The sequence below is a fragment of the Setaria italica genome, chromosome I, assembly GCF_000263155.2.
Source record: "Setaria italica strain Yugu1 chromosome I, Setaria_italica_v2.0, whole genome shotgun sequence".
NCBI classification, from domain to species: Eukaryota; Viridiplantae; Streptophyta; class Magnoliopsida; order Poales; family Poaceae; genus Setaria; species Setaria italica.
In genome coordinates, this window is record NC_028450.1 from 28,274,009 (window position 1) to 28,334,956 (window position 60,948).

The window sequence follows — 60,948 nt, forward strand, 5'->3', positions numbered from 1 at the left end:
GTGCACTGAGTTCCGGAAGCTTCGCCAACAGGCTTGTTACATCAAATTTCGGAGGCTATGGCCACGGGTTTGGTGCATTGAGTGCTGAAGGCTCGCAGCGGCTACACCCTAAGGAGGTACAAATCCTATGCGCGGCAATACGCGCTCTACTCGTAAAAAAGGTAGAAAAGTCTCAATGACTACTTTACGCGCAATCGCGCAGTCTTTTTGTCGCAATACCGACTACTTATTTTAAATCTCTTCTCTTAGCGGTTACTAATCTCCTCGAGTAGAACACGCCTTAATTCAAAGGTGGGGATGATGGAGATGTACGGAGGTGGGGATAACGGCGGCCCGGGTAGAGGTGGTGTCGCGCCGAGGCCGAGCTTCGCACGCCGGACTGGCCCACTGCAGCCTGGGTAACGCGTCGGAGCCTTGAAGGTGGAGCCATGGAAGACTCAAGCCTCGAGCTGGAGGGAGAGATGTAGAGATGGGAGAGGGAGAGAGAAGACATGGAGATGTGCACATGGGTGAGGCTCGCCAGGCGTGGAAAGGCACGCTATCGGGTCTCGCTAGGTTCAACGATAGCCGCTTCTTCTCTTTCCTCCACCTAGGATAAAAGGCTGACCTGGACATGCTGCAGAGAGTGTATCGGCACCTGTTGCGGGTGCCCTTAGGGCAAGTACATTGGTGTCGTCTAATAGGCGATCTCGTGCATTGACACGTAATCTTGAGACGATTTAACAGGCAACCTGTACAATGGGTTGTCCTATAAGTTGTCTGGTAGTGGTATATAATTCCTTAATTTGTGCATAAGAAAAATAAAATATTATGAGTTGCATGGCAACAATAACTCGTACAATGGTTGTTAAGTTGTCTCGTAGTCCTACAATTTAGCTCATGAGGTGGTTGTTTCGAGAAGCAACGACCTCTTTCTCTCTCCTCGCTCTCTCTCCTCCACATCATCAAAAATCGTACGTGGCACTGCATGAGACGACTTATGAGACCGCTAACATGTAGCAATTTACTTACCCTTACCGGTCCATCCTGCCATTTATTGCTAGGAACCATAGGCTCTTTCTAATTGCCCGGAAATAGCAAAACACCAGCCGCACATTTCCAACTAGAGAACCCCATGAAAGTAGCTGCAGAGAGAGCACGCACAACCCCTTTCCCTAAAATCCCCTAGGCCACGCGCCCCACCGGGCCCACAGGTCAGTCTCTCACTCCCGGCCCATCGGACGACCGCGCCACCGCGAAATCCTAGATCGGACGGCCCAGATCCGCCAGCAACGGCCTATAAATGCTCAGCCTCAGCCCCAACCCACGAGCTCCCCCCTCTCTTTCCGCCTCCACCCCTCGCGAGCTCGCCACACGCGGCGGCTTCCTCCCTCCTTCCTCCTCATACCCCCGGCGGCGGCGGCGGCGATGCAGATGGCAGCGGCAGCGGCCCCCACCGACGCCCCGGCCGCGGCCGCGGCTGCTGCGCCGCACCACCACCCCCACGCGCACGCCGCGGCGGCCCCGCCGCACCCGCACGCGCACGCGCCGCACCCGCACCACCACATGCCGCAGCCGCGGTGGGTGGTCATCCCGTACCCACCGCCGCACCACCCTATGGTGGCCGCGCCGCCGCCCCCGCCGCCGCAGTTTGTCAAGCACTTCGCGCCGCCGGCCTCGGTCACCCCGCCACCGCCGCCGTCGGCTGGATCCGGCGGGAATGGCGGCGAGGACAACCGGACGATCTGGGTCGGCGACCTCCAGTACTGGATGGACGAGAACTACCTCCACAGCTGCTTCGGCCCCAGCGGCGAGGTTCGTTCTTTCTCTCTCCCGGAGCCTGCTCATCCGATCCGGCCTTGTCCGTACCGGATCTCTCGAATCCAGTTAGGTTTGTCCCATTCCCGAGCCTTGATTCATTTGTGCTGTGCTCTGATAGGCGTAGCGTCGTCATTTTGCGGCAAATTATGGTTTGGTGACGATAAAGCTATGTGCTTTTTAGTCTGTCTGTGTCTAGGTTGTTGCTAAAGGCGCCAACTTTTTAGGTTGTTTCCTGCAGTTTGGGTGACCCAAAGTAGTTACGTGAATTTACCACCCTACCATACCTTGATTTGCCCCATCCTGTAACAGCTGACAGTCATATTTGTTCCTGCAAACTTGTTACATAACTTTAAATGTGGACTGAGTTTGTCACATTCTATCAAATTGTGCGGGTAAGGTAGTAATGTCGTCAAATTTTCAGTTAATTCTACTATATTTGCATTTAAAGGATTAACCTTTTCTTGGAAATTTGGTAGTACACGTTGCCTTAACTAAGATTCTGTCAGTTTTTCTTTGAGAGGATGGCTCCATCATTGCATTTCATTTTATTCCATGCATTACTAATTGCCGTTTTGCTACTCATCTGCTTTTGTAGGTGGTGACAATTAAAGTTATTCGCAATAGACACTCTGGGGTCTCTGAGGGTTATGGTTTTGTAGAGTTCTATTCTCACGCATCAGCAGAGAAGGCCTTACAGAACTTCTCTGGTCATGTAATGCCTAATACTGATCGGGCGTTTAAGTTAAATTGGGCATCATATAGTATGGGAGAAAAACGCTCTGAACTTGCATCTGATCACTCGATATTTGTTGGTGATTTGGCTGTTGATGTTACTGATGACATGTTGCTGGACCTATTTTCTAGCAAATACCGATCAGTGAAAGGAGCTAAAGTTATTATTGATGCAAACACAGGCCGTTCTAGAGGCTACGGCTTTGTTAGGTTCGGAGATGATAATGACAAAACTCATGCAATGACTGAAATGAATGGTGTATACTGTTCCACAAGACCAATTCGAGTAGGACCAGCTACTCCTAGAAGATCTCAAGGTATTTTTAGAATTTTGAGATTGTTTTGTATTTAGCCTGTGTCTGAAGTTACTAGTTAGACATACTTCATTTTTTTACCACATTCCATGCTCATGCCTTCATATTAATCATAGCCGTCCAATTGCTGTTGACTTTTTTCCTACTCTAGAAATTTGCTCCATAATAGATGTGTTATGAACTTCCAAGACACTTTAATATTGCTGCTACCCTTATCGCTTGACTCATGTTTTTCTTAGACGGTTATTATATTATATTCCAATATTGGGTACATGTAATTATCTGCATCATGTACACATATTAAAAAATAAGTAATATTTGGGACCTTATTTTCCTAGCATCCTGGGGCTTTGCGGGTGGGTGGGATATAGTAATATTGATAGTTCCTTTCACAAAAGGGTTGTAGGTTTGATCATTACTTTTTCCCATTTGACGTACCTTTTGATTTTATAATTGTTTATTTTCAGGTGATTCAGGCTCTTCTCCACCAAGGCAATCAGATGCTGACTCAACTAACAGGACGGTATGTTTTATGTTGACTTGACTTGGTTTCCAGTATTTTATGTTCAATTGAAGCACATTGATTAGAATTACACCAGCCTTATTTTACTAGCTGTTTTTGATTTTGAATGTTCTCCACACCTTTCAATATTATTCTTTTTGTAAAGAAAGTATATAGTGATAGGAGAAATGCTTTTGATGACGCACGGATCATTTCCTTGTAACAGATCTAAATACTAATAAAAATGCATATTTGTTGTCATATGCTGTAAGATTTACTGCATTCATTCTAGGATTACAAGAAACACTAAGATGGTATCTCCTATCTGTTAATGCTGCAGGTATATGTTGGTGGGCTTGACCCCAACGTTAGTGAAGAGGAACTGAGGAAAGCATTTGCAAAATATGGTGATCTTGCCTCTGTCAAAATTCCTGTTGGGAAGCAATGTGGGTTTGTTCAGTTTGTAAACAGGTATATCTAGGACACTTTATCTGAATACTTCATATTCTACAACATAATACTGTAATATAAGAATTGATCTATGCTTACCTGTTTATTTGGGTTTCTACTTGCTGAAAGATTTTAGATTTGTGAATGTACTTGTTTTGAATTGTAGAGCTGATGCTGAAGAAGCACTACAAGGACTGAATGGATCAACCATTGGGAAGCAGGCAGTTAGACTTTCCTGGGGCCGCAGCCCAGCCAGCAAACAGGTTGAGCTGATTTAGTTTCAATTTTGCTTTATTTCTCACTATAATAGCTTATGATTCACATTCATCATAAGTTCATAACTACTGCTTAGTTCTGCATTTTATAACTTTCTAATGTCCAATTCACACCATTATGCTCAATAAAAGAAATGAGAGAATCTCCAGTAGAAACATATTGGAAAGGAAAATACTTCTAATATGAATCTGTTCCCATGCATTCAGGAATTCTTGATGGTATCTAGCTGGAAGGACCTGTTCTTCCATATTTACTGCACACCATTTATCAGTGGCATGGTTTCTAAGGCACCAACTAAGTGTGATTGTGGGAGGCAAGGTGTCCCGAACGCCTAGCCAAAAGAGGGGAGAAGGGAGTGAGAATCAAAGAAGGAAAGAAAGAAGGGGTACTGCAGGAAGCACAGTGCACAGCTCTCCTTTTGATGCTGATTTGGATGGTGGCGGCAGCCGCTGTGGTGCTTGATCTGGACTGGGATAGGGGAGGGGGAGATTCAGATTTCAGGGGCAGGGGAGCGCTTGTTGAGGTGGGGCTTGTCATGATCCCTCATGCTCTGCACTATTGTGGGTGGTGCGTGGCGATGGGGGCTTGGGGGCGGTGATGGGTGGGCATTAGGGCTGGGGCATGTGAGGGGAGGAAGGGGTGTTTGAGTATGTTATGCTTTAGAATGAGCTTTATTCACTAGTGGCTGATCCCTTCATTCAATTTGGCTAATATTTGCTCCATTTTCCCTTTGCTTGCCTGGTGTGTGTATGGCGTTATTAACCTGCCTGCCTTACTGCCTTGCCATATGCGCCTAGGTGATAAGAAGGGGGTGCCCTAGAACATGAATTGTTGGTACATTTTGTATCCTACATTCAGGTTGCTTTTGACCTGAATCTTTAGAGCGTAACCAAGAATTGGTGACATAGAACAGTGTTTTTTGTCTATACCTTTTTCATTCTAGTTAGCGTCTGAGATGTAGCCATGGTTGGTACCTTTATGCATGACACTGCACAGATTGGAAAAAAACAAAACTTAAATGCTTTTTATTTGCTCCTACTCATTTTTCAATTCCTGTAGCCCTATTCGCATTAAATTGCATCATTGCTTGTAGCCCTCTGTCCTGTCTGCATTGAAGTACATTATTGCTTGTATCCCTCTCTGCATTGAATTAAATCACGAAATATTATTTCTTAGTACTCCGTTCCAAATTGTAGGTCGTTTTGACTTTTATTGGTTCATAGATTTTGCCATGCACCTAGATATACACTATGTCTAGATACGTAGCAAAATCTTTGAACCTAAAAAAACCAAAACGACCTACATTTTGGAATGGAGGAAGTATGTAGTGAAGTACATTATGGGATAATTGCTATTGTCACTTTCCGCATTGGGCCTTACTTAATCTTGATTTTTTTTGTTGACCATATTAGTGGCAGGCTCAAGCTTTTTTCTAGCATAGACTAAGCAATTTTGCCTCTATCTGAATGCTTAAACTGGTCAATCGGTCTCAACGAATGAAGATGACCTTACGCTTGGCATATTCACAGCATATTCGCAAGTCTTACTTTGGCTGTTTCATTGTTGCACTCTAGTAGAAGGGCTCTTTGATCTGATATTCCTTTAGATAGTGTCAGGCTGCATATTTGGACTAGTTCAGTTAACAATAGCTTATAGACTAGTAGCATATAGATCGCTCCCTTTGTTCATAAATAATTTGCACTGTTGACTTTGATCAATAATAATATTGGGAACGTCTCATCTGGTAACATGAAAATGGCCAGATTTTTTGTGAAGCATACTGCAATAATATGTTATAATTTTGTAACTATTTACATAAATAATCAGAAAACTATTATTGGTAAGAGTTTGAGCAGTTTGAAGTCAACATTAACGTTGTCAATTATTCGTGAACAGAAGGAGATGTATCCTCGACTCTTTCAGGATACTGTCCATGCTTAAGTTTTAGTCTAGGGGCTTGAAGCTTAACCTTGTCCAACATGCTGGATCTTGTTGGGCAGTTGGACTTCTCCTGTAAGCCTAAACTTATAAACATACGAGAGGTTGTATATAAGCTTAAGCCAGTGGAAGGGCATTTGGATTCCCTGTAAAACAGGGCTTAGATAAGCCCGAGCCCTTTTGGAGGAGAGTTTATCTTCAGAAACAATCTTACTAGAAGCCATCTTAGGTTTGCTTTTGAAGTCCCAAGAAGCTTGACCTAAACAGAGCCTATGTTGCTAACAGAAACTTAGCTCGGGTGTTTTAGCTAGATCTAGGTTACCCATTTATCATCAAAATGTATTCTGTTTTTACCAGTAATAACATGTGTTTATGATAACTATTTTTTGTCACCAGGTAGCATTCCCACCATGAATTTGTGCCTTCAATTACGTTTCCTGGCGCTCCTTTTAGTTTCTACACTTGCACATTTGTCAGCTTTGCTTTAATGGCTTTAAAGTGTGCTAGGCTCAACTAATATTATTCATTTTGCTCACTTGGAAAAATTTGTTTCTTGCAGTCTAGGGGTGATTCTGGCCACCGGCGCAACGGCAACGGCATGTACTATGGGACACCATTCTATGGTGGATATGGCTACGCCTCACCGGTTCCTCACCCGAACATGTATGCGGCGGCCTATGGAGCCTACCCATACTACGGCAACCAGCAGCTAGTGAGCTGATGTGGAGAGCTTCTCCGATCCGCTCCGTTTCCTCCATCAGAGGGAACAAGGTTTTGGTCCAGTAAGCATAGTAGCGTACGATGAGAGATTATTATAGGTGGCCATAAAAGTGGGCGTGAGAGACAAGACAGGTATATGATGATAATGGTACCTGCAGATCTGCGCTGCTAGTAGAACCTAAAGAAGCTTGTAGACAATAAGACCTATTCTTTTCCTGAGAAATTTTGACTTGCTAATAAAACTAAAGCTATCAGTTGTCGTGACTGTCCGTTTGTTTGTTGTGCGCTTTGTATTGGGCAGTCAGAGTTTTTGCTGTAGTTCACTTTGTTGCATGCTCGGTTCGTTGATTGCTGTGATTTTGCATCAGTTGCTAGCTTGGGCGATATGGTATCTGTCAGTATTTGTTGCATGGATTTTGCTATAAACATCCTCGTGTTGTTATTCTGCTGCTGATTTGTCTATCCAGTTACTTAGATTCTTGGACTTTGGAGGTCATGTGCTGCTGTTGTTGTTTGGCCTGCTGTTTTTTCGACTTGTATGTTCCATTGATGCCACTCTGCCGTTGCCCTGTTGAACCGTGGTTTCAGTTTCAGGGCTGCACCTGCACTGCACGGGTGACCCATCCCCTACCCTTGAGGTTCTCAAGCTGCTGTCATCGCCATCATCCCGCCAGGCGCAGGCCAGCCGGCCAGGAGACCCGTCGTTTGCTTTCCACTTGCCCTGCACGGCAACGTTGGACGCCGTGGAGTGTTCGGGGAAACTTCTTCGATGATCCGTGGGGGTTGTTGGAGCGGAGGCATGGACTCGCCCCATCTGCTGCTCCTATCCACTGCCCTGTCCAACGAGGAGGAAATGGCGACAACGAAGTACAGAGTATCTATTTTGGTTGAAGTACATAGGTCTTCCATCTTCTTGCTATCAACATTGTTTTCTGAAACACAGTGCACGAAAGTTTGGACCATTAGGCACTGGGATTAACAAAGTTACCACATGTACTTTCATTGTTGTCTGTAGCAAATAGCCACATCAGTGAGATTGAGATGGACCAGACGTTAAGCCTGGTGGTCATCTGACGCTACCGGCATTCCGGTTGGCTGATTGCATCGGCACGGTACTAAACAGAAGCACGATGGGCGCCACACGCGCACACTCGCCCTCACCGGATCACGCGCACGGAGCGGCAACGAACAGGACAGACGAGTCACGAGTGGACTCCGGACTTGGGGGACGACTCGAGAGGCCCATACAACATCCAACAGGTGTCCGGAAGTCATTTTCCCCTTTTCCTTTTGGCCCTCACGACCGCAGAGGAAAAACGCGCGAGTATTCCTCCCCGGCCAACGCTGCCCCGTGTATAAATAAACCCACAGCGAGCTTAGCCGTAAGCGCATTTCAAAGTGTCCCACTTGCAGCAGGACGCGTCATCGTCTCTTCCTCCTCTGCTCCCCCACCGGCCGCGTTTCCCCCGATCTCTGCTTCTCGAGCTCCGGCAATGTCGCTCTCTCGGCCTCGTCGGGGCAGGGAGGAGGAGGAGGAGGTGGAGGAGGAGCAGGGCGGTGGCCCTGCTGGTGGTGAGGGGTCAACGCCGGCGAAGCGACCACGGTGCTCCTGCCCCTGCTGCTTCCGCCACCAGTGAGTTGCCCAGCTGTTCCCTTCATGCGTCCCCTGTTCTAAGCATAAGCAGCCACTAGCCAGCTCGCGTGATTTGCTTCGATTTATATGCTTCCGTGAATGTTTGAGTAAGATCAGCACTGCATAGAGGTAGAAGCAGAACCCCACGAAAACAATTGTTTTTCGGTTGCCCGGCTAGGATTCACGTCCCTCGGGCATTCTCTTGAGGTTTTGTACGGGCATTCTCTTCTTCCTGGCAGATTTTCTTGGTTTACAAAAAGATCCATGAGCAACAAATTTCTTGACACGATTCATGTCCCTTGTGGATCGCAGGTGTTCAAAAGATTTCTACGAGGGCCAGATTGACATCCTCAAGAAGGAAATGCAATGTATGTCAAAGGGCTTTATCGAGGAGCGCAAAGTCTTCCAGAGGGAGATGCAAGAATTTTACCAGAATTCCCAACTGCAGCTCCAGGAACAGATCAGTGAGCAAAATAGGAGTATGGAACTGATCCGGGAACAGCTCAACACCTTGATTTCGGTAACCATTTACTTTCATGTTGCAGCCTTTATGCTTGGAGGCTCATGTGTAGATAGGATGCGATTGGATAAGCGGTCTTTAAGTTTCATCCAATTTTGATTCCTATTGTCTGAAATCGTCTAGGTGGCCCTTTCTGTTCTTGGTTTTCTAAGTCAACGCACGTGCGATGGATGCTAAGTTACTAACTGATGGCTACAAGCTAGCTAAGGTAGTCAGACAATGAACTAAACACTGAAGACGTAAACTATTTAAACTTTTCAGGACTAATGCTATGAACAAAGGAAAACCATTGTAAGACCAACTATTGTATAAATAATCTTCCAAACCTGCATTGTATTCTTTTTTCTACATTTATATTGGAAATTTGGATCTTTGGTCATCATAAATGCAATTTACTCTATAGAAAGATGTTGCGATTACAATAGGAAATACTGACGGATTGAATCATCTGTTTAACTTGTTACAATTCATATACTGGAATCCTGGTCAGACTAAGTAAAAGAAAAAAAAACAGATTTCTCAATGAGTGTAAGCCTCATCTCCAAGCTGAATTTGTTTTTAGTTCTTTCCGAATAATGATTGTAAGTTTGTTTCTGTGACAGGATATACGTACACCTGGAGACCATGTTCCAGAAAACAGTAATCTTAGGTAGGAAATTGTTATTTTAGAAAGTACAGCTACTTTATCTCATTGGGCTAAAGTTTTGCATACATTACATATGTAATTCTGATTGGGTGAAAGTTTAGAAGTGCTTGACTTGATTGGTTAACATAATTTTTAGGACCTTGCCTCATCAAAGGAAAGTTAGAACATGTCGGTTGAAATTTGAGAGCAAGTGCTGCGAGGACAAGTACTCGGGACATGTCATAACTGCAGATGATGGTAACCCTATTACAGTAGCTATATACGATCATGACAATAAGATCATCAGAAATGGACCCTTATCCTCACTTCAAGTTAAGATTGTTGTCTTGGACGGTGAGTTTAACAAGGAAAATAAAGAGCAATGGAGTAGAGAGTCCTTCCTTAATAACATCAGAGTATATGGCCGGACTGGGAAACCACCTTTGCTTGCTAGTGAACTGTATGTAAGGCTTGAAAATGGTGTGGCTAACCTCTGTGGTATAAAATTCCAAGACAATGTTCCAAGCAGGAAGTTCAGGTTGGGAGTCATGGAAGCTGATGATAGGATATCGGAAACAATACTGGAAGGAATATCTGAACCTTTTACCATAAAGTCAGGTCGCGGTTTCTGTAAGTTTACGCAATTCCATCCTAATACTAAAATTTAGATGCTCATGCATGTTTCTCTTCATGTAAACATTTCTCATCCTGTATGTATTCTCTTAAACAGACAGATGAGTCTAGCAAATAATTAAAAATGAAGAATTGAATGCAAAGACTATCTTATTATCATCCTCCACTATTACTTTTATTTTATTTTTCTTTTTGATGTGATTATTCTACACAGCACCTGTGCTTTCAAAAAGGATGGTAAATAAATCTAGTTACTCAAAGAGGAATTCACGGCACCATTTGTTATTATAGTTCTTAGACTTAACACTCTAAAACTATCAGGCTTCTGTCTCTTTTATACTACTATTGTTCTTTTCACGATAATTGATGCCCTGCTTTTTACAGCATATAGGAAGGATCCTCATCCGTCTCTAAGTGACCCAATATATAAGCTGCACAAAATTCAGGAAAATGGCGACAGGCACAGGCTACTAGAGAAGATGCATATAAATCAGGTGCACGATTTTTTGCGGTTCTACAATAAGGATGCAAACAGTCTGCGTGCAGTAAGAGAACAAAAGTTCCATTATCAGCTCATTTGCATATGTTCTCCCATTACGTTTTACAACATTAATATTTCTCTGACACAACTTGTTTCTTATCACCATATATAGGCTTGTAAAAATATCTCAGACCATGATTGGAACACCATTGTTAATCATGCTCTGAGTTGCAAACCAGGACATAGACATTATTCATATCACATTCCTGCGAAGGATGCTACAATGTTCTTCAATTCTCTTTATAAAATTGTCGGTGCAGAATTCAATGGTAAATACACTTCTTATGAGGAACTTAATGATACTCAGAAGGTAATTTCTATTCTGATTTTTCTACTTAACATGTACGTGTTTTCCTCTAAAATTTAAATCTCCTTAAATGGATTCTCATTTTGATTTTTGTTCTTTCTTGAGATGAGTCAAAATGTAAAATATTATGGATATATTGTGCATTAAATGGAACTGCAGTTTTGTGAAATTCTCCTATCTATGTGCTCATATGTTTATGAATGGCTAAATGCACCTAAAGAAATATTTAATTAGCTATATACTCACAAGGCTTTGATCATGATGATGGTTTGATACTTTGATGTCTTCTCTTCATTCTTTTGTTTGGTCTACAATAGCTATGAAGTCTCTTGCAAATCTTCCTTGCTAATTCTCTAAACTAGCTATATCGAACTATGCACCTGCAAATTTGCAGTCCTTCTGTAAATTTAAACTCAAACTCATACCAATGCATTAAGTTGTAGGATATATGCGCCAATCTATGCAATCAGATCGGCATATGAATTTATCCACTGTATTCAAAGCATGCGGGGAGGATATTGTGAATTCTATGAACTTATCTGTATCATGTCTTGTGTTACTAATTAGGATTAAGATGAGTAGATATATAAATTTTAATATATACCCAAACAAACATGAAAGTATATAATCTTTTGAATATTTTGAGAGATTAATTTTTTTTCTGTACATATCAGGGTTTAGTGGAAGTGTCCAAGAAGAAAGCATATGACAATTTGAAACTTGTTCAGTATGAAGGAAAAAATTCAGTTCATGAACATCAGGTGATATTTGGAGATAAGGGAAACAATTACCTGCCGGGATTAAGTTCAATGCCACAATCTCCTTCACCACTGACAAGGTTTCATGGTCAGCATCTGGTTCTTTCTAATCACCTTGGTTTATTTCCATTTCTCCTTAAAATAATTTATGTTGCCAATGAGAAAGTCCTTATGTCCTAACAAGCTGTCATGCGGGAATATGTTTTGCTTTTCTGCTTTTATTGTTCCGTTTTCATGAAAATTATATCAAGATTTTTCAGAACAAATAAATCCAAACATGCGCATTTGGAGTTCAGACAAGAAATAATGTTTTGTTCTTTTGAGTTTCAAAGTTCAAAATATCTTTTGGAAATCATAAACTTGTTCTCTGAAATCCAAGCTTTTGAACCCATATAGCATATGAATGAGTTATTTTATAGTGAACCATTCAAATTATTAATGACGAAGACTGATAATTGAAAGTACATATAACTTTGTTCTTATATTTAACTGTAACTAGTTTTAGCTACCGACCTTTGAAATAGATTCATTTATTACCCTCTTAATGAAACACGTGCCAGGCATGTTTGTGAAAAAAAGAAATGGATTCAGTTATCTCGTTGTACTAAAGGAAATATCCAAAGAATAAAGCCAACCTAATGAAGAAAAACCTAGATAAGAATGTTGGGTTTTTCAGGCCGATTTCCTATTCCAGATAAAACAAATAAACATTTCTAATTAATTGGTTCTTGGGGAAAAAATAACCTTAATGTATGGATGACTTTAGTAGATGAAAGCAAATCAGCAACCTGGATCTTCCTGCGAGATGTGTTCAGATGCCAATCCGTAGGATTTAGTACGAACTTGAACTAAATCCTTAAATTTCCTAGAGCAACCCCCCTCTTCCATACAGGCCTTGAATCGATTCAGTTTTAGTTCTACAAAAGCAATCATCCGAACCAGGAAGCCGACCCACCAATATTGTTATTTAATTTTCAGTATATCCCTGATACATTAATAACCCATAGCATATAGAATGATATGTCATTTCATTTAATGGTAAAAACTGGGTCAAAGAAACAACTATATAATAAGTTGGATTCTTCAGGTTGGTAGAGCTAAAGCAACAAATTGATAATTCATTGCTTTTTGGGGATAAAAAATGTTACTGTAAGCAATCTCTGCAGTTCATGTCAGCAACCTGGAAATCAATTTCTAGTGTAGTCTTCTTGTGGGATGCTCTCAGAATGATAATGGTGCTATATCCAGTTCTATTCAATGGCGGCTAGGCCGGGGACAACTGTTCTCCTACTTCGTTGCTAGGTCTCTAGTTAAAACTTGGTAGTGTAATTACCTGATGAGTGCTGTTCTTTCAGATGGCATTTCTCCACATGGCGAGGTTTCGGAGAGCGCTCCAGCACAGGAGAGCCCCCGCCCTCGTCAACGTTGGGCGAAAATCGTGACTGTGGTCACCACTCTTCGTTTCTTGAACAAGAAGCCCCAGGCGTGTCCCGGAGAAGTGTCCCCAACCCCAACCCCAACCCCAGAAACTGGCTTTGGGATGACATACCTGTCCGATAATTTAATGTTGGGGGCAGACATAGAAATGGGCCCAATTCCTCTGATAGAAAGTAGCCCTTGGATGACTGAATGGCCGTTAAATTTCTATGAGTGGGAGTAACATGTCCTAAGCTAGGCTCCTCAAGCTTTTATAGTTTCTACTTTCTCAGTGAAACTTTCGTAGGGACTCCAGGATTTGGTTGAGATGAATGTTTGCTACCCTAAGTTAATGTTGTTGCTGTTTATTTCTAAATGACGTCTTCACTGTTGCTCGGACAGGATGAGGCTGCTGGTTGTCCTCTTAAATTTGTTAGCTGCGGGCTTACTTTACAGACGTCAAACACTGCTAGCTTATTTGTGTATGGACTATGGACTTATGGAGATCTTGCAGCATGCTGGCTACATGTTCTGTTGAATGTGCTAACAGTGGTTCAGCTCGCTGCCTCTTACCGACATTAATTTGCGTTTCTACGATGTTAAACAATTCTCGAACTGTATCGATTTTAACCATCGAACCGCAAAATCAGGAATGTTTCACCACCAACTCTAAAAACCGTTCATATTTGGCCATCGGTCAGTTTTGATGGGTGATTTTGCTTACATGGACGCCACATGACAGTGAGGCCCACTTGTCAGCCCTCCTCTCTCTCTTTCTTTTCTCCTCTCTCCTCTCCCCTCTGCCGACAGCCCTGCGCCGGCCGCTCCTGCGCTAGCCTCCACTGCGCCGACCAGTGTCAGCACCTTTCTGACCATCTCCCCATCCACATTCACACGCCCCTGCCTTCAAAACCACGGCGTCCCCTTCTTCTTCCTCTCTTCCTCCATTTTCTCCACCGAACAGAGCTCTGGCCACCAGCCAAATTTGTCGCCAATGCTCCAAGAAAACCAAATTGCATCAACCAGAAGCTCATCCACCTCCTGCTCGACCTCCCCATCATCTCCTCGCTGTGCGCCAGCCACCACCGCGTCGGGGATTTGGAATCCCCTATGCGCCCCTTGCCGCGTCAGGGGTGGGGCCATGCCTGCAAGCGCTAGCGTGGGGCTAGGACAGTGGAGACACGGGGGATGGCGGCGGCTGGCACAGGGGAGGCGCGGGGGATGGCCGGCGTAGGAGAGAGAGAGAGAGGGAGAGGAGAGAAGAAAGAGAGAGAAGGGCTGACAAGTGGGCTCCGTTGTCACGTGGCGTTCATGTCAGCAAAACCATCCACCAAAATCGCCCGATGGTCAAACATGAACGGTTTTAATAGTTGGGTGGTGAAAGATTCCTGATTCTGCAGTTCGATAGTTAAAACCAAATTAAGATAGTAGCTGGATGGTCAAAAAATAAATTTCTTCCCCTCTTAAACTATGAAGAGAAGCACACCCAGCCATGGGCCATCCAGGGGCGGATCTAGGGCCCGGGCTGCAGCCCGGGGCGAGATCATGGAGTCCCTTTAACATATGTGCTATTTAGCCTAATAAAATGAGGTTTAGGAGACAAGATTAGACTGTTTTAGGTGTGATTTAACAGCTCAGCCCGGGGCGCAGCTCCGTTCTGGATCCGCCCCTGGGGCCATCCATGTCAAGCACAGCTGTTTGGGCCACGATGTTGAAGGCTGCCGTCTGGCTGGGTTCTTCATCTTCTTCTTCACCTAGCCGCGGCTCTTCCAGCTGGTCACTTCTTCCAGCAGTGCCAGGAGCAGGGGTCGATGCAAACAAAGACACCGGCGGCTTGTCTCCATCTGCCTGCAAAAATGCACGAACGCCTCATCACATCAACTCTGTTCGCTTGCGCCCGTGGGCCGTGGCCGTGCGAGCATCACCAGGGATCGATGGCGAATTCGAAGAAAGCAACCGCCGCGCGCCCCTCGCGCTTGCCCTGTGCGTGGCCAAACTCACTGTCCGGGACCATAGATGAGCGCGAGCGAGCCCGGGACCAGGAGCCGACGGATCCTCCGGCGTGCCGGTGGCGGCCGGCCGGACGCGGACAGGGACGCCGCACTGGCCGCCAGCAGCCTTCCATACCTTCCTTCTTGGATGGACGCATCGCGTTTCATCATACGCGCATACCATGTGAACACCCAGTACTGTCGTGCATCACGAGAGGGCCCCTCCTCTGAAAGAGAACGAAATCGGAATCTCAGAACGCAACGCATGCGAACAAACCTGCGACCGTTCTGCAGCTCCAAGCCTCCAACAACTTGCGGGGGTTTGCAGTTGCAGGGTTGTGGCCCTGTTTCGATCGCCGGAACTTTTACCATGCCAAATGCAGCACATCGGGAACAGATGATTGATCGTCTCGAAAGTCCAATGAAAACCACTCCGGTTTGGTTGCAAATCTGCTCTACCCTACCTGATTTAGTAGCTTATTATTACATGCATGGAGTCGGTGCCGCTACAAGTTACTAGGTCGCCATCTACTCTGCTAAGCCGCTGTGCTCTGCTCTGCTCACGAGATGGAGTTCCTCCACCTCCGTGGCTTCCTCGGCGCCTCGCCAGGCGCCCCCGGCACGTGCCCGTCGGTCCCCGCGGCATCGGCGCCGGTCATCTTGGCCAGCCTGCCCAGCTTCCTCCACCCGCTGCTCCACGCCGAGGGCCCCGTCTGGTGCTTTCCGCCGGCCTTTGGCCCCGCCGCGGGCGACGGCGCGCCGCGGTCCACCTGCTTCTGGAGCGCGTCCATCTCGTGCTGCAGCTCCAGGTACTTGGCCTTCATGCTCTCCAGCTCGAACTTGAGCGTGTTGATGTCCTTCTTCGCCGCCGCCCACCCGTCCTGGAACGACTGCGGCGTCCCGTCCAGCAGCTGCCGCCGCGTCGGCGGCGGCGCCGCCACCAACGGCGCGGCGTCCGGCGCCGCCTTTCCCAGCAGCGCCGCGGCGCCGGGTGAGCTCGCCAGCGCGTTGCTGATCTTCACCTGCTCCGAGAAGAGCACCTGCACCACCACCCGCAGCGGCAGCCGCTCGTTCTGCGCCGCGTGCATGCACGCGTCCATCGACAGCTTCTGGCAGTCCATCACCCGGCACAGCCGCTTCCGCTCGTGCTCCGTCAGCGTCGGGTGCGCCTGATCCATCAACGTTGGCCGGCAATCACCTCCATGGCTCCATGCCAAGAAGAATGAAGAAGCAATCAACAAAAGCAACCAAGGCAATTGCATACCTTGAGGTAGGAGTCGACGGCGCGGTAGAGGCCGTCGTCGCAGGTGCGCGCCGACTCCGGGAGCGACTCGGCGAGCACCTGGAACTTGGTCAGCGACAGGTTGCGGTCGCGGGAGACCTCGGAGAGGTAGCTGTCCAGCAGCCGGGCGACGCGGGCCTTGGCGTTCAGCCCCGCCGCCGCCGCCGACGGCGCCGCGGCGGCGGCTGCCCTCGCGCCGTAGTACTCGGGCGGCAGCGGCGGCGAAGGCTCCCCGCGCCCGGGGCTGGAGGATGCCAGCTCCGCCGTCTGCTCCTGCACCAGGAAGTGCTCCACGAGCCGCTGCACGAGGTCGACGTCGTAGGCCGTGTCGGCGCGGCCATAGGACGGGATGAGGAGGTCGGCCAGCGCCGCCTGCTCCAGCTGCATGCCCACGCGCTTCTCCAGCTCCGTCACCAGCGCCGGCGCCGCCTTGAGCATGATGGCCAGTCGGAGCAGGCGGAGGAGGAAGCCGCATGACACGCTGTCGCGCTGCGGCGGGGTGATGCTGATCAGGCTCTCCACCACCATGCGTTGCTCCCGCGCCGGCGCGCTCGCCGCGATGTCGTCCTTGCCGCCGCCGCCGGCGATGATCATGTGGAGACCGCCACCCGGGGACGCCTGCGCCCAGGGCTCGTCCACGGCGCCGCCGTGCGGGCCGTCCTTGGTGAGGCCCGGGAGCCATTTGGACGCGTAGTGCGTTATCGCCGCGCCGATCAGATCGAACCGCATGCCTAGCGACAATAATGCAACGAGAAATAGTGTCAAGTTTCAGGCATGTCCTGACACCCTAGTTCTTCCTGCTCATCCATTTTGTGATGCTAACTGGCAAGTTAAATTTGCACCTTTTGCCTTGCGAGTTTTTCATGATCTAGGATCCAACGATCATTAACCTACATTCAACATGTCAGTGACCCAATGTTAAATGGACTCGTCCTACCTTCCAACACCTATCACTTGCAACAAAAATTGGAAAAAAAAGGTTCACTTTCAGATACAACCCGGCCATCTCCCAACTCCCAAACAAAAGGCTATGTGCATCCTTGATTGATGCAGCGACTGGGATATTTTTATTCTTTAATCTAAAAAATTCTCCCAACTCCCAAACGATGCAAATTATGTCCAAGATTTGGTTTTGGTGGTTCTGAGTAAGTGGCATCAACATCACTATGTTTTTACCACATAATCTCTGCAATCATGCTGAGTGAGAGAGGATCTCGATGCGTCCCTTTCCCACATCTCCTGGTGATCTCGCCGGCATCTCCTAGAGAATGGAGAGGACGGATGTGACTGCTATGTCACTCAAAATGAGTGATGTGGCTGCAAGCCTGCAGCATCACTCAATTTAAAATAACCTAGAAAACAACATTTGCCGTAATTTCCAGTATTAAGAAAGAGGACCAGTCTTGTGTTGTTTTGGAGGAGGATCAAATTCGAGTAAGAAATAGTTGATGAGACTGAAAAAGGGATCTATCACCTCAAATCTAGTAGGATACTATCGTGCGATTTTAGAATGTACTCCCTCCGTCCTAAATTATAGGTCTTTTTTGCTTTATTAGATTCATAAACTTTGTTATGCACCTAGATATCCCCTATGTCTAGATGCATAATAATATGTATGCATCTAGAGAAAGTTAAAATGACCTATAATTTAGGAGGGAGGGAGTATAAAACATATGATTAGTGATTTGGATAAAGGGGAAAATATAGCTTAATCCTGGGAAGAAGGGTGTGATGGAGCGAGCCCCTGCTACTCCCCCTACTAGGCCCGGTTTCACTGTCGGCAACTAATATGATTGCGGCAGTGTCTTGGCATTACTTGAACAACTCCTACTGTGCTACACTGTTCATGACACTTCATCATGAAGATTTTTGTTTTTATCACATACTGATAAAAATGCGATTTTTTTTCCAACAGGAGGAACACTGAACCGTGCTAACAATCCGAGCTGCACTCATGTAGCAGCATCAGGACGTGTGATTGAAACCCAAACATGCTGCTAATCAGAGATCAACTGTGGCTGATGAGATAGGATGATAGCTATAGCTGCTACTAATCAGAGATCATCTGGCTGATGAGACAAGATGAGATAACATAACAATGTGATTAAGAGGCTGGGTACCTTTGACCTTGATGGCGGTGACGACGCGCACGAAGTGGTCGATCCGTAGCACGGACACGTCCTCGAACCACCAGTCCGCCGGCGGCACGGCCTGCTGCCTGCTGGGGCTGGACTCCTTCGATTCCCCGCCGCCGCTGCCGCCGCCGCCGAGGTTCCACCGCGGGCTCGCCGTGCCGCCGGCAGTCCTGGGCGTCCTGCCACCGCCGCCGCTGCCGGTGTAGGCCCACCGCACGCCCCTGGGGTTGGCGCAGGCCTTCCATGCGATGGACTCGCTGCAGCGGCGCACGATCTGGAGGTTCTCGGCCCACGGCGAGAGTCCCTCGCAGCTCTTGAGCACCACGATGGAGTCCCGCCACGACGACAGCACCACGTAGCTGAGGAACGCCTCCGTCTTGAAGATGAGGTTGCCTTCCTCCAGGTCCTCCGTCATCTCCAGGTACTCGGCGGCGCAGCGGAGGCCCGAGATGTTGGCCGCCGTCAGGTCCACCGCCATCCCGTAGCAGAACCGCGCCGCCAGCTCGAAAGAGCCCGCGCCGCCGGGGAGGTCGTCGAGGTCCACGGCCGCCGTGTCCGGGTCCGCGGACGCCGTCTCGTAGATGATGCGGCTCATCCGGCCGCTCCGGGAGATCATCGGGTACTGCAGGTGTACACATTCAGCAAGCGTGTGATGGAGTTGCTGGTTGCAAGCAGCTTCGCCCATGATCCATTTCTAGTAGCCTAGTACGAGTGGTACTAGTACTATATTTAGTGGGGGATACCACGAGTCATAATCGATGTGTTATTGCAGCAGAAGAACAGAATAGGAAACTAACAAAGGTTTTTATTGTAGCATTCTGTAAGTGGAATGACACATGTTCGAGTTCTCTCTGAGAGACACGAGAGACTCTCTCAACCATGAAGCACGCAAGAGAGAATCAAGAGACTGTCTCTAGTGCTCTACCTTGTGAAGATGGAAGCTGACATCTCCCACTTTGACAAGCAAATCGCTGGGAATATCACTGTTGACATACCTGCTCAAATCGTTAAGATGGTGAAAAACTGAAAATCGATCACTTTCTTAACTTGAATCAACCACTAGATGACCGAGAAGCAACTGCCGGCTAGATACTTAATTACCAGGACTGGTCTTTGCGAACGAAGCCGTCGTTCTTGAGCGCCTCGTGCCGGCCCGACGTGCCGCCGACGGGGACGAGCCCCCGCTCGCCGGCGTGGCTCTCGCTCTCCGACTCCCACATCGCTTCTTACTCTCCTTGATTGAACGTCGGAGCTCTTGCAGCTCTCCAGCACTGTGATGATATGATCTTCAGGGAAAAAAAAAACATGATTGGCACATGAGCATGCACATGCACTGGTGCAAATCAAGAATCTAAATGGTTGCTTGATAAGGAAATTAAGAGTGACAGTAGTACAACCTTTAATTTGTGCACTCCTGCTCTTGCTGTCCTTGCGGTTGGGTACTGAAGCTTCTGACCGAGCACCAAAAGCCTAGCTATAGCAGCAGCAGCAGCAGCAGAGAAGAGTGATGCGGAGCTGGCCGGGTTAACTTCTAGCAGCAGGCTTCTAGCTAGCAGGTTGGGGCCGGGCCGGGATAGGAATAGGATCGACGACGAGGCCGGTTAGCCGATTAGGTTATGGGGGCGGGGGTCGCCGAGGGGCGGAGACCACATGGGGTGTTTGCGCGGCGTTGGAGCTAGCGAGCTACTGCTACTCATATATGGTCATCAGCAGCAGCTGGCCTCTCTCGTCGTTACCTGGCCCTCCCTCTCTAACCTCCGGTATGTGCGCTCCGATCCATCGCAAATCCCTTTCGCCTCCCAAGGTTTAACTTCTTGGCCTCACGCAAACAAGAAGATTGCTGTGGGATCCGGGACATCCTACTAGCTTGTCTCCTCCGCATCGCATTGCATGGAAAAGCTCCATCCGTTGATACTGTGGTCGAGGGCAGTATATTACGTAAGTGGTTAATCGAGTATTGCCGTCAGATCATCAAACGACAGAGTTACTCAGGTCAGTCAATACAAAACATGAAAACAAGTCCCCAGCGTAACTTTCAACAGTGGCTTCTGGTGTGCCCCCTTCCGGTGTTTGAGGTAGAGAGCCATAGAGAGGTAGGGCCAGTACAAATAGATGGGTTCTATGTTTTCCAGGGCTTTGGAAGAAGATACTTTAATTTCACGGTATGTGAAGTGCAACTTCATGCCTATGCTAAACAGGCTTATTTACCATTGAAACATTTTTCTAAAAGAAATTATAGAACCCATCTATTCGTACTTCTTCTCCAATTCTAAATGTATATAGTTTTATAATTCAAACTGAACAAACTTTTCTAACTTGACCCATCCATATATGAAAACACTATTATTTTGTTTTTTCTAATAAAAACTACAAGTCAAAGTCTCATGTTTGGAGACCGTCTAAATGACTTATATTTTTTGAAATGGTCGACAACATACTTATAGCATGCATTGATAGATAAGGGTAAATGACTTATATTTGAAATTAGAGGGAGCACTTATAAGCTCCTGCAAACCATTTCCATTCCTTTTACGGTAAGGCATCATGTCGCTATTCTTTTGCTATACCCAAAGTATCGTTAAAAAAAAATAAAAATATTTGTTTTGAAAAAATATCAAAATTAGTATATTTTTTTGACTGAAGTTAGCATGGAAAATCCCTACCTATTCAGGTGCTCTAACTACTAGGCTAGAGGCCCTTTCGTAAAATTTGTATATTTTGATCAACACTTCATGAAAACTATAATTGTCTAATGTATGCAGAGTGTCCAACTAGCTAGATTCAAAATGCTTTCAGACTATATTAGTATGTATATTGTTTTGCAAAGAAATAATAGTCAAAGTCTAACTTTGAAGGTCGGATTAAAAATACAATACCCCATTGTATTCTTGAACTACAGGGTTTATTCATATCTCTTCACTCTAGGTACCACTGTAAAGATACCTTTTATAAGTTTTACAGAAAGAATTAACAACTCATTACAATAATAATGTTAATCTCCAGCGCCTAAAACTCTCCTTATTATACAAATTCAGATAGCCACAACGAGCACATGTTTTTTTTCCAGCATTGATTTTTCAAGCAAGATCAATGTCTATTTATTCTTACCTACACTACTACTTTGTGTGTTGTGTACCAATTTCTAACAAACCAAAACGACAGGAAAAAAAAGTTACCTGAATCAATCACTATTATTTATGGAGATGTACGGAGTACGGTTACATGTATCTATACATGGATTGCCGTCCCTTTTATTCCTCTTGAAGTTGAAGCCCTGCAAATGTTTTCCTAGTGTGCACGCGAGTACGGGCACGCACAGTACGGTACAAGTAGTGTACGTGTTACAGTGCATGAGGCCGCCGAGGCCACACAGCCGCCCACACCGTCGCCGTCGCCGAGGCAGCGACGTAGCGCGCCGCATCGCCATTCCTCCTCCGGCGCAGGCGCGCGCCCCATGACCCCGCCACATGACTAACAGCGACGACGCCGTCCCGGCCCGCGCAAACCCCACCCCAACCCTCCGGGAAACCGACGCATCGGGCTCAAATATCTGGCGAAACGCGACGGATCGCGACGTGCCCCCGCGCTGTAGCTACCACGGCTCAAAGCTTGAGGGTTACTGCACAGTGACACAGCGTCCGTTCCAAGGCGTGGCGTGTGCTGTACGCGTACAGAGGTGTTGTGCAGTGAATGGGCGTCGCGATCTGCAGTGAAGTGTGGCTCAATCATGGACGTTCGCTGTGTATAAGCAATGATTAGCTACGGAACAGTGCTCGCTCTCTTGTCTTTCTGAAGCTGTGCGTGGTCCTGCGATTTGATTAGTGTTGCTAGCACACTCTCGTCCTGCTGAAGGCAATATTGACTGCTAAATTTATCCATGTTTTTTGCGTTGATCGTATGTGTTCATAGCGATGAGTATGCGCATGTGTATGTGCATGTTTCTCTTTTTTTTAAAAAAATAAATAAAGAAAGCATTATTTATCTCAATCAATTACATCAAGATGATACAATCGTTCTATATCACATCCAATCTATACACACAGCTTGGCGATGGACATGGCCTAGGATATACAGTAATACCGCAATGAGCTACAACACACAACATATTTTTCACTTCTATGTACCACCACAACACTATTTTAACTGCGAGGAAGGCTCTCTGAAAGCAATGTCTCTAAGGAAGAATGGACACCCACGTGGACTGCCACCAATGCCATACTCAACAAGTAAATGTTAGACCATAGATTTTTGTCCTCAAGAGAAAATTCTTCGAACTCCAGACAATCCAACAACAAGGAAGCAGTAACAATACTACCATTGATAAATAGTTCAACCGCATAAGATTAGACCTAGAGATTTCTCCTTGTAGTTTTTTTTGGCGTGTCTGTAAGCTGTTTTTTAGTGTGTATGGGTGTGTTCTTTGTACTCAAGTCTTTGATCCTTAACCGGACTTGTTGTACTCTTTTTTATATTTTAATGAATATGACACGCAGATCTCTTGTGTCGTTTGAGGAAAAAAAAGAGATTTCTCCTATAGTGTGTGCTTTGAAAAATGGGACACTATAGTTATGTGGATCGACATGTTGTCTATTGAACTGTCGAAGAAGGATCATGCAGTCTATCAGATTTTATCTAATCCCTAGATGTTTGTAAGAAAAGCGCCAAAATTTAAAATTTTGGTCACTTGCATAGAATCTTTGGATGAATGTTCTTGTCCCTTGCTGTCCACCACCAGTGGTATTATTGCCACAAGCAGGTGAAGAAAGTTGGAACTTATCTCCCTTCATCTTCCTCTAGCTATCTCTCTCTCTCTCTCTCAAGCTCAAGGTGTCTGCGTGCGTGTGTGTGGGGTAGATGTGCACCTAATTATTGCTTTCTTATTACATTGCTCTGCATAGTTCTCTATGATTTGGTCTTGCATGACCTCGAGCACAATAATTATGTTGAAATAAAACACCCACACAAATCTGCAAACCATATGAAACATATTTTTTAAAAGGAATCATGAACCAGAACCATATAAAATACGATCATGGCTCGTTGAGGTCTATTAGGACTGCTTGTGATGAACAGTTGTATCATATATGCAAAAACAAATGAGAGTAACAACTAAAAGTGAGTCCATCATCTTTTGTGTGATGTTCAAAAACATGTTTCTTGAAAGTTGATCATACATCATAGGTGTAGGGCTATTGGTTGCCACATGGTCTACCACTCCAAGTCTCGACCTCTTTTTTGGGGAAAGGGGATAGAAATCCTATTAGGCCAACTCCAACAAATTGATTTTCCCCGATCCCCTTATCATCCTATAGGGGAATCCCCTTTCACAATTCAAAGATATTGGGAAGAGGTGCTAGATAGATTTTCCCTTTCTGCAACCCATCTCCCCTACTATGTGGGGCCACCTGTCAATGAGCTAATCCATCTTTCTTCCTCTCCTCTATCTCCTTTTCCTCTACCTTGCCTCTTCTCTCGTGAGAGAGCAAGGAGCGGAGGTGGGCCAATGGCTGGCGCGGGGGACGGCACGGCCAGCTAACAGCGGGATGGGACAGCGGCAGGGGCCTTCCTAGTGACGGCGCGGGGGTGTCCTGGGGCGACGCATTGGTTGCTCGGTGGTGGCACGGGGGTGACTTCTACGCTAGGGCAGGGGCGCCCAACAACCGCTCGTCAGCTGCCGCATGCCACGCGGAGGCCGAGGCGAGCAGAAGATTCACACGGGCAAGAGATGACACACAAGGATAGAAAGGAGGAAAGGGGAGAGGGTGTTGAGTCCCCTTTCTATAGGGTATTGGGATATGGTTTTTCTCAATTGAGAAAAATTTATAGGGAAAGGGAATTGTTTTTTCAATCTGTTGGAGGATGTTTTCCTACCTCAATCCCCTTTATGGCTGTTTATAGGAAAAGGAGATAGGTTTTCTCAATCTGTTGGAGTTGCTCACATATAGTAGAAGAAAAGTACAAGCACCTCAGTTGAAGAACAATACAAGCACCTCTATTTTGCAGAACACACTCTGAAAAAGATGGAAATTAGAAACATTCTAAGTTTTGCTTAGTTTGGCATAATCTAATGAAGTTCAGGTATCCATTATAAGCATATGTAATAATTGCGTGAAGTGTAGCGTTTGTGATTGGGTGCCAATTCAAGCGGCTATTTTAGCTTAGCATCTTGGAACATGGATGGAGCGAGTGTAGAAAGTTGGAGCTTAAAGCAACTCCAAGAGATCCCCTTTCTTCTTTTCCCTTTCCACTTTTCATCTATAAAGGAGATTGAGGGGGTAAAAAAACCCCTCCAACACATCCCCTTCCTCTTTATTCTTTTCTCAATCCCCTTTATGCTCCTCCCTCTCCCCTTTCTAAAGGGGAATTCACCCCTCTCTCTTTCCTTCTCCCTTTCTTCCCTTTTCTCTCCAACCGTACAATCCCATGGCTGATTCATTTTCTGGCCGCCCGATGTGGCTTGTCATCCTGCCATCCTGGCCACGCGCGGCTGCACCGCAGGAGGTCGCCGCCTGCCCGTGCTCGGCTCTCATTGCGCTGCTGCCCTAGCCCCGCACGGATGCACCGCAAGAGGAGCCCGTGCGCTGCTCGTCACACGGCTGTCCGCCCGTGCGCGGCGCGACACCCCAGCCCCACGCGGCTGCATCGCAAGAGGATACGTGCCCACCTTTGTGCGGATCATCATGCCTCCGTCCTGGGCGGCCACGCCGCTGGAAGGTGCTGCCCTCCATTGTCCCTGTCAGCCCGCGCGATGCATGGACGGCTGCCGTCCCAGTCCTCCCGACCTCCGCACGCCACTCTACCTACCTGCACCGTGGGTGGCGCGGCCTTGCTAAGCACCACCATGGCTGCCGCGGTGATGAACCACGCGTGGAGCACGAGCAAACACAAGAGAAGAAAGAGTGGAGGGGGAAAGAAGAAGAAGAAAACCATATTACCCACTACCATATGGGTCCCACATGTTAGGAAAGTAGAAAGGGGAAAGAGGAAAAGGGATGTGTTGTAGTAGCTCTCCCTTGTACGTTGGAAATTGTGAAAGGGGATTCCCCTATAAGATGATAAAGGGGAAAGAGGAAGAACAATTTCTTGGAGTTGCTCTTATCTCCCTTCCTCTAACCATCTCTTCTTTGCCCCTCTCTCTCGTTCCTTCTTTCCACAGAGCTGGGGTGAGGTGGTGGTGGTGGTGGGGGGGGGGGGGGGGCTTCGCCCCTGTCCCATGGTAGATGTGTTCCTAATTATTTATTTATTAGTACATTGCTCTCTATCATTAGCTCTCTATGGTTTGGTCTTGGATGGTCTTAAGCACAATAATTGTATTGGCAAAACAAACACACACACACACACACACAATCTAATGGACAATGCAACTTATCTAACAGACAATTGCAAACTGCATGAAACATATTTTCTTTAAGGAATCATGAACCAGAACTATATGAAATATGGTCATGGTGGCTCGTTGTGGTTTATAAACACCGCTTGTGATGAGTAGTATGCTATATGCAGAAACTAATGAGAGTAACAACTAAAAATGAGAGCCATCATCTTTTTTGTGATGTTCAAAAACATGTTTCTTGTACAAAATTATGATGCCACACTTCCAACGATGAATTGGAGGTTGATCTTTGATTTTGCAAGACGAGAAGATATTTAGACGACTGCTCGTTAGCAAAATTGATACACTATTTCTAATCATGTAGAATGTGTTGACCTCAAAGAAAGACGGTTCATCCTTTTCTCCACTGTTTGCATTGAATCAAGCGAATCCATGGGTTGCCTCAGAGCTCTGAGCAAGTATATCAATCATATCAAGGCCATCAGGGTCTAATGAAATGTATCGTCGGCTGATGATGGAATTTCTGCTTGAGCGCACGGTGACCGTTGTCGCGTCGCGTGAAGACGTCGGCTATTCGATGGGGTCGCCGTGTCTTCCTCTAGGAAACGGTGGCAAGATCCTTCGTCCACGAGACCACGACGCCAGCGGCCTCCCTAGCCACCGTTGAGGTCAGCAGGTCAATCTACCTTATCTCTCGGATCCGCCGCCCACCTCCTGATCATGCTGTACTGTACTGAAAGTGCATTTGACCCCCTAAGTGGGTTTTGGTGTTGATGACATGCATGGTTAGAGGACTAATAATTTTATCACGTGATTAACAGGTTTTAATTCTAAAGAAGTGCAAAGGTTATGAAAGGAATCTCAAGAACCCCCAAATTTCAAAGAAAGAACAATGTTAAACTCAAAAGAAGGCTTTTCTATAATTTCTAATTTTGAATTTGAGTATAGGAACACCATACTATTAAGGGGGATGCGGATGGATAGCTTGAAGATGCTAAAGTGCTCAATTGAGATGCTAACCACCCATTGAGAGACACAACTCATTCACTTGCACACTTGTTTTCTCACATTTTCTATGAGTGTCGGAAGTTCCGACACCGGCCGGAAGTATTCAGAAACTTCCTACTAGGGGTGCTCAGCTGTTTTTATCTAGCAGTGTTGGAAGTTCTGACACTATATCGAAAGTTCCGATAAAGGCCACCGGAAGTTTCTTGAAACTTCTGAGGAGAAGCTCTCAGCTGTTTTAATATAACTTCGTCGGAGTTCTGACAAGAACATAAATGTATTGTAACAGCTAGTTTTGGGAGCTCATGTATAAATACCCCCTCAGCCCCCCATTCATTGCTGCTGAACAACTCGAGCTAAAACAGCCCCCAAGTATTGAATACTCCTCCCCCACTCCCTTTTGAGCTAAATCCTTGAGAGTTTGAGCTAGGGATTGGGTGAGAGCAAGGTTGAAGGTGTGAGTCTTGAGGATCTGAGTGTGAGGTCCAACAAATTCATCTCAAGAGCACTCCAAGCATCTTCGACCATCGATTCGCGTTTGTTACTCTTGAAGCTTGCTTCTAGATGGCTAGGCGTCGCCTGTTTGAGCGTCCTCTTTGTGTGGTGCGCCCGGGAACGTTGGTATTACCCATCCTTCATGGATTCATAGTAAGTGACTCAATCCTCCTTTGTGGTTGATTGAGGGAGGTAAAGGGTTAGTGAGGACCCGGTTCTTTGTGACTCCTCAATGGAGATGTAGCTTCCTTTGTTGAAGTGAACTTCGGCAAAGAAATCCTTGTCTCTTGTGCTTATTGTGTTCTTCATGTTCATATTGACCTAGAAGCTTGATTTAAGCCAATCTATAAGTTTGTGTGGTTCCTTGCATATCTATCACCTGCAGTAGTCTCTACACTTCTTTTATAATCTTTTGATTCAAACAGAATTGGCATATTCAGGTTTCATTTTGAATTTTGTTCAGTTCACTTTCTACTGTCAGAAGTTCTGACCCTGTACCGGAAGTTCCGACCCATCGGAAGTTCCGGCACAGCATCGGAAGTTCCGATATATCTAATACCGCTGCGAAGTTTTTCATGAAAAATTTGAAGTGAGCCTATTCACCCCCCTCTAGGCATCACAAGATCCTTTCATATACATATGTACTACCTCCCGCCCTGCAGGACCTAAAGCTCAGCGCGCGCGTGGGGTTCCCAAGTCTCATCCCTTCCATGATTTCCATCCATATCCACGAGCTCTATTGCTTGCCACCCTTCTTTTTTTTAACTAGTTAAGTAAAGCTGTTGGGCCTCCTTTTTGTTGAGACCATATTTTATGATGAGTGAGGCCCAATGAGCATTTTTTAGCTAGGAAAAAGCTTCCACGTGCATGGTCACGCTCGCTCCAAAGCGTGCGACCCTCACGACCCACGGCCTATAGCACGTAATATGGGCTGTGGCTTGTCTGTGAACCTAAGGCTGAGCGCATGTGCTGAGCTGCTAGCCCAGGTACCTATTAACCTTTGTTCTTTTTTTACTAGTCCGTTTTATCCCTCTAATTTGTGATATTTTTTATATGGAGTGTCTGTTTTCAAATTTGATTGCACCAGTCTGTTTACGATAAGATCTATAAAACAAGATCCACGATGCATATGTTTTAGATTAATTTTACACAATGGCAACTTATATTTTGGTACATTAGCTACTTTTATATCAAGTTTGTAGCAACTTATGTTCAAACCTCCAAACAAACTTTACATGTAAGTTGCTACAGGAATAATTTTGAACCCAATGCCATTACATACATGAAGCATCTACATAAGTTGCCACATTATCTTTAGATGAGTTGTTATTTTAGCTGCGCGGAAGTTGTATACACAACCTTTACCTAAGTTATTGCATTTGTCTCTGTATAAATTTGATGAACGACATTAGGCATGCAATATAAGTTGCTACATCTCTAAATAAGTTGATAAGTATTCTCTGCATAGTTTGTTAAATTATTTCTATATAAGTTGTCAATTAGTCTGCATGTAAGTTTAATAGATAAGTTGCTACACACTTGATATATAAGTTGCTAGTATACATACGTAGCCTCTGCATAGTTTGTTAAATTGTCTCTATATAAGTTGCTTGTAACCGTAACTTGCTACCATGAGGTTAAAGCTCTGTTATGTTTATATATTGTCCTGTTATGTTCCATATAGTCTGGGAGTCTGTTCGCTACTTCGGGAACCTCCGGGGTGCCTCTGAGGCAGTCCAACCTTATTTGGGTGTTGTTGGAGGGCATGCTGCTTCATTGTTCCTTGAGGCAACCCCATGATCCTATCTAGACATAAAATTTCGATATATGATTATTTAACTACCGTGTATTCCAACAAAGTTATTATTGTGGTTGGAGTTAGCATACACCCATATTATTACCCTACATCCACTCAGTGTTTGCAGTAATATACTAAAGTGAGATTCTACAAGAATTTGTAGTGCTCTTTGTTCTTGATGGTTGTTGAAAATGGGACTGTTCCTTAGTAACTTGGCTAATCATGTATTGCACTAGGTCAATAGAATGATTACAGCTGGCTGAATAATTTATTAATTGGTCAACTACCTGATTAATCTGCCTGTTCTTTCTTGCTACCTGGTCAACTACCTGATTAATGTTTTTTTTCACATGCATGAATGTTAGCACCTGTTTTTCTTGCTACCTGGCTGAGTGATCCTTTTCTTTTTTGGTTAATTGCTGATGAATTCTTAGAAATTGGACATGTAGATGAACATGTGTGATAATTGGAGCCAAATTAATTACTGATGCTCTATTAGAAATAGCATCTCTTGCTTCTTTAATATTAATTTCATTTTATCTAATGTTGTGCATGGTAGTGGTGACTGGTTTGTGGCATGATCAGCAATGGATTAATTAAATAGTAGATTAAGTTTTCATTTACGACTTTTTAATGCTGACTATTGTTTATTGTCTTGTTTTAGAATCAATAAAAAGCGAGGTGTTGAAGAACATGAATAGAAGAAAGAATGTTGGAGGAAGGTTGGTAAGCTTGAAGCCAAGATATTTTTCTGTTCAGTTTCAGAACATTGTATTTACTTGTAAGTCTATATTGCCTAGCTGGTATGCTCGACCAATTTTTGATTTTGTTGATATTATTACATCACCTGATTATTTTTTTCTTCTGCATGTGTATAACATAGCTATGATTTTCTATGGTGCTGCTAGCATCATCTTTATGTATAGTTGAGGTCCCTTAGTTCATGTTCAGAATTGATTGTTAGAACCATATCTTTATGTATAGTTGAGGTCCCTTAGTTCATGTTCAGAATTGATTGTTAGAACCATCAGTATGCCTTGTTTACTAGTTGTTTTGGTCTATCTTAGTTAAATGTAATTAGTTAACTTTACTATAAGGAAACATGCATTTTTGTTTCTTAACTAAATTAAACTTTAGTTAACTTTGATAGGATGTAGTAACTCCTATATTGATACATACAGTTGCTTGCTGCATTGGTTCTGAAGTTCTTGTTCTTGTGTTGGCTATGTGCAGAGGAAGAAGGGATTATTCTAGCATTACAGTTTTCTAGCTGTGCTATGTTTGCGATGTATGTTTAGCATGATGGTGGTGGTGGCTGACTATTGTTTATTGGTTTTTTTCAGAATCAGTGCACAGTGAAGAACATGAATAGGAGAAAGAATGTTGGAGGGAAGGTGGTTGGCTTATTTTACTAGCTAAATCTCTTATGCAATAATTAGATTATGCGGCAACATTTGAGTTAAAAATAGAGTTTTGTAGCTAATTAAGTAGATGCTTAAAACATACAAAGAGCATAGGTTCTTTTAGTCCAGTTGGATGCAAATGTAATATGGTGGTCTAACTATATGTATCATCTGAAGTCCAAGTTCAGGATTGTATCTTATTTATCAAGCTGCTATTTTTTTTCTGATTTTTCTAGATTTTCCCTTGATTTTAGGTATTTTTTGAGGTATTTTGTGAACTGTAAGCTATTTTCGGTATAGTGTGCACAAGAGACTAGGGGGTCCTCCACTGGAGTTTTACTCCCAAACGGTGACATCGGAAGGGGGCCATTCTCTCCTGGTCTGGGCAGGGATGCGCAGTTCCAGGATAATTAAGGGTGGGGGTTGTGATGCCCTGGGTAGGCTTGGCTTGAGCTGCCAAAGTAGCCCTAAGGGGCACCATATTTCTTGGGCATTTTGGCTATCAAAAACGTAGTACCCTCGTTCCTGTGTAGTAGTGAAAAAGTGTATTGTTGCTAGAATAGGGTCACACAAGCACGTCACATGCATCTCTAAGGAGTGCTTCTTGCCGCGCCTATGTGAAAATCGGACCCTACTATTTTGTCAGGTTCTGATTAAAAATCTGATGAACGACTGCCTGCAGGGCAAGCATATCTTGGGTTGCCCAGTTAGGGTGGCTCTCCTCATGCTATTAAGATAGAAGAACATTACATGTGGTTGGAAAAGTATGGTAAAGAAAAAAGATAAAAATGTAAAAATAATGAGATTGATTTATCGATTTGACACCCTTAACCCCGTGATATGGATATAATTTTGTGAAATTTCAACTCTTTTGCCACCAGACTCGCTAAAACTGGACCTTTTGAATTCTTTTTAAACCAGATCCTCCAAGTTTACGTGACATGGATGTTTTCAAGAGCAATAACTTTCGCATCTGAGCTTTAAATTGGGTTGTCCAAATATCCATTTCAATCACCTCGATGTTTTAGTCGTCAACGTCTTTGAACACAAAAGCTGCAAAAATGAACTTTTCAAGCACTCTAAACTTTCTCTTTAAAAAAAAAGCAAAAAAGAACTTGTGGCTATGCTCTTGACAAATACGTCTCTTATTCTTTTAACATAACCAACAGCCATGTACAGGCACAAACAGCAGGTCCTGTACCTGGATGGACATGGACAACATGCTCTTTCTTCTCAAAAAGAAAAAACGGTTTACCCTCTCTTCAAACGTGAGGGAGGTGTTACTTGCAGTGGCTCATGAACGACCGCATTCACCGCTACCGCCAGCTCCTGCGACATGCTAAAGCCATCCCCCTGCGAGTAGAACAGATGCCCTAACTTGTAGGTGTTCCAGAAGATGTCTCTGCATGACCTAGGAATAGTTGCTTCCTTGCTGAGCACAAGCCTCAGCAGCTCCCTCCGGGAATCAGCGACGAGCCCCAAAATCTCCCTCTTCGCCGCTTCACTACTGGAGGCGCCATGGCCAAGAACTTGGAGCAGGACGCTATTGATGATGCCCTGGCTCTTCTCCTTGTCGTATGTCTGTATATCGTTGAGGAGACGACAGCAGATGGACGCATGCCTGAGCAGGTCCTTGTACTCCGAACCCCTCACAATGTCTTCTGAGAGTTCCGGTCCGACCAAGTAGAGCGATGGAGAAACAATGGGGCCCAGCACCATGGTAACCTCTGCAACCGGCATGTACTCTTGCATGGTCGGCACATACCTTTTCCTCGTCCACTCTGCCTCAGTCATGTTGGCCCGCACCGCGTTTACCCACTGCACAGAAGAATATCATATAATCCTAACTTAACTCAATGATAATGTACCATAATTCATATATCTCAAAAGGCAAAGCCAAAATCTTACAACTTTAGCAATATGGCCGATGACCCTGCGATTCTGAACCTCTGCAGCCTTCGCTCCGATCTGGTTATTGGTGTTGTAAATAGCATAGAACATGATTTCTACATCCTCAGAGCAGAACCCGATCCCGGCATGCGCATCCCATCTGCCACAACAAAAGAGACAATGCCACTGCTTATCTTAATTTTCAAGTGCCACTGAACATAAGGTATTGAGAGCAGTGTTGTACTTCTCAATCAACGTGACAAGGTTTTCTAGCTCTTCGGTTGAACCTCCACCATCAAAGAAGTCATCAACTATTGTGGTCAGAATACTATTTTGAATCCACGCGATGCTGGCATGGTACAATTCAGGAGGGAAGATGGTGGAAGCCATAAAGATGGGCAAATCCAAAGACACGGCTCTTGTAAACTTGAACCGGTTCAGACCAGCCTCTTTTGCCCATCTGTTTCCGAAAAGTTGCTAAAAAGGTTAGAACCCAAACAGCCAAACTTGTTCGTTTGATTATTATTTATTAGGAACAGCATGAAGGACAGATACAAATACCTCTCAATGCACCCAAGTTCTTTCTTGTACAGAGATTGGGAGATATGGAATTTTTGAGTGGCTAGTGCAAGGATATCTTCAGCTGCCTGACATGCCCTGATTCACATTCATTGTGCCATTATTGAAACACATCCTATCACTAGTGAAGCACGAATTATTAATTTCTTTCTAGAGGGACTCACAAGAATGCCGATTTTTGCATCCGGATCCCCTTGGTGTTGAAATGCTCTATGTTCCTCTTGTGCTCTAGTGGTCCTACGGTGGCCAAGTGAAATGGAAATTTAAGGGCGCCTTCTACCTGAAAGTATGTTGGAATACGTTCAAATGGGAATCTGAAAAAGAAGGTATTGTGCTCTGGACTCTGGTGATTACCTCGTGACGCATTATTGGTATTGACAGTCTATTGGAAGATAGTTGTTCATGCAGCAGTTTACCAGACCATGAACCAATGTTTTGTAGGTTACATTCATCTTCGTAGATACATACTTGTGAAGCTTTGTACAATTTGAGCAACGTCTTCGTATCATTTATGTGTCCGTGCAGTGATTCCTGGAATCTAGACTCATCAGCAAAGTGAGACATTGCATCTGCATCAAAGTATTAGGAGAATGTCAAAATTCAGAATAGAACTACTGAAAGTTAGCAGGAGTATAAGAAGTACCAGAGGAGATGTCATATCCGTGCATGCGCAGTAATCGAAATGCCATTGCACATGTCTCCATATCCATGATTATCTCCTCATCATATTGAAGCCAAGACCTGCACCTTAAATCTAGTGAGGACAAATGAGAATGTTTGAGATAGCAAATGTGAACAGAGATATTACCTGTATGTCATGTCCAATATGTTGTTTTTTTCATAAGCAAAATAATATGATATTCCCATATTTTGAAGGACGTCAATCATGCAAAGCTGTGAGTGTACATTTGATGGATAGATCGTTGGAGCTGCAAACAATAGTTAAGTTCAGAGAATTCAACTAGTTGCATCAACGGGTTTTTGACAAGGCACACCTGAGCTGCCCAACTTGTTTACAAGGAACTCCAAGTACTTGAGCGCATTCGCATTGTGGCCGTGGATTGCTAAGGCGGCAGTTGCGGAGGGCGAGTTGAATAATGATCCATTCTTGCTTTGATATGTCAAAACTCCATCCCAGTCTTGTACGTCTGCTAATCCTTCTGCTATGTATGCCATGTAGGCTTTTCTTCCCAAAGCCATGCTACCACAACCCATATACATGATATTAATTAAATATGTCAGGCTGAAGCTTTGAAAGGCAAAATAAAGAATAAATGTCTGTAGCTTCTCTGTACATGAAAACATGCAATTGGCATGAGGAATAAGAAAAAAAAAATTCCAAGGATAGTGAAAAAACCATGATAAGATCTATATCAGAAAACATGCAGTTGGCATGAGGATTTGCATATATGCAGTGGCAAACCTTTGTCGTAACTCTATTTCTCGAAGCCGGAAAATCCCATCAACATCAGATTGCTTTAGTGGGAATTCCAATCCTAAGTCAATTCCCAACCTTATCATGCCAGGAAAGATGATGTTGAATCCTAGAGGTGCACTGCACTTCTCATCCATAATGTAGGAAGAATTCTTTTCGATGAAACAGAGCCCTGAAATGACAGGGAACCATGCCAACGCAAACAACCTATTAACAAGGTCATAGACTCTAACAAGGTCATAGACTCATAGTTATAGATGGATATAAATGTAGTATTAACATGTGTTGATTCAATGGTCATACCTTTCCTGATGTGTTCATCACCGATGTTCCATGTCTTCAATGCTAGAATGCATGACAACGTCGAGGAGATGGCATCCTTGCCAAGCGAACACGGGTCAAGGTGACCTAGCCCCCAGGAACCATCATTATGCTGGTTTTGCAGTATCCACTCCACAAACAGAGGAAAGCGTGGTGCCTGAGGAGCACCCTTTGCATGCACCATTGCAACCCAAGCCGTGTCATACGATGATGGCAGCTGCTCAGGGACAAGGAGCTTCTGTCGGACCGTATTCTCCAGCTCCCATGTGTTCTATTAGGGCAAGGTTCATGATTACCACTGTAAGTTTCTGACCAAGAATAGTACATCAAGGAACTAAAAGTTGTTGGTCGTACATACCTTACTTTGAAGGGAAACTTTGATGTCTCCAAATATCTTATTGGCAAACCCTGTTTGCGGATATTAAATGTTTTCATTTGCATAAAAGACAACGGTCTTTTTCATTAGTGGACGGTCTACATGTTTTCAACATGAAGAAGCATGCAATTCGGCTCCGAGATCTTAATATGTTAGTACCTCTCCGATGATGACTTCCCCATGGTTAGTTATCATGATACAAGTGATATATAGTTTGTATTCCTAAATTTCATTAAAAGAAATTTTTTTGTAGTACCCTAGTATGTCAATAATGCAAGGCACAGATTGGCAAGTAGGTTGGAAGAGATTTACTTTCCTAAGGCTACAGATAAATGTTATCCCTGCTCGTTCTTACAAGCATATTGTAGGTGACTTTTCGAGGGATCAAGATGGTGACAAGACGAGGAGATGAATAGGATCCCACAAATTCTCCTCGAAAGAACAAGACTATGTATACCAACACACCTACAAACTTCTCTTCTAGCAAGTACCCAACTTACGTAGCTATAATTAACCACTTAGCCTAGTTAACAAAGCTATAAAAATATTAATGAATATAGAAGCAAAAACAAAAGGAACGAGAGAAAAATGAGATGGACCGGAAACTCCTAGAAAATATTTAGAAACTCTACAAAGATCTTTGGAAAATTTAACATCAGAAATTCTGACTAATTCTTCGGAAGTTTACACACGAAGTTTCAAATAAAACAACTAAAAGAATTGGAAAAATATTGAAATTTGATCAAATAACCTCCAAATCCAATAAATTTAAAAACTAGACTCAAAACAACACAGTGAATCTTTCCCCAAGAGATCTCCTTAGAAAAGATCAAAACTTCACGCCCAATTTCATGGATTTAAGAAAACCCTCAAGAAAAGAGTAACTCAAGACAAACTTCAAATCCAGAGATGCTTGTGAGTTGGATTTGGTATGGGTCACCCTACTAGAGATGTTCTCACATATCCTAGCATTAAGATACACTAAGAAATAACACAAAAACGCAGCTAAACGTGAAGAACAAAAATCCCGAAAAGAACTCTGAAAATAGCAAATTTGATATCTAGAATGAGGGGAGAAATCTTACATGAATTTGATCCTTAGATTACATCAAATTGTATGCTTAAAAGTCGCTCCTTGCCACCCACTAAGCAAGGGTGGCAAAAGCTCAAACCAAAGAGCCTTTGCTCTTTGTGTCCCTCTAACCATAGTATCTCAACCACATAAGTAAGAGATACCACCAAACATTATCCCATAGCATAGCCTCCAACAAGCCACTCCATCTATATACAGACCCTTAGACATTCCCCAAGTTGCCCTTATATAAAGCACATGCTCTAAATACACCCACGGGGAAAACCTTCCAATTTGTTATTCAACCAAATGAACCTACCTAATTCCTTCATGACTTTGCTCTACTGCTCGATGCAAGCTTCGCGATTGTGCACATACCCTCTAACTCATCACCCTGGTTTTGAGGTCTAAATTGGCAAACTAGCAATACCCAATTTAATGGTGATAAAGTCCCGAGGATTAGTTATGCATTGCAAAACTCTTTTGCACTAGAGTGGCCAATTTATATAAACCCTAGAAGATATTTGGGTAGATTTCATAGGGTTATATTAAGCAAGTTTTTTTTGTATGGACCATGTGAATATTTTTTTTAGTATCCTAATTCACCCTTCTTCCTCTTAGTATGGCCACACGACACATGGCCCTTGCAGGGGCAGATAGAAGAGCCGCAATGTGGCGGAGTGGTGGCATTGTTCTTTTTTTTTCCTAGATTGGGGCTTAGGATGATATGCAAGAAGATGAAGGTCCAAGGACCGGGTTGCAAAGAACTGATATTCAACGTTACTATATGGGTATGGATAGAAATATCTCTATACTGTAGGAAATCCGGTGGCTACAGTTGCTCCACTTTGGGATCTGACAAATAAGGATTCAATGTTGGTTTAAATTGGATGGATCTTTTGCAAAAAGGCCATTATGTAGTTTAGGTTATTAAAGATAGAACATCATGTCATGAATAGTAATTAATCCAAAATGTTTGAAAATTATTGAGGGACACTTATGCTACGATGCGAAGGCAGATGTTGTAGAGAGAACACTCCACAACTAAAATTTGCTTACGGCCTAGCTTCCATGTGGAAGAAGCATGCCTATGCATAACATATCTCTTGTAGTTTGGTTATCCTTTTGTTTAAATGGGTCGATCTAGATGTGATATGTTTGAATGGGATGGATTAGAGAATGGCTTGAACATACTTAGCCAAACAAAGTGGGACTGATTCCACCAAGCTAGAACACAAGGGACATAACGGACCAATACTAGAACACTAATGGGCCAAAAATTACATTTTTCCTTCCTCTAGGGTTGATGCTCTATGTAGCTTACCACTTTAATGAAAGACAAGTACACAAGATCTTCCATTAGTGTCTTGTTCCTGCTATGTCACCTTCATGTAGACCGACACACAAATTTACTCAATGAGAGTTAGCTCCAAATACCATTTGTAATGCCTAATGTCCAAAAGCTACTTCAACACAGCTCACATGTGAAACAAGCCCTCCAATGTATAGCTTCATATAAAATGATATGTCACTCAAGGATTTTTATTCCTAAATAAAAACTAACGAGCCAACCAAGATGGAACTAGTCTTAGCATAGAATACATGGGCTGAAAACAGAACACCAATGAGTGAAGTTGTTACATTATCCCCTTTCCCAGAGTTGATGCCACAACGTTACGTATTCATGGCTGAAAAATACCTAGCATCTCTCCTTGGTACCATAACCTTGCCATGTCCTCTCAACATGCCTGTGCTTGCACACCCATAATGAATTGTAGGTGATGTCACCTTGGGAGGCCAGAGAAATGGATCTAGTAGAGCTGGTATCTGAGCCCAATGTGATGTCGCCTAGAGATAGTGGTGCCTAGGATGAGACTAGGAGATGTCTAGCGCTAGTGGTAGCTTGGGTATTGGATCATATCTGCGGTAGCTTGTTATGTAGAGGAGCATAAAGGGATGCAGTGCTAGCTCCTCTTTGGTCAGATAGAAAATTTTGGTCAGTTCACTACTAATCCATGGATTAATAAATCTTGAAAGAATACCCCAAGAGAAGAACTACAACTTATATGTGCGCTTGTGGTTCCCAAATGGAGTTCTTAAGCGGCATCAACAGGCACGTGAGTTGAATTACAGGATAAGTTTTGAGGTTGATGGACCTTACTTGTAAAGATATTATATACTCCCATTTTTGTGTCACACAGATGTGATGAAGCAAAAAAATAATTTGTGACCACCATAAGAAAGAGAAATAAGTTTGTTTATTTAAATAAAATCTCTCATTGGGATGCTATGTTCTACTATTCATCGCTTGCAAAAGTAAGTCTACTCCCAATCCAGAGGGAGATAGTCACTCTCTAGCTTTTCACATAATGTATATGTAAGTATGGTACCATACAACTCTTCCAATACATAATATTTTGGTGTTGTTTCTTAGTGTATTATTTTGTACATATGACGATGCACCCATAACAAATATGGTTGAAAGAACTCCACAATAGTGCCATTACATCATTTTTCAATTGTTGGGTTTTGTGCACAAGATGTATATTCATGAAGATGTAGTTTTACTCTTTAATTTACTACTCTCTCCATTTCAAAATATAAGATGTGCTTTGGCTTGGCATGGTCTCGAAAACTATATTCTAACCTATGATTTCCCTCATAGTATAATGTTTATAACAATAAAACCTTAACCATAACATATAACGTAATGTAGTACTTTTAAATATTAATCTAGTGATATCACTTTTCTACAATTAAATTTACATCTTCTAAGACTAAACATTGGTTGAAGATTACAAGGTTCGAATATTAATATGTCTAGCGCCTTAAAAAAGTAGACAAAGAGAACCACTGTAGCTAAAATGAGAATTCTGCTGCCTCAATACTACAAATGTAGAAATTTTAGGATAATTTATGTAGAGGGAAAAAATTCATCATAGTATCCATCAATCAAGCGCATAGATAAAAATGATGTAATTAAATTCTTTATATTCGTTCAAGTAATCGATGCTATATAAATGATAGCTTTAAATCTTCTATAGTGTTAGATTAGACCTAAATTCGTTACATTTGTGAACAACAAGACAACGAAAAATATGTGGAATGCTTTAGGTGATCAGATGCTTTTCAGAGGTGAACATCTCCATGTGAGGTGTGCTCCACATGCATGTACTAAACATAATGGTTCAAGTTGGCCTGAAGGTGAATCCTCATGCGATTGGGAGTATACGAGAATCATCAAAGTTGACACGTCATCTCCATCGATATCTCGATTGCAAGTCTTCAATTCCATTGTTCAATCATTGGGACTCAAAAGCAAGTCTAGGCTAGTTCTGAATGTCCTGCATCGTTGGAACGTGACATATGACATGCTTCATGAAGCCTTATAAAGTACAAGTCAACTCTCAATAGATTTGCAGAGGAGCAACATCATCAACCTCCTAGCGAAGAAGAATAGGCAAAAGCTGAAGCTCTGCATGGTTTTTTGCAAGAATTCAGCGAGGCTACCAATACTTTTTTCTGCGGATAGACATCCTACAGCTCACCTCATCTTGAAGATGGTGTTGGCAATTCAAGATGTGTTACATGATGAAACATGGAACTCAAATGAACTCCTCAATGCATTGGTTAATTCTTATCCACTTCAAATTTGAGAAGTATTGGTCCAAAACCAAAATTGTTCTTCTCATTGCTATTGTTCTAGATCCATCTATGAAAACTGACTTCATAAAGTTCTATTTCCATACCATTGGTGAAAACATTGACATGAAGATGAGGGAGTTGAAATGCTACTTGAAGAGGTATTACCTAGAGTATGAAAAGATCGTGAGGAGCTACAGTTTTCCCGTATTCATTCCAACTAATGATCAGCCCACAACCGATTCTACTGAGAGTAGTACAAGTTCTTTAGGACCAATTTGTGGTAAAAGATAATTAGATTATGCATTTGCTCAGTTTGCCTTGCAAAATTCATATGCTCGTTCAGAAAGAATAGAGTTGGATACTTATTTGGATGAGGGTAGATGCAAGTTTCAATGTGATAGCATGGTGGAAGAAAAACTTAGATGCCTATCCAATCCTATCTCTAATGGCCTGGAATTTTCTTGCTATTCCCATGAGTACAATGCCATCTGAATCCGCCTTTAGTGCAGCTGTAAGGATCCTTGGTAAATATAGGACATCGCTCTGTGATTGAGAAGAGGAGAAGGGGGATCAGATGGCTTCTACCTCATTCACGAATATTAAAGCAGTTGAAGCCAAATTATCTGGCTTTCGAAAGCTGGATAGGAGTACCGGCTATGCAAACCTCCACGGCAATTGTTAATTCCCCCAAACATCTTACTACATCAAGCAGTCAAGCCTCCAGCGGCACAACTTTTTGCTAGTCCACTCCATGCTTGGTTTTCCCGATCCGATCGCATACACTACTGCGGTGCTGCACATTGCCCCTGCTCGGCCGCTCCAAAATCTAAACGAGCTATGGCAAAGTCATGACGGCAAACCAAGTCGCCAACACCACATGCAGTGGCTGCACCCTTGGTCCCATGTATGGCACCTGTTGCCCTCTTTCCATCTTACATTTTTAATTTGGTGCTGCTGGCCTGCGATGGCGGTGTCATAAGGTCCGAACCCCGTACCCATGCCTGCCTGTCTCTTTCATGCTTAATTTTTTTTTGGTTACTGAATATTGATCATTGCATAATTTAGTTTTGTTAAGCTAGTGTTTCATTTTTTTTGCAAATCAGGTTAGAAAATATAATTATAGTTATAAAAAAGGTAAAAAAAATAAAAGATCTAAATCAATCTCAGAAAGTAGCTATGGATAGTTTTATTACAAAGCAACCACAAGGTCCTCTAGACAATTGGACAAAGATTATGCATGTGCTTGAGCAACATGTATAATTCTTAGTGATATCTTATGTCGTTACGTAATAATATATCATAGCCAAATATATAGTATGAATGGTTATCATTTCATTTTGACACTTAAGTTTAGGACCTCAACTAGCAATTCACACAGGGCCTGGAATTCTCCGGGACAGCCCTGGTTTGGCATGATATATAACTCATTAGGTGTATTCTAAGGAGAAAAGTGAAAGATGCGCACTTGCCACGTTTTGTTCGTAAAAGGAGCCAATGCTTTTGACAATGCAAAAACATCCCATCTTTTATGCAAGCTCAGGTGGAATTCTAACGGGAGATTCTCGAAAGCACAAACATAAACTAAAGTCATGTTTGTTTAAGGTTCTTCACAGTTTCTTGGCATGAAAAATCAGAAGCTCAAATAAACATGAAACTCTTTGTGCAGCTTCCGAAAAGCCAGAAGCTTAGAAAAGTTGAAAATCCTAGAAAACTGCAGCCAAGATTTGAATCCAGAAAGCTAAATACATCTTCTAAAAATTATTGTTGGCTTTTCAAAAAATAAGTCAGTTGTTCCAAAAGCTTCAAAAAATGCAGCTCAAACAAACGGCCATGACTCCTGTCATTTGGTATGCAAGTCCTAATCATTTTATGTCACACCCTGAAATTTTCAAATTTCAGGATGTGATTAAAAGAGTAATTGAACAATGATTTTCTCATAATTTTAAAATTTTCCCAACATTTATTTTTCTTTACAAGAAATTTAGTATAGAAAAAATAATTGTTTGCTTTTCTAAATTAAATAATGTTATTCTGTGTCTGTGCATTCATGCTGCTGCATCTTGGTGTTTCTTGAGTGCAAAAGTTTGAAAAATGCATTTAAACGTTGCCCAAACCCTTATGAGAATTTTCCATCTTTTTCTAGAAATTATTCTTATTTTCCTAGAGCTAACTCCAATTTTTGGAAGGCTAAAATCCTTTTCATGAGCTTCAAATATTTTATTTGGACTCCTTGTGCCCCAAACTATCTTTGGGATTTTTCCTGAAATTTTTGGATTTTCGGAGTATTTTTCACGAAATAAATGAATCAACAGGATTTTGTTTCACGGGGATTATTTCTAAAAGAAATCCCGGCCGGGCCCGCGAGCCCGATCCGTTCTGGCCCAGCACCAGCCCGCCAAGGCCCATCTGGCCGAGCCCCAGGCCAAGCACGGCCGGCGCCGCCGCCACCTCCTGGACGTCCGCGCCCCACACGCCGGCACCCTAGGGCTCCGCGCCTATTTAACGGCGAGCGCCCAGCGCCCTGCCTCTCCCTGCTGCCTGAGCCGCCTCGCCCCGTCATTCTCTCGCCCCGCGCCGCCGCCGTCCGTGCAGACGATACGCCGCCGCCGCCGGCCTTGACCGCCTCGATTCGCCGCGCGTGTTGCTCGCCGGACGAAGCCGACAGCTCCTGGAGCCTCAACTCGACGAGCCGCGCCCGTTTCGTCGGTCCCCGACGCCAGCCGACCGCCAGAGCGCCGCCGCCTCGGAGGAGTCCGATCCGGCCGTCGCCAGCTTCTGTCCGCCCGATTTCCGTCTGCTGCACCGCCTCCCCATCGCCGGTGAGAACACCCCTGTGCTCCCCTCGGTCTCCTATTCCCTTTGCGCCGCCCGCCCAAGACCCTAGGCCACCGGAGCGCCGGCAAGCCGGCCGGCCAGGGTCCCTGGCGAGAGGTTGAAGAAGGCGTGGTGTTTTTCGATCTAGCCCATGGCCTCTCCTGTTTTATTTTTCTTAATTCTTGTGTCTTGTAAATCTTGTAGTGAGGCCCCTGTAATTCTTGCATTCTTTTAATCTAATCCAAGCCTTGACCTTTTGCAGATCTAACCCCGAGTTTTCAGCTTTTCGCAGGCCCTATTCCTTGTGTCTTGCCAATCTTCTCAGCTAACCCTCCAAGTCTACGGTTAATTACGTTTATACCCCTGCAACGTCATTTAACCCCTACATGCTACGTTTTAGCTCCGTTTTAATCCGTTCAAGTTGCGTTAGATTCATAACATCATAAATTACACGTTAGTATTGATGTTTTCCTTCATGCATATTTTTGAAAATAAATTTGATATTAAATTGATTAATGCCTGATAAACGTGTTCTTCTCTAAATAAAATCTACTTAGAGTTATACACCACTTTTCATAATAAACATCAATTTGGTTAATGCTTATTTCATATTCTTTTCTAAATAAAATTCAATTAGGTTATATATCGGTTTTTCATAAATTAATGTCAATTTGATTAATGTTTATTTAATTTATTTTCTAAATAAAAACTACATAGGTTATATCTCAAGTTTTCATAATTAAATGTTAATTTGGTTAATATAAATATAAATGTGTTTTTTGAATTATAATTTCGTTAGTTCAACTCGAAATATAAAGCTATGCGCTTAGATGTGTACATGTACTTTACTTTTAAATTAAATGATTAATTTGCATAAATTGTACTTAAATATTTATGAATAAAATTGGACTAAGCTTTACATCGTCTTTTCTTATATAAATGCAAATATGAATTGATTAATTCCAACTAAGGATATTTTTATAAAATATCTTTACATTGTTTTTCTCAACTAAAATAAATGCATCATGTAGCTCTTATAATTCAAATCTCTCGATAGCTTTATCTTTTCAACCATAGTTCTGTTTTAATCGTTTATTGCGTTTGCGTAATCCCAGAATTGAGCCCTATCCTTTAGTACGCTCTTTTAAAGCTTTTATTTTATTTTGATGTATTGTTCTTAGTTGTACTTGTTTGTTGCTTGCATGTTTGTACCGATGTTTGCTCCGAGTAGAAGGATTGCTGTTCAGAAGTTTTGAAGAGTAAGAGCTTCAAGAGAGCGAGAGTTGAAAAGTAGTAAGAGTAACTTTCTGTTAGAGAAAGGCAAGTGTCCCTAACCATCCTTCTACCTATGCTTTATTAATAATATCATGATTATGTTAATCGGAACATGGAGAACCACCCAGGAAAACAGTGCTACCACAAGACTAAATGGCTCTGGTCTTGGCTGAATAATTAGAAACTCTAGTTTGAAGCGGTTTTACCGAAAGGCCAAGAGGGGGAGACAGTAGTTGGTGTGTAGCACTCGCTCTCTTGGGAAGTGGGCTTTGCTAAGACACTATACCACTAGGGGACTGTTATACACTGCGCTGATCATGAAACCTTAGCGGACCACTTCTTATTAGGGAATCTTTGTAAAGGCCTCGTAGCGTCCCTATGCAATCACACCTCGGAAGTGTGGTATGGTGCCTAGCTAGCACCGCATGGTTGGGTCCAAATTTCTTTGAACTTTTACGCGGCTTGTGGGTAAAGATGTGCAACCTCTGCAGAGTGTAAAACTAATCGATCAGCCATGCTCACGGTCAAGAGCGGCCTGGACCCTCACATGATTAATTAAACTTGAAGATGGACTTAAATCATTATTCTGATTATTTCTTGTGGCCTTACTGAGTACGAACCATAAGTGTACTCACCCTTACTTACTACTGCTCAGAAGAAGAAGGTGTGTGAAGTATTCCGAAGATGACGCTGAGTTCTAGGCGTACGCAACCCCCAGTCGTTTGCTTGTGAAATTTGGAGCCTCCGTTTCCAGGATTAAGCTGTGTATCTCTGATAGTCTCGTAAGTCTTATTTGTGTTCATTTACGTGATACTGTTGCTGTTATTTACTAATGATGTCACTATATATATGAAACTAGATCATGGCATACATATAGGCAGCACTTGATTTTGTTTTAAAACCGACATTTTAGATGATTCGTCCAAACCTAAAAACTTAATAAAATGAACTAAATTATCGTTCACGCTAATTAATTTAGGAGAAATGAACTAGAATGCGATAAGCCACTATCAGCTGACAAAAAACATCATTAGATGCACACTTATTTGTTTACCTATCTTCAGTGATAGATGGTAAACACATTTACGAAGGTTGTTTTAACCTAACGCCACCTAGCTAGAGAAACTACTGCTCAAATACCCCTCGGACTCTCATCTCCCAACTCAAATTAAACAACATTTGCTTAATCTCTCCAATCAAAACTCAAGCGAGAGTGACAGATCTGCATATCCTCTCTTCTAAGTTTCTCACCGGCATCGAGCGCGGTCAGATGCTGCGCGCGCTCAACCTCTCGCCGGTGCAGCATACAGACGCCCACCTCAAACTCTCCCATCGGAGAAACGGAGGCCGGAGCAGAACACTACCTCCAAATTCAGGTCCAGCGGCCCAAATTGACGCCAATAATCAGTGGATTTGCTAAGCGTAATGGGAAGCCAGTCCTTTAGCTGGCGAGGTGGGCAAAATGGAACCAGACTTTGTAAGCTCCATGATCTATGCATTGTTAGGCCTTAATGCCAAAATAAAAATAAACACTACTGGAACAATAACGGGAGATTTATAGATCTTGGAATTATGCAAAGGAAGAGCATGCGCAGAAACTGATGATTACCGCATTGCCGGCGTCGTTGAGCGCGTACTGGCTGGAAACGCTGTGGCCGTGTCTCGGCCGTCCGCCGGAGCAACTCAACCAGCGGGAGTGGAGCGGTCGTTGCCATCGCCTGCAGTCTCTCGCTATGATTGCTTTGAAAGACCTATGCTAATATGAAAGCAACAAGAATACAAGGTAGTCACCTAATATAGTCATGTGTTACAATTTGGCCCTTATACAACTAAAAATTTATTGGCATACACGTCCCGAGGTGGAAACTGAATGCCCACATATCAATCAATTCGGTTGAATTACACAAAAACGCAGATGGTGTACGCGCACACAAACCTGTAACATGCTTATGATAGATAGATAGATAGATAGATAGATAGATAGATAGATAGATAGAGAGAGAGAGATAGATAGATAGAGAGAGAGATTTCATCTGGATGAAATTGGGCGTACAATCTTTTCAAAACATGGAAACACTACCAGAAATGTTCTGATAGAGCCCGAGATCGGGACTCTAGGTCATAGAACGAAAAGTCGGATCGGAGATCGAAACGATCAGGGTTCACTGGTTCACCAGTCCAACCAGTGATTCACTGGTCGAACCAATGGTTCATCATTTATCAATATAATATTTATTTCTCATGATTTATATGAGTAATATGCAAGTTTTATTGCAAAACATATCACACATGACATAGTAGATTGGATTATATAGAAATAACATAATAGTCTATTGCCCAAAGTTCCAAAATGAATGTCCAAACATCAAACTCTTCACTAATTCATAAAAAACCGGTTCACTGGTTCACCGGTTTGATCAAAAACTGGCTGGTTCGCATCGGTTCATACCGGTCCAATTGCATGACCGATCTTTTGATTGAACCGAAACAGTTTTTCTAGTTCAACTGGTGAACCAGTTCGGTTTTTTGTTCTATGCTGTAGGTCCGTCCAAGGAAGTTTCAGCCTAGATCAAGGTAGGTAGGGAGAAAATAAAAGGTTTAACACTCATTTTATTTACAGTAATTCAAACTTAATTAATTGAATTGCATTCGTATTTGACCTTATTTTTAATTATGAAAAGTGATATCGATAGATAGATAGATAGATAGATAGATAGATAGATAGATAGATAGATAGATAGATAGATCTATCTACAAGCCAGAGAATTGGAGTATAAATACGGCTGCGGGTGAGCACTCTTCTGCTCATCCATGATAACCTGATTAGTTACCAATACACAACCAGAGGTGGGGGACATATCGTTAATAACTTAATAAGAGAGTTTCAACTAATGACGATGGGGCTGAGGCAGGGGGCGATGCTAACGACTACATTACCGCATGTTGCGTTTCTTGGGCATACTACGGCCGGGCCAAGGCGCCAGCAGCAGCGCTTGCTGCAACTACACGCTCAACCTCGACATCTTGGTACGTAACTAACCCAGCCTCCTAATAAGCTAGCCTGAATGCACGCATGCAAGTAATACTAGTCAGTGCAAGTGGCCTTGATTTTATTTCCAGTTTGCAACATCATCTACGTGGCACACGAGCACCTACATATAGCCACTACGACTCTCTTCGTTTCAAATTATTATTTAACTTTGTACTATAAGCTAAACTTGTATTTAACTTTGGTCGAGTTTATGAAAAAGAATAACAATATCTATAATATCAAACTAGTTTCAGTAAATCCATTATGAAATATATATTGACATTGTATTTATTTGGTCAACTTGGTCAGTGTTAGAGAGGTTTGGCTCAAAACAAAGTTAAAGTGACTAATAATTTATTGAAATAAAAGGAGTGATGAGAATCGTTGGCGGATATTGATGACTTGTGTCATTGTGTGAGTAGAAGGCGAACTGAGACATGCATGTCGTCTTTTCAGGGTAGATGACCATTAATAAGAACTTAGCATGCATTCGCCTCCGACAAAGAATACCAAAATGTGATAAATGTTACACTTATCTCAGAGCTGAATTCATGCCACGTGTGTAGGCCCTTGATTATTGTTGTAATCAACTTAGAGCTTACAAGCAAAAACACAACACCATTTTTGAAATCAGCAAAAATAGCACACTCAATCCACAATCTATCGGTGTATGCATGAGCAGATCGAGTTTCCTTGGGGGGATTACAACTTGGAAGCACTGATGGGACTGTAACTGCGATCACAGACTCTAATTAATCTCCTATACAGTTATTGGCTACTCCCTCCGTTTTACAGTTTATTTTTTCTTAAATGTCGACTAAACATATCTATTTAATGAATTAGTTAAATAAAATAAAATTAGTACTTCTACGTCAGTTATCAAAAGACTTTAGATTTAACTTATAGATTTATCTTTTTGTATAAATATTAGTAGAAAATACGTATAATCAAACAAATTAAAAAAATTAGTGGTGTCATACCACTATGTATAATATAAGAATATTGAGGAAAAATCATTGCACAAAAGTTCACCATTCAGTCTCTCACTCAACCTTGATGCTTATCAGAACACGGCATACTCTATACATGCTTCGCATGAGGCATGATACTCTCTACATGTTCATAATAGTATCTTCGCCATGTCTTTATATTCCGTTTCATGTTTTGCTATATATCTCCATCATATTTAGAGTCGTTAGCCAGCGCAGCAACGGAAGCAATCTCAGGCAATCCAGTTGGAGAGAGAAGACAAAAGGTGCGTAGCGTACTACATCTTCGGTTTTCTATTTGATGATCTACTAGATTTATGTGCATGTTTGTATTATAAGAAAATTCGCAATAGGTTTCTCATTGGTAATTAATTAAATAAAGTTGTACTTCTTCAAGCCAAGATTGTGTATGTACAGCATTATCATGTTTTGTTTAGATTATGCAATAGAGATTTTATCTTAAAAAATGCTTGATATATAATACCTTATTTCAATTTTTGAAAATATATATTGAAATAAGGAGAACCAAATTTTGTGTTTTAGGTGTCAAATCATCACATTAGAAAACTTCAATTTTCTTTAGCTTATATACACAAATATATCTGTTTTTACGCACTTCTTCTGTCTTTGAACAAATATTTTTCCACAGGAGCCAAGAGATACCGCAGGAATCATCGGTGCCATCAGAGTATCGCTGAGGTCCATGGGTGATGGCGAGATCAGTGTTTCAGCCTATGACACGGCGTGGGTCGCCCTTGTAAAGAGCATGGATGGAGGTGATGGCCCACATTTCCCATCAAGCATCGACTGGATCGTCCAGAATCAGCTATATGACGGTTCATGGGGTGACTGCACCTTCTTTTACGCCCATGACCGAATCATCAACACCCTAGCTTGTGTTATTGCCTTGGCATCGTGGGGCATTCACGCCGAAAAATGTGAGAAAGGTACACGAATAGATCAGCATGGGCAAGCCCTCTCAACGTGTACCAATATCACTTTAGGATATATGGCTTGAAATTAAATTATTTTCTTCTTGAAAAGAAATGTAACCTAACCTAGAGCTTTATGATTAATTTGTCAATCATATATAGGCTTGTCATTTATTCGGGAAAACATGTGGAGGTTGGTCAAGGAGGATGAGGACTGGATGCTAGTCGGCTTCGAGATTGCCCTTCCTTCGCTACTAGAAATGGCCAAGGATCTGGATCTTGACATCCCTTATGATCACCCTGCCCTACAAGAAATATATGACAGAAGAGACCTAAAGCTCAACAAGTATAATATACAATGCAGTACAGCATATCTAATCAGTGCAGCAAATCTAATATTGACGATTTTAATGGATATGGATTAATTATAGAGGACTTCCTCCGTTCCAAATTGTAGTTCGTTTTGGTATTTCTAGATTCATAATTTTTACTATATATCTAGATATAATATATATTTAGATGCATAGCAAAATTATGAGCTTAGAAATGCTAAAACGACCTACAATTTAGGATGGAGGTAGTAGTAACTAAACTCAGACCTTCTCAGTGACTTTTTTTTACTATCCATGTAGGATTCCAAAGGATGTACTGCACTCTATACCGACAACACTGCTACATAGCATAGAGGGCATGCCCGGTTTAGACTGGAAGAGGCTGCTTAACCTCCGGTTTTCAGATGGGTCTTTCATGTCCTCGCCCGCTGCCACAGCGTATGCCCTGATGGAAACGGGTGACAGGAAATGCCTCGAGTTCTTAGGCACCATCGTGAACAAGTTCAACGGGGGAGGCAATTAGTATATATACCAGAATGACGGCAACCAATAACAACTAATACAAGTATTTACCTTTTATTTAATTTTTTTGAAGGATGGCATGGTGTATCTAGACGGTTTAACTAGTATAAAACATTCTGGCTAAAATTATTAATCGTAAAAGAGCTCACGATGATTCCATTTCAGCACCCTTTCTCTACCCTGTCGAGATATACGAGCGCTTATGGGCAATCGACCGGTTGGAACGTTTGGGCATATCCTCCTACTTCAGATGTGAAATTGACGACTACTTAACCTATGTTTACAGGTAAATCCTTTGAGCGTCTCAGCTTGAATTTTAGTGTATCGACTCGTCGAGAGACCATACTCAGTACGTACGTGGACATAACTCTTGAGCAGACACTGGACCGAGGAAGGCCTGGGTTACACGAGGGACTGCGCCGTGAAGGACATCGATGACACGGCCATGGCTTTCCGTCTCCTACGCCTGCATGGCTACCATGTCTCTCCTTGTAAGTAGCTTGTATAGCTTGCTCCTTATGATGCATGACTGTACTGTCCATGGTGAATTTTGCACACGTGAAGGCGTGTTCAAGCGTTTCGAGAAGGAGGACGGCGAGTTCGTGGTGTACCCGGGGCAGTCCAACCAGTCGGTGAGCGCCATGTACAACATGTACCGCGCCGCCGACCAGGCCGCCTTCCCCGGCGACGACGGCGGCGTCCTCCGGCGGGCCAGGCGCTACTGCCGCGCGTTCCTCCAGGGGAGGCGAGCCTCCGGCCAGCTCAGCGACAAGTGGCTCATCGCCGAAGGCTTGCCCGGCGAGGTCGCTTACGGCTTGGACTTCCCCTGGAAGGCGAGCTTGCCGCGCGTCGAGACGAGGATGTATCTGGAGCAGTACGGTGGCGGTGCCGACGTGTGGATTGGGAAGGTCCTCTACAGGTAGTAACAACGATAGAAACCATCTCTTGATGTTGGATCACCATTAGCCTTGACGCAGTGCTAATCCTAACAAACTCTTCAGGATGCACCTCTTTAACAACGACCTGTACCTCAAGATGGCAAAGGCCGATTTCATCAGCTTCCAGAGATCATCCCGGGCTGAGTGGCACGGCCTCCAAAGGTACGAAATTGTAACGACTCTAACTGACCACTCCAAATTCAGCACCTGATGTGTTTCAGAGAGAGGTGATTAAAATTTAATGGATATGAGAACTGGGCAGGTGGTGCGACAAGAACAATCTTGAAATGTACGGTGTGACTTCAGAGAGGGCATTGAGAGCCTACTTCCTGGCTGCAGCAAACATCTTCGAACCGGAGCGAGCAGCGGAGCGCCTGGGATGGGCGCAAACTGCAGTGCTTGCAGAGGCCGTGACCTCGCACATCCTGAGCCATTCTAGTTCTGACAACACAAGGGAAAGGATCCTATGCAGACTCGCCAGTGGCAGTCTGAAAAGGTTAGAGCATGCATTTTTGTTCATCGTTGCTGGAATTCAGAGCCAAGCAAAGCGACTAGTAACGTGTGTTGGATGCAGGGGAGAGAAGGATTCAACAGCTGAGGATGGCCTCCTGAATGCGCTTAATGATCTTATCGACCACCTTACATCTGGCAATGCTTCGGACAGTCTCCAGGGAGCTGTAAGAATTGGAGTGAATAACCATCTCAAATTCCAATACATTATTATTTAAAATTTAGATCTGATTTTTCAGTTTTCATGATAAGTTTGAGTTGAATTTATCAAGAGGTGGAAAATGAAGTTGGGTTCTTTTCTTGTGATTGCAGTGGAAGCAGTGGCTGATGGAATGGACCGCAGAGAATGGTTCATACAAAGGGAACACAGCGTTGCTGTTAGTTCGCTCAGTCGAGATCTGTTCGGGGAGGCTGGGTTCAACTGAGCAGAATCAGAAGCTTCCGGAGTATTCCCAGCTTGAGCAACTCACGTATTCCATATGCAGTAAACTTGGCCATGGAGTTCATTCCCAAGTATGCAGCTTGCATACAAAGAACGTTGAGAATTTAGACGGCCAAGTGGATGAGGAGATGCAGGAACTAGCTCAGAGTGTTTCTCAGATCAGCGACCCTATGAACAGGGTGACCAAGCAAACATTTCTCCATGTTGCTAGGAGCTACTGCTACGTCGCTCATTGTTCGCCTGAAACAATTGACAGCCACATCTCCAAGGTCTTATTCGAGGAGGTCATTTAGGAAAGATCAGGGTGTTACATGAGTGCTGTACTCTAGGTCTGAATATATTATGCGACATTTTGGCCTTTGGACCAAACAAAAGAAATTATCAACATAAATGTCATTCGCAAATATGCAGCCAAAATTTTTATTTATACAAATTACTATTACTATATGTTAAAAGCTAAAATGGGTGAAATTGAATTACGATTTTATGGAGGCGTTCCTCACAATGGTTCAGTAACATATCTTAGATTTTCAGCAGTAATCCAACCAAACTAAGCAATAGGACTATAGGAAGCTGAACCAAACTATTAAACTAGCAAGTAGCAATGGCCTGCCAATTTGCAGCTTAATTATGTTTGGAAAATGAGTTAATTATATCCAAAATATAGCAGTTGCGCCAACGAAAGACTGGAGCAGGTCAGCAGAACTTCTGAAATCCTGCAGCCTCTGCTTGACATAAAGGAAAGCACATCACTTTTCCACTGATGCAAAGTGAAATCACAAGATAATTGTGGAATAATTGACCAGTTTCGTATAATTAACTTAGCTACAAAAGCTGCACAATTTCTAGAGCCAAGATTGGCTACAGACAATAATTCTAACAGAATAGGACTTATCTCATTTGAATATTTAAATGTTCTGATCTAATGATCACAGGCATGCCGAATGGAGAAACCAAACCTGGAAGAGTACAAGTCTATGTGTTAATGTCCAGCAGTGCACTTTAGGGGGGTGAATCATTTTCTAGAGACTACACTACACCACCGATAGAACAACTACCCTTGAATCTTAGATCCAGCGAATAGCGATTAGGGCGAAATCACATGCTCCTGCGCCCTAACCGATGCATCTCATGGAGATCTGATCAGCAGATCAACTGCTCCTAATATAATTGGCCAGTTTTTAATTTGCGGGAAGGGATTAGGAAAGAAATGAAGGCGGCCTGAGAAATCAAATTAAGAAGAGGACCGGAAAGGGATATCGAAATGAATCATGAAGGAACCTACATAGAACCCGAGCGGTGTGGTACGTAGAATCAACAACACTAGGACCCAAATGAAGAATCCTAGCACACGAGAGCAGAGAAGGGAGACGCGATTACCGGAGAGAAGGCGACCACCCGAGGGCTTATTTCCACGCTGCGGGTGACCCCTTGGGTTCGGCCGCATTCTCGGCCGAACCGCAATAGTGTCCGACCCTCTACATGGTTCACCACTCAAATGTTGCATGACAGCATGAGCAGCTGCGTTTCTATGGTTTTCCTTCAGGTTTTCTCAAGTTTTGGCTAGAGGCACCGGAGGAGAGCCAGTATTCCTCTAGTACGGTTTTCTCAAGCAGTCAACGATTGTTTTATTTGTTTCAAAATAATTTTATTTTACCGGAGCATTTTGTTGCGTTCTCAGTATATTTTTATTTTGTTTTTGCGACAATTTTATTTTTAAAAGAACTTTTATTTATTATCTGAAATATTTTCCGGAAAGCATTTCTATTTGTTTAAAACATTTTTCCATAACCATTTTGTTTTGTTCTTGGAGAAATTTCCTTTGGTTGAAATGCTTATCAGAATATTATTCTTGTACTCAGAATAAATTTTCTACGTATTTTGAATGAGCTTAAGTGCTTAACTAATAGGCGCACGTCTCCGTTTCGATGGGTTTTGTGGCAGACCTAGCATATAGGTTTGCCCCTGTACAAGTACTCCAGCCAAAGCCTGCGTTTCATTCTTATCAGCTGCGCACTTGGCGTGCAGGGCCATCCCGAAGGCGGGACAGGGACACCCTCTTGCCGTCCTCTCTCTCCAACTCGCCGTCGTAGGTGCTCTAACCATGGTCAACGCGCAGGCTCCGCCACCGCCGCAGCTGCAGCTGCTCAAGACGACCACCGGCCGCAGCGTGCCTCCTACTGCCGTCATCACCATCGCCATCATCGCCTTCTTCGTCCTCGTTTTATTTTGTGTCTTCGTCAACCTGTGGCGCAGAAGCTCCGCGGACGCCAGCGCCGGCGCACGGCATGGGTCCATCAGGAAGCGCAGGCGGGGGCTCGACCCGGCGGCGTTGGCCGCGCTCCCGGTCGTGCCGTACGCGGAGATCAGGAAGCACAAGAGCGGTGGCGGCGTGCTGGAGTGCGCCGTGTGCCTCACCGCGTTCGACGACGGCGACGAGCTCCGGCTGCTGCCGCAGTGCTCCCACGCGTTCCACCCGGAGTGCATCGACCCCTGGCTCGAGGGCCACGTCACATGCCCGCTCTGCCGCGGCAACCTCGAGAAGCCCGTGCCGCTTCCTTCGCCCGACAAGCCGCCTCGACAGATGCCAGAGGCCGTCGCCGTTCGGGTGGAGGCGGAGAACGACGAGGAGAGGAAGGAGGAGGACGCGGCGCTCGAGAAGCTGCGCTGCGCACGGCGCGCGGCGAGGATGCCGCGGTCACGCTCGACGGGGCCCTCGGCCTCCACGACGGCCGCGGCCGAGACGGGAGACCACGAGAGGTTCACCGTGCGGCTGCCGCCGCACGTCCGGGAGGAGGTTCTCAGGTCGAGGCGGCTGCGGCACGCGACCAGCCTCGTCATCACCCTGGGCGGCGGCGCCTCGAACTGCGCGGGGAGCTGGACGGCGTGTTCGGCTGGTGGCGAGAGGTGCGTGCGGCGCCGTTGGGCGTCCTTGTTGTCCAGGACGGCGTCGTGGTCGTGGGCACAGGGCGGTGGGGAAGCGTCGGCGGGGAAGAAAGGCGCGGGGCCTGAGACAGGCGTCACGAGACGGCCACCGTGCGGCCATGTGGTGTGCACCTTGGTGGCGCGGTGGCCGGCCCGGTGCAAAGCCAAGAATTTGGCTTGAGTTTTTTTCCCCCTTTGTTCTTTTTGTCAGATTGATTGTGACTGGCTTGACTTTGTAAAAAAAACATGGGAACCCATTGCAAGAACGGCATGAATCATGTCGTTCATCCCCTATTATCTTATTATTAATAAATGGTGTGTTCAATTCGTCTCGGGAATACATCGCCCAACTCAATGTTTGATAGAGCAAGTATGCAAGGTTTTGTTGTTTGATGGATGTTTTTTTCGCGACCGTGTTGAGAGGAAAGCAGATTAGGCATAGATCTTGATGCAGCCAAATAGGACTTGGCCAGCACAAGGACACAAAGGATTAAAAACAGAGAAACACTGAAGAAAAGTACAACTAAACACACAGCGAAGCGACAACCATAACGAACTGACAACAGAAGAAGCACGAACGGGGGAGGACACTCCCAACCCCACTACCCTAACAAGGCTACCCTAAGAGCTAAATCTGCAAAAGAGATACAATGTCACCAAAGATGCCTAAAGATGCCTAAGGAGAGGAAGCTTGAAGCACAAAAGGGTGGCGAAAACATCCACCGAACAGCACGACCACATCGGCAAAGCATCTGCCACAGCAGAAGAATAGCGGCAAAGCATCCGCCCGGACCAACCAGCAGTGGCACAAAAACCACCACATCAACACAGCATCAGTAGTGGCAAAGCATCCACCCAAAATAGCATCATGGCGGCAAAGCATCTGTCCAATCACACGGTGGCAAAACATCCACCTCAACGAAGAACGGTGGCAAAGCACCCACCCAACGACTACAACCTGAGCGGCGAAGAATCCACCCAGAGGAAGCACCAACAGCACGACAGTGGTAACCAAGGCGATGATGAACAATTCAAAGCGAAGGCAGGCACAGAAGAAGAAAAAAATCCGGTGGAGAGTTGACAGCGATCACCACCACGACAACTGCAAACTGCGTGAACTTCCGAGATGAAGCCTCCAGGGAGGGATACAGCGCCACTGTCACCGCCATCGCCCGACCTAAATGGTTAGGGTTTACACCCAGGAAGCTCGCAAGTATAGGAGTGGGAGGGGCAGAAGAATGACACCTCCAAGGAGGTAAACGGCGCCCGAGGGCGTCGCTGTCATCTGCTCGCAAGCAAGCAGAGGCTTTCGCCTTGCCCCACCCCTGAGCACGCCGCCAACCTTCCAGAGCCCCCGCCTCGCACCAAGGAGGGCAGTCAGTTAGGTGCAGGTCAATGGCCAGCGCGATATACCATCCACCATGGCTGACGGATCCATCTCCCCCAAAATCCGGCAATGGCGAAGACCCACAACGGTGGCAGCTGCCGAGCCCGCCGCGGCAAGGTTGGGACGCTACCACCGAGGCCCCTCCGCGTGGATCTGGGCACGGCGACGACCGACAACCCCTGCCCACGGTCGGATCATCGGTCCTCCGCTGACGTGGTCGCGGCAGCACCGGCGGCCAGCTAGGCGGATCGACGATGGGGGGCGGCACGAGATGATGGTGCTGCGCGAGGCCGGGCAGTGCCTGCCAAGCCCCAGCCAGGGGGGCCGGGGCGCGCCGCCAAGGTCAGGCCGGCAGCGCCTCCATGGCGGTGGCAGGAAGGAGCAAGGACAAGCACAACTCGCAGATCCAGTGGTGGAGAAGGTGGATCCAGCCATGGGAGGCGCGGATCCAACCTCCAACGGTCGGCGTCAACCGGAGAAGCGATCGGGGTTCACCAGGATTTAGGGATGAGGGGAGGGGTGGAGAGGAGGAAAGGAGAGTGGGGGGCGGAGGGTGGGGCTGCCACCGCCACCCGCCGGCCGGCGGTGACAACGACGGCCGACGAGGCCCGATGGTGGGGAGGCCAGCAGCGGCGCACTGGTCGCCCCCGAGCCGCCTGGGAGGGGCGACGCAGGGGAACGGGAGCACTTTCAAAATAAGGGGTGTTTGATGGATGTTAAGCTGGATATGAGAACCAACACACAAAATGAACAATATAAGGTTAGAGAAGAGGTTTCGTGAAAGTACGAGGACCGATATTTTACACATGACACTGAACGCCGTGGTTACTCAGGATTTTTACCAACATACCAAAAGGAAGTGATCAACTAGAATGGAGAAAACATTGAGAACAACGAAAATTCAGTGAGACAAGTGGATTTGGAGATGTAGAAACAGGCTCAGTGCGTTCTTCAGAGCTGCAACTCTATCAACAGGTTGGTGACCAGGCAGACATTTTTCCATGTGGCCAAGAGCAGTGTACTATTATGTCATGCTCATCGCTCACATGAAACAACGCATCTCCAAGGGAATAGCCCCCGATTCCGGTATAATGAAGATGCTATATTATGAATTTCCGGTAAATGAATGAAGATGCTACATTATGAATCTTCTGAAGAAATATCTTGTTCATCTGAAGTTCTGAACAGAAGACAAGGGATTTATCCTTCTGTCCACTAATGCAATCAAGGTTTTAAATCTCCCGCTACAGCTGCTGCTACGGTCCGCTATAGCTATTTGAGGCATGGTACCGCTATCTGTGTTCATGTACAACTTAGCCACTATAGTCCGCTATAGCCTCATTTAGCTCCGCTATTAGCTGTTTTAGAGTGCTACCGCTAAACCCCTTAGCCCATTGAATGCAATTACTGGACATGAAACCTGGAGTACTACGATAGTGAGTAGTATGTGAAATTGCGAAATGGAGTACTGCATATGCGAAAATCGAATAATTTCCCTGTTAGAAAAATCAAATTGGTCTTTGTTCTGACATTTTTTTCCTCACAATGTCACGAAGATGGGATGAAAATAAAATGAACAAATTCTGCAAAACTCTGCATCATCAACATATACTCAATCACTCGACCAAATCAGTGACATATTGAACACTGTATCTTTTACAGGTTCGCTCAAAGTTCCGATATGTTGTCACAATCTCGCAAAAATTGGGTCAAAAGAAAATGATCAAAGATCCGCAAACACTGCATCATCAACCTACACTCAGATGCTCCAATCTTGGAAGAAGCATCGCTACTGAAACAGACTGATGGAATCATCAGAACTTTGGAACAGAATCGACTGATGGAATCATCAGAATTTTGGAACAGAGTCACCTATGGGTGCTGAACCTGGCTTAAGGCTTCTCTCTCAGTCTTTGCTGGCGATCAGACGGTTCTCTTCTCTTCAGCTACTGCTCCACGCGATGAGTTCTCGCGGCGGCGGAAAGACGACGCCCCCGTGGCATCTCCCCTGCCGGACCTGTCGTCGCCGTCGGCCTTCCACCCGGCGCCCGGCGCAAAGAGCGACATCAGCCTCGCCACGGCGTTCCTGACGCTCCCGCCCACGGTACTGCCGTCGTGGGCGCTGGCCGCGCTGCCCTCTCTGACGCGCACGGACGCCACCGCGCTCGTCACGTGCCTCAGCCTGTGCGACATGAGGATCTCCACGCGCACGTGCTCCGGGAGCCGCAGCGCGAACCGGTCCATCCCGCCGTCGCTGGCGCCGCCGCCGTGCCCCGTCGAGTTGGACCGCGGCAGCGCCTGCCGCCCCGCCGCGCGGCGGTTCCGCGCGAGGCGCTGGATCGTGGTCCAGTCCTCCTCCTCGTCCTCCTCGCTGGCGCCGGCTTCGCCGATCAGCACGACAGCGGCGTGAACGGGGGACTCTTCCGGCGATTGCAGCGGCAGCGGTGGCACCGGCTGGAGCTCCAGCTCCCGCTGCGCCGGAGCCGGCGGCTCGTCGAGGACGCTGGCGCGGCAGAGCGGGCAGGTGGCGTGCCTCTCGAGCCAGAGGGCGATGCACTCCGGGTGGAACGCGTGCGGGCACGTCGGGAGGAGGCGGAGCGCGTCGTCGTCGTCGAACTCGAGGAGGCAGACCGAGCACTCGAGCGCGTCCTCGCGCCCGTCCACGATCCGGTGCCGCCTCACCTCCCGGTAGAACACCAGCGGCAGGTCCGCGATCGCGGCCGCGTCGAGCCCGCCCTTGCGGCTTCCCCCGTGGCGGGACAACTCCGACGCCGACGCGGAGTCGGACGGTGCGGGGCGGTTGTCGTCGCTGGGCAGGAACAGGCGGAGGCAGGCGAAGGCGAGGAGCACGACGAAGAGGGGGAAGAAGACGGCCATGAAGACGGAGATGCTCAACACGTCCGCGAGCGACTGGTTGTCGCGCGGCTCCGGGGACTGCGCAGCGGCGACGGAGGCCGAGGCCGCGGTCGTGGCTGCCAAGGCGGCGGCGGTTGCGGCGGACATGGCGCCGCCCATGGGGCTAGGGTTTGGGTGGCGGTGGCGGTGGCGGTGGCCGGTGGCAGATTTGGCGGTGGGTTTGATTTGCGGCTCGGGGAGGTTTAGAGGCCGAGATGGGGACTTGCGTGGGAGATAATCCAGCGGAATCGATTTCCTTGGGGGGTTTTTTTTGGTTTTCTGAAAAGATCTCCCTGAGATTATTAACTGGCGTCGGCTGGACGCTAGGATGGCAGCTGTCTCTGTTCGGATTATGCCATGGCCCATTAGCACAGAAGAGTTGGCAAATTTCGCGAGAAAGCACACAAAATGCTCTAGAATTTCTTACGAATGTGACGTCTGATGAGTTTGGAACCTGAAATGGGCCCTCGGATTACCGATGGTCATGACAGCTACAGGCAGAGGTGTTTCAAAAAAAAAAAGCTAAAGGCAGAGGTAAATTCATCAGAATCCGTATGAGATGCAAAGATTGTACTCTCCTATCCATGCCTTATTCTCATTTTTTAAAAAACTCTTTATCACTGGTACCTTTTTTAGACGCAGTACAAATATAGACATTCATATTTTACACATACATGCACACATCCTATTCTTATAATTTATGAACATTTACCAGAGATTGGACTAAAAAATATTGAGATTTGAGAAGTCACGTTGGATCCGATATGTGAGGTACAACCACTTTTGTGAACCATCTAAAGTATTCCTTGGTTCTCTCTTTTTATTGAGCCACAAATCTCTTTAAGGTATAACAATCATCACGTTTAAACTTTAAACTCCAATATCTTTCTGTTGTGATATCGAGCGCACGAACGGAAGCGATTCGGCTTCAGATCGACAGAGGCGGGGAATGGAGAGAGCAAAGACCATACTGGAGACACGAGATTTGGTAACGGAGTTCGGCCGAGACCTACATCTCCGGGGTATGTTTACGGGCGCTCCTTCCCGACCACAGCAACACATGCCACCCCGGCCGTCCGGCCACCGCCATTGCAAGCCTATCTCTCTGTGCTTCTCTCTTTGTGGTTGTTTTTTTACAAGGGTGGCCTCTCCTTCTTTAGAGAGGTCGGGTACAAGTCTACCACCAACTCTACCCTCTACCACTAATTACAACATCAAGTCTATGTAACCTCTTTAGTACAAATATTCGACACAACACTTTCTAAATATTTCGAATGAACTTCTGGAAAAATGATATGACTGGTATTTGTCTCGAGAATGATTCCAAAGTATTGTAGCTTCATATATTTTGCATAAGTTCATACTAGCATATCGTGCTCCAGTTATTTGTGACCACATGAGTAACACCGAATTATGTGTTGTAGGAAGCTGAATTAGGTTTAATAATTTGTCAAGGATAGAATTTTTTAGGCTGACCATATGAGTAATACTGAATAAAGTCTACTATAGCAAGATAAGTTTGGTTTAATAATTTGTCAAGGTATACGGACTCACGGACAAGCCCACTTGCATCTCTATATTGGGTGATAATACCAAATAAAGTTAGAACAAATATTGCATTCTTCTTTTCTTTTACTTACTCCCTCCATCCTACTAAATATCGTTCTAATTTTATCCTAAATCAAACTATCTTAGACTTCAAATATCGTTCTAATTTTATCCTAAATCAAACTATCTTAGGCACTATCTTAGGCTTGATCAAGTTTATAGAGAATGGTATTGACAATTATAACACCAAATAGGTATATTATATAAAAAAATTCATAATGAATCTAATGATACTTATTTGGTGTTACCAACGTTGAACTCTTGGTCAAACGTAAAATGATTGGGCTTAGGAGAAAACTACAATTACATTCCTTTTTGGGATGAATAGAGTGCATCTTTTTTACTCTCGATCTTGAAGATGCTATTTGAACCACCACATTTCATAGTTTCACACTTTCACTTAAGATATGTTAAATTATGATA

The 60,948-nt window shown here is 44.6% G+C and overlaps 7 protein-coding genes across 8 annotated transcripts; 4 read left to right on the forward strand and 3 right to left on the reverse strand.

Annotated features, from left to right (window-relative positions):
- Positions 1-1,321: 1,321 nt before the first annotated feature.
- Positions 1,322-6,997, forward strand: LOC101772733 (polyadenylate-binding protein RBP47). Its single transcript, XM_004952650.4, has 6 exons — positions 1,322-1,794; positions 2,396-2,849; positions 3,314-3,369; positions 3,689-3,819; positions 3,965-4,061; positions 6,572-6,997. Exons 1-6 carry the CDS (start codon positions 1,408-1,410, stop codon positions 6,731-6,733), a joined length of 1,287 nt encoding a protein of 428 aa, XP_004952707.1. The 5' UTR covers positions 1,322-1,407; the 3' UTR covers positions 6,734-6,997.
- A 146-nt stretch (positions 6,998-7,143) lies between these two features.
- Positions 7,144-13,690, forward strand: LOC101772058. 2 transcript variants are annotated; one of them, XM_004952648.3, is made up of 9 exons: positions 7,144-7,632; positions 7,748-8,365; positions 8,678-8,885; positions 9,488-9,534; positions 9,668-10,140; positions 10,528-10,688; positions 10,797-10,994; positions 11,666-11,837; positions 13,105-13,690. In XM_004952648.3, the coding sequence occupies exons 2-9, from the start codon at positions 7,863-7,865 to the stop codon at positions 13,407-13,409; spliced, it is 2,067 nt and encodes a 688-aa protein (XP_004952705.2). In that variant the 5' UTR covers positions 7,144-7,632; positions 7,748-7,862; the 3' UTR covers positions 13,410-13,690. The 2 variants fall into 2 exon arrangements, with proteins under 2 accessions (XP_004952705.2, XP_004952706.2); XM_004952649.3 differs by having other exon boundaries at positions 7,144-8,365; positions 10,528-10,637.
- A 1,853-nt stretch (positions 13,691-15,543) lies between these two features.
- LOC101771658 (coleoptile phototropism protein 1) lies at positions 15,544-20,257 on the reverse strand. The gene is made up of 6 exons (XM_004952647.3): positions 19,971-20,257; positions 19,675-19,859; positions 19,499-19,568; positions 18,559-19,195; positions 16,421-17,169; positions 15,544-16,325 (listed from the first exon to the last, which is right to left on the reverse strand). The coding sequence occupies exons 2-6, from the start codon at positions 19,791-19,793 to the stop codon at positions 15,717-15,719; spliced, it is 2,184 nt and encodes a 727-aa protein (XP_004952704.1). The 5' UTR covers positions 19,794-19,859; positions 19,971-20,257; the 3' UTR covers positions 15,544-15,716.
- An 11,601-nt stretch (positions 20,258-31,858) lies between these two features.
- Positions 31,859-45,347, reverse strand: LOC101753442 (ent-kaur-16-ene synthase, chloroplastic). The gene is made up of 13 exons (XM_022828508.1): positions 45,266-45,347; positions 35,191-35,240; positions 34,815-35,103; positions 34,482-34,683; positions 34,072-34,277; positions 33,885-34,005; positions 33,720-33,817; positions 33,431-33,645; positions 33,241-33,356; positions 33,059-33,154; positions 32,742-32,957; positions 32,516-32,657; positions 31,859-32,425 (listed from the first exon to the last, which is right to left on the reverse strand). The coding sequence occupies exons 1-13, from the start codon at positions 45,345-45,347 to the stop codon at positions 31,859-31,861; spliced, it is 2,400 nt and encodes a 799-aa protein (XP_022684243.1).
- Positions 45,348-46,954: 1,607 nt separating this feature from the next.
- On the forward strand, positions 46,955-52,003 carry LOC101753858 (syn-copalyl diphosphate synthase). The gene is made up of 11 exons (XM_004954955.1): positions 46,955-47,041; positions 48,684-48,981; positions 49,129-49,312; positions 49,599-49,813; positions 49,986-50,106; positions 50,199-50,311; positions 50,385-50,739; positions 50,822-50,920; positions 51,021-51,254; positions 51,333-51,435; positions 51,581-52,003. The coding sequence occupies exons 1-11, from the start codon at positions 46,955-46,957 to the stop codon at positions 52,001-52,003; spliced, it is 2,232 nt and encodes a 743-aa protein (XP_004955012.1).
- Positions 52,004-53,634: 1,631 nt separating this feature from the next.
- LOC101754255 (E3 ubiquitin-protein ligase Os03g0188200) lies at positions 53,635-54,922 on the forward strand. Its single transcript, XM_004954956.2, has one exon. It carries the CDS (start codon positions 53,815-53,817, stop codon positions 54,814-54,816), a length of 1,002 nt encoding a protein of 333 aa, XP_004955013.1. The 5' UTR covers positions 53,635-53,814; the 3' UTR covers positions 54,817-54,922.
- Positions 54,923-57,642: 2,720 nt separating this feature from the next.
- Positions 57,643-59,294, reverse strand: LOC101754641 (RING-H2 finger protein ATL32). The gene has a single exon (XM_004954957.2). The coding sequence runs from the start codon at positions 59,281-59,283 to the stop codon at positions 57,946-57,948; it is 1,338 nt and encodes a 445-aa protein (XP_004955014.2). The 5' UTR covers positions 59,284-59,294; the 3' UTR covers positions 57,643-57,945.
- Between the last annotated feature and the right edge of the window lie 1,654 nt (positions 59,295-60,948).

What these genes read in the sequence shown, in the direction of transcription:
- LOC101772733 (XM_004952650.4), top strand. Translation starts at nt 1,408, where the DNA reads ATGCAGATGGCAGCGGCAGCGGCCCCCACCGACGCCCCGGCCGCGGCC. An exon ending in GCTTCGGCCCCAGCGGCGAG is followed by an intron (nt 1,795 to 2,395) that starts GTTCGTTCTTTC and finishes CTGCTTTTGTAG; the next exon opens with GTGGTGACAATTAAAGTTAT. An exon ending in CTGACTCAACTAACAGGACG is followed by an intron (nt 3,370 to 3,688) that starts GTATGTTTTATG and finishes TTAATGCTGCAG; the next exon opens with GTATATGTTGGTGGGCTTGA.
- LOC101772058 (XM_004952648.3), top strand. Translation starts at nt 7,863, where the DNA reads ATGGGCGCCACACGCGCACACTCGCCCTCACCGGATCACGCGCACGGA. An exon ending in AAAGTCAGGTCGCGGTTTCT is followed by an intron (nt 10,141 to 10,527) that starts GTAAGTTTACGC and finishes TGCTTTTTACAG; the next exon opens with CATATAGGAAGGATCCTCAT. An exon ending in ACCACTGACAAGGTTTCATG is followed by an intron (nt 11,838 to 13,104) that starts GTCAGCATCTGG and finishes CTGTTCTTTCAG; the next exon opens with ATGGCATTTCTCCACATGGC.
- LOC101771658 (XM_004952647.3), bottom strand. Translation starts at nt 19,793, where the DNA reads ATGTGGGAGTCGGAGAGCGAGAGCCACGCCGGCGAGCGGGGGCTCGTC. An exon ending in GTTCGCAAAGACCAGTCCTG is followed by an intron (nt 19,569 to 19,674) that starts GTAATTAAGTAT and finishes CGATTTGAGCAG; the next exon opens with GTATGTCAACAGTGATATTC. An exon ending in CCGTCGACTCCTACCTCAAG is followed by an intron (nt 16,326 to 16,420) that starts GTATGCAATTGC and finishes TTGATGGATCAG; the next exon opens with GCGCACCCGACGCTGACGGA.
- LOC101753442 (XM_022828508.1), bottom strand. Translation starts at nt 45,347, where the DNA reads ATGGGAGAGTTTGAGGTGGGCGTCTGTATGCTGCACCGGCGAGAGGTT. An exon ending in AAACAAGTTGGGCAGCTCAG is followed by an intron (nt 34,006 to 34,071) that starts GTGTGCCTTGTC and finishes TATTGTTTGCAG; the next exon opens with CTCCAACGATCTATCCATCA. An exon ending in GAACTTGGGTGCATTGAGAG is followed by an intron (nt 32,958 to 33,058) that starts GTATTTGTATCT and finishes TTTCGGAAACAG; the next exon opens with ATGGGCAAAAGAGGCTGGTC.
- LOC101753858 (XM_004954955.1), top strand. Translation starts at nt 46,955, where the DNA reads ATGTTGCGTTTCTTGGGCATACTACGGCCGGGCCAAGGCGCCAGCAGC. An exon ending in CGCCGAAAAATGTGAGAAAG is followed by an intron (nt 48,982 to 49,128) that starts GTACACGAATAG and finishes AATCATATATAG; the next exon opens with GCTTGTCATTTATTCGGGAA. An exon ending in GAACAAGTTCAACGGGGGAG is followed by an intron (nt 49,814 to 49,985) that starts GCAATTAGTATA and finishes ATTCCATTTCAG; the next exon opens with CACCCTTTCTCTACCCTGTC.
- LOC101754255 (XM_004954956.2), top strand. Translation starts at nt 53,815, where the DNA reads ATGGTCAACGCGCAGGCTCCGCCACCGCCGCAGCTGCAGCTGCTCAAG.
- LOC101754641 (XM_004954957.2), bottom strand. Translation starts at nt 59,283, where the DNA reads ATGGGCCATGGCATAATCCGAACAGAGACAGCTGCCATCCTAGCGTCC.